This window comes from Cryptomeria japonica, chromosome 7 (assembly GCF_030272615.1).
Source record: "Cryptomeria japonica chromosome 7, Sugi_1.0, whole genome shotgun sequence".
In the NCBI taxonomy this organism is placed as follows: Eukaryota; Viridiplantae; Streptophyta; class Pinopsida; order Cupressales; family Cupressaceae; genus Cryptomeria; species Cryptomeria japonica.
Window position 1 is genome coordinate 43,242,438 of NC_081411.1, and position 72,089 is coordinate 43,314,526.

A 72,089-nucleotide genomic window follows, 5' to 3' on the forward strand; every position below is an offset into this window, starting at 1 on the left:
GATAGGTTAGCGTATAAGATAGGTTTAGCGCTTAAGGTAGTTTAGATAGCGCATTGGAAGAAATAGGTAGCACATAGAGTTAATCTAGCGCATGGGGTAGTTAGGATACCGCGTGGAGAAAACAGGTTAGCTCATTGAGTCAATCTAGCATGTAGCTAAATTTAGTTAGCGCATGCGGTCAGTTTTATGAGAAAAGATGATTTTGTGAGTGAGAAAAATTGATAGGATAAGGTCAGTTTTTGCTGGGATAGGTGTAAAATGTTTCATTTCTGTGTTTGCTGTCATGTTTTTGATAGTTTGTCCAATATAAGTGCTGATATAACTTGGTTTGATTTGCGATTTTTTAAGTTATTCATAGATATCGATGTGAATTTGGTATAAACTTGATTTGATTTGCATTGTTTCAAGTTAATATATGTGGAGCCTTATTTGTGTTACAAGCTGGTATGATTGTGGAACTTGAGTTGTTTTACAAGTTGATATGGGTTGGAAACTTGAGTTGTGTTACAAGTTGATGTGATATTGGGACTTGAGTTGTGTTACAAGTTTGATATGGTTTTTGAAAACTTGAGTTGTGTTACAAGTTGATATGGATAGATATGATGTGATTTTGATTTTGATATCTATTTTGTTTATGAGGAAACTGATATTGGACTTGTTTTGTTGTTTTGATAGGAGCGATTGGGAGTGGTTCAGTCGCGTGAGCGGTTCCTAAGACCATGGGCATTGATACCACGGTTAACACAGGCTGATTTAGACATTATTGAGAGATGCGGTCTATCTTCCCTATTGGATATGTCTCGGTTCACTGTGAACCGGGGTTTACTTACAGCACTTGCCGAGAGATGGCACAGTGATACGAACACCTTTCATTTTGCCACGGGGGAGATGGCAGTGACCCCCGAGGATTGCTACCAGATCCTGCGCATACCTGTAGTAGGTGCCCTACTACCTTATGAGCAGTTAGAGGAGGGCGGGACAGAGGCACTTCGTCGGATTTTTCATGATGATACAGTGTGTGAATATGAGATTCTGTGGCAGGAGTTTCTGGATTTGGATTATGCGCCTCTTCCATCAGTACTGGCAGGGTTTGTAGGTGTTTTTCTATGTCTCGACCGCAGGTCGAAGGGACTATCTATGGAATGGGGATTGGTACTGGAGGAGATGGTGACACAGGGCCGTAGGTTCACATGGGGATCGGCTATGCTAGCCCATCTATACAGGGACTTGCATGAGGTAGTATACCTGGGTTACGACAGTTTGTCAGCTGACATTACACTTCTACAGGTATGGTGCTAGGAGCACATGCCTACAGCTAGGCCACTAGTGGACATAGATAGGCCAGTTGGACGTGCCTATGCCTATGAATATAGGGGGTTAGTTGTCCAGCGGAAGCTGGGCAAACTGGAGCATTGGAGGAGGGTGTTGGATGATATTGATACGGTCATATGGCGACCGTATACAGGTTGCAAGGTTTGGGCTGAGGATGGGTTGGAGATGCCATATGTTTTCATAACCTGATTTTTGATAGGGAGGACCCCTTTTGTGATTGAGATAATATTGTTTGCCAAGAGTTCTCTGAATGTTGACTCCAGTGATTGTCCTAGTGGTGTGAAGACACGTTTTTGGAAATTGTTGGTGTTGTCTTGTGAATTGTTATTAGGTCCTTGATTTGTGGTTTTGTTTTGAGTATCGTTGGTGTTGTTTGTGTTGGGTTGACCTTGATTGGTATTCGATGCATATGTGTTAGCACCTGGGTTAGTACCTCTGGGATTTTTGGTAGCTTGAGGATTCCCTGATAATGCGAGCACTGGCTGTTTAGATTTCGGATCATGTGATTCATTGCAGCCTTCGTTTCCATTATTTTTGTTTCGAGTCCAGAATCTAGATTTGTCTAAGTTGGTGTTATTTTGGTTATTGTATTTTGATGAACTTGTTCCTTCTTTGAAGAATTTGAGTGTTCCTTTCTTGACACATGCTTCTTCTACTTAAATGTCGTTTTCAATTAGTTTAGCGAAAGACGGTATGCATTGGAGTTTGAGCCTGTAACTCATCTCACCATTCAAGTTATCAATGAAAATTTCCATTTTCTCCTTTTCAGAAATATCTTGAGGATATCATGAAACCATACGTCACTAATGTTGAAGGAATACCATGAAAGTTTCATTATTTTTCTGTTTGGTGTTACAGACGTCTAGCATGGTTATAGCATGTTGAATGTTGTAGGAATACTGAGTGATGAATTTGTTGACCAATTCATCAAATGATCTGACAGGAGGTGTGATCTTGGATAACCATTCCATTGTTTGTTCTCCTAAGCTTCTTGGGAACAACCTCATTAGATAGGTGTCGTCATGAGCGAATTCAAGGCTCATGGTACAGAATTCTCTGACATGATCACGAGGATCACTTTTCCCATCGCACTTGTCAAATTTAGGAACATCTGAGTTTGGAAGAAAAGGGATCATGTGCAATCCTCTATCAAAGGGATAAGGGCAAATTTCATTTAATGAGTATCGTACTGTCATCCCTTGTTGCATGTCTTGCATTTGTCTTTGTAACATTTGCATTTGTTGAGTAAGGGCAACCAAAGGCACATTGTTTTGCCGAGGGAAGAGTTCTTCCCTTGCATTAATCCTGGGTTGACATGGTGTATGGAATGGTATGTTTTGCTTGGGGATGTGTTGCTCAGAGATGTTTTGTCCTGGTGTATGTTGTTCCAGTATGTTTTGTTTAGGAATATCTTGTTCAGGTTCGCGTGCTTCTCCTTCTCATTGTCGTTCTTGATATTCATAATGTTGAGATCTCGTCCTAAACATGTTTGTGTCAAAGTCTTCAGGGAGTTTAACCCCTTTGCTTGTGAGCATGAGCAAGTATTTTTCCTTGTCATTTTCCATGAGTCTTTCCATAAGTTTTTAGAATGAAGCACTTTCTTGGCATTCCTGAAGAAGTTCGTCAGAAATTTCAGTATCCTCTAGATGTGGACCTTCAAAAGGATTTGATAACCTTCAATTCATACTTGATTTTGCTTGTGCCTCGCTTTGTTTGTTTTGTTGAGAGCGGGTAATAGGCATTTTAATAGAAACTTTACGTGATAAAGGGGACAAAATCCTCTTTGATATGTTGCTCGGGGGTTGGTGGTGGTAATCTTGGGAAGTTATAAGTGATGCACTCATCGTAAAAAAATGCAGGATTGGTCTTTCCTCCTCGGTTTATAGTTTGACTGAATGCAGATTTTTGACAATATGCCCTAGTCTTCAAAGGCTCTTTGTCAAATTCATTGGATTTGTTCTGGATATAAAGTTTGGCATGATGAAGGAATGTTCGATGAGATTTGAAGAGTTGACGATTGATGTATAAAAATTTATTTCTTTTGACAAATTTGGAAAAACTTGGTTGTTGTTTCTTCGACGTGGTGTTATGATAAATATTCTTTCTTCTCAGAATATGGGATTAGTCATGCATAAGTGATTCAATGGTTGCCTTTGATTTGTTTTGGATTTAGTTGATCTTGTTTTGAAAATTCAAGTTTTACTTTATCAAAGTGAAGGTTTAGATGCCCCCCTCACGACAAAGCGTGTCAAATGATATGGATAAAGTCTTCCGATATGGAAACTTGATTTGACAACCTGAGATTTTGAACAAGTGTTTTTGAGATATAACCCGTGAGATAATAAAGGATCTATTTGTCACTTGTGATGATGTTTCCTGATTTTGATAGAATAGATATGTTTTATCGTGCGATCAGTTTTAGATTCTAGACAACTTTTGTTTTGACACGAATTTTGCTTAAGAAATAGTTTTTAACGCTTTGTTTTTGATACTCTGGTTTGATGAAGATGAAGCTGATGAAAGGATGCTCTCAAAAATGCTTTCTAAATTTTCAAAATTTTCCACTGTTTTGCCCCCTGTTTTTCTGGGTTTGATCACGCGCTAAAACAGAGACTGAATGCACTACAGAAATTTCTTGAGGCGCTAAGGAAAAGACCACACGTGCTAAGCTACCCCTAGCTACGTGCTAACTATTTTAGACTGCTTATCTGGTTTTCTGTTTTGTTCAAAAATTCATGCGCTAATATGGGCCTTCCACGTGCTTACTAATAAACCCAGTGCGCTAGAGATTGACTCCTACGCACTAAGTTGATGCTTCGACGCGCTAGACTGTTTTTCGGACGCGCTAACTGTTTCTGACTGTTTCAAGATTTTGATGAAGCGCTACTGTGAATACTTTATGCACTAAAGATAGGCTTTGATGCACTAAAGAATGGTTTCGAAGCGCTAAGAAGTTGCTCTTACGCGCTAAACTACCCTGTTTCGACTGTTTTCTGTGATTTTGGTGTTTTTTTCTTAGGTTTTCAATGTTGATGGATGATTTTCTGAAGTAACAAATGCAAACACAACACAAAATACATAACCATTTTTGCCTAATCTAAACAATAAGTGTATATTTTGCGAGGATGTGTTCAAATCCCCAATGTTTTAACAGGTTTGGATACAATGAATACACTTCAAAAAGACTCTTTATTCAAGGGTCATAAGTAATACCATAGCCCACTAGTCTCGATACTCCGTCAGCTCAAACAGTTGTGTCACCCCTAGAGGGCGCCCATTTTTTTGCCTTTTGCCATAAATTAACTCAAAGTGAATTGCTTCACAATTGAGTAGTTATCTTGGGAGATATATGGTGAGCGATCTTGGGGGTGGATTCTTCCCCACCCTTGCACTATGATATTACAAATGTCTGGTTATTGACTCGGCTCAAGGTTTCTATTTTTAAGGTTCGTAATCAGGCTTCATGTTCGACCGTCAGTGATAAACTCCCTCAGGAGGCTTCCCAACCTTTAGAACAAAGGCTTTGCGTATCTCAAGGATACTGGGGGAAGGCTAATCGCTACGTGCAACCATTGAAAAGGACTTTCATCACTTTCCACTTTTGATTATAGTGGGTTGGAACACTTGGCGTCAAAGTCGTTTCCCACTTAGGTCGTTCCCTTCACACCGGCCATAAATGGCTTTAAGAGTTGATTTCAACCCTTCGGGAAGGCAGGCCTACTAAAGGGTTTTATTTACTTGAAATATCGAAAGCATAAGAGTAGTCTGGTTTTTTTTATCACCCAGTTAAGGGGAGAGCATATACCTTCTACTTTCGAGACAAAGCAATCAAGTTGTTCTTTTTATCCTGTTAATTCAATGATTTTCTAAGATCTATATGGAGATGTTGCTCCACAAAAATATGGTGTTTATTTTATTTTCTCAAATCGGTGATTATCTAATCTAGGAAAAGAATCTGGTTAACAAAGCAAAACTTCGATTTGGTCAACAAAAGAAAATCGACAAAAGGGGAATAACTTCCCTCTTTGATTGTAACTGACTTTTGTGACTTGGTGTGATTCTTTACTTTGCCCAAATTTAAAGATGGATCCTTTTATGCACCAAAGGATGGTGAAATTCTTTTTAGGCCCTTTGCAAAAATGAAAATTTGTATTGTTCTTTTTAGAGCCCAAATTGAGAAATTTTCTCCTAGAAAAGCAAGAAATTTTTTTATTGTTGTTCATTTTACTTGCCCAAAATAAAAGTGAGTTCAGTTTTACTTAAACAAGAAAAAAAGAAATTTGAATTTTGCCTAACTTAGAAAAGTTAGTAAAAATTTAAACTACTTTAATTCTAGCCTAAATAGATTTAAAACCTACAATCAAAATGTTAGTAACCTGCAGAAAACCAATCAGTTAGTTAGCAAAAGTTGAATTATGTGGACTTCTACAAGTCTAAATTTTAATTGCTGTTACAAATTAGCTCTCTGTTTTCGGTCTGTGATGTGCTACAGAACAGACTGTACGCGCTACAAGATGGTTGTGATGCGCTACTCTGTTTCCCTAATGCGATGTTCTATATTTCTGATGCACTCCTCTATTTTTCGGATGCGTTACTCTATTTTTCTCCCACGTTGAGACCTACAGGAAAATATTAGTGGGATGATGCGCTAAGCTAAGGATGCCACGCGCTAGATGATGAACCCCACGCACTAAACAGAAAATGGGATGCGCTATATTGTTAACTGGATGCGCTAGGAAATGTTTCCCACGCGTTGATTCTTGTTTCCCGCAGACTTGCAAAAGTGGTTAAATTCAAAAACCGATTTGATATATGGGGCCGGGCCCCACGGTGGGCGCCAGAAATGTATGCATGAAAAGCGGGTTGATAGAACTCAATATGTGGAAAACGGAGTCTAAGGAGCCTTGCTCACACACCCACAGGACTTCTTGGTGCAAGTTGTGGAGTCATAAAGTATGGATCAGCTTCTCAAGGTTGGTTCCATGGTTCTCTATCTCACAAGGTCCCTCAAACCAATTTCTTTGCTCTCAGATCACCGAGCAAAGTGGTTTAGGGATGACAAATGCAAGAACGAGGGATGCTTTTGTTGATTTTAAGATGAAATGCATCCTAAGTTATACATGATCCTATAAGTGCAATAAACTAATTATAAGATGACAAAATTAGTAACAAGGCAATCCTAGCATGCTATATTAGTCTATGATTAAGCTAGATGATAAAGAAAATACTCTAAACATGCATATTTAGATTAATTCCTATTGAAAAGAGAGGCTAAATGATGAGCACAAATGATATATTAAAGCTTGGATGGATTTTAGTATAAGTGTGATGCTAAAGACTTGGATGATGAAAATGGAGGAATGAGAGCTCTATTTATAGCAAAAATAGGGCAATGGATGGTCAGGATTGAAAGAGTTAATCAAGGGCTGAGTTTGAAAGTTGGGAATCTGTGTTTGCAATTTGCACCAATGAAATGGTGACAAATGTCAACATAAGACTGGGTTGAGAAGAGAGGTAGGAAGCATTAAATGCTTGAGAAGACCTTATGGTTATCTTAGGGGGTAAGGGTTAAGGTTAAGTTAGGATTACCCATTGGATAAAGCTTTTACCCAAAGGATAAACTCTTGTGCAAAGGATTAAGGATAACCATGGTCAAAGCAATAAATGCTTGATGAGACCCTTGGGTTACATGGAGGTTGAGTTTAGGGAAATTCTTTAATCATGCTAGAGGGTTGAGTTAACCATTAATGGTTTGGGAGACTTTCAAAGTTAAGTGGTTGAAGCCTTTAAGGGTTTTCAAAGACTTTGAGGGTTTGAGAAGTGACTTCCCCTTGCTTAGGGATGTGACAAAGTTTAGGAAATGGGTTAGGTTAATTTAGAAGTGATTAGAAGAGTCTAGAAGGGGTTAGGAAGGGGATTTAGGAGGCAAGTGGGAGATGTAGGATTTTGCAAGTGGATGAAGGGATAATAGGATTTAATTGAATAAAATGAATTTAATTCAATTTGATTGTAATTTAGGGAAATCAAATAAATTAGATTTATTCAATTTAGGATAAACCATTTAATTAAATTTGAATTTAATTAAAAGTGGATAGAAAGGATTTAATTGAATAAAATGATTTATTCATTAAATGTCAAAAGAGGCCTAGTGAATTTAATTTAAATAAATTGAGAAATTTACTTAATTTAAATAGAGGAATGTGGGTGATTTAATTAAATTGGATTTAATTAAATAGAGAAATGAATATAAAATATTCATTTAGGAATATGGTCATTTTTATACGTCTACACCTATTATGCCATAATAGGTTCTATTTATATGACTTGACGTATGCAAAAACATTTCACATTATACTCAAGAGTCCCCTTAAGACCTGTATTATGCAGATCATATTAGGACCTATTACATGTGATATTAGGAGGTCTATTATGCAATAATAGGTCTTAAATACATGACATTATAGTCCACTTGTTATGACATAATTTTTAAACATCTTACTAAATATCTTAAAATTTGGTTTCAAATTAAACTTGGAATTTCGTTGCATTAAAAATATTCTCTGTCATCTTAAATTATGTGCAGAACGGGCTCAAGAAGAAGGGAGTTCTGAAGCGGGAGTCGAGGAAAACGAACCTATTGAAGAACACAATATAGTTGATGAACATAGGGAGGAGCTTGCCCAAGTTGAACCAATGGAGGTTGAAGGAGAGGGGTTAGGCTCCTTACCTCCTACCATTGGTATGGATGAGCATATTGTGGATCTATCTAAACAAGTGAAGAGAAATCTTTCTTATAAAAATTTAGATCATTTACTTGAAATGGATGTGGATGGTTTGAAACGTCTCAGTGAAGAACCTAGACATACTAAAAGGAGGTCAATGAATAAAAGTGCAAAAGAAATAATGTCTCATTTCTACAATCTTGATACTACACTAGAGAAAGCTCAATTGTTATCAATTGTACTTACTCGTAAAGACTTAATAGATCCATTGAAATTGTTGGGTATAGATACAACAAGTCAAAAGAGGAAAACTTCTCAGCTACAAAAATCTATTGTTGATAATGTTAAGCAAGGTTTTGTGAACATTGGTAAAAAAATTCGAACAGTAGATAAGACCATTTCAAGAAGAGTGATGTTGACATCTTTAGTAAATGAAAGATTGCCTCAAAAAAGACAAATCTCTTCATTGTTATTTGAGTTTGGTTTTAGTAGAAGGACAATATCAAAATATGTTAAAAGGAGAAAGAGTTTGGATGATATTGCCTCAGAAGGGAATTGGGCAATTATGTGTAGAGCTCCTTGTTCTAATAGAATTGAAGATGTTGTTAGGAACTTCGTGACAAGTTTTTGGAATGATAATACTCATCCTTCATCAAACAATAGAGATGTTATCAAGCAAAGGATTGGCCTTGATCTTTATGATCTCCATGTCAAACATTGGATCTAGACACAACAAAACATTAATTGTATGTGTTGTTTACTAAAACAAACCCTCATATAAAGATTGCACAAACCATGTTTGAATGGTTAAGGCCATATTATGTGAAGGTAAACAAAGTTTTCAAAAGTTGTTGTTGTCGTTATCACATCGAATTTGATTTGTACTATCAGGTGTTTCAAAAGATTAGAGAAGATAGTGATGGTTATGAAAAAGATCCTTCTAAATGAACAAGTCAATTCATAGCATCCATCTTATGTGATAAATCAAATGATAATGCAACCGGTCAAATAAATTGCATAAAAAAAAATCGTGGAACATATGGGGACTTGGCTAAATTGCCTTTGAGAGATGAAGATACTGACATGAGGAAGATGGTAAATTGCAAGAGTTACAAGTACAAAAAATTTGAAACAAAATTTGGAAAGGAATCTACAAGGTTAGATTATGTAGAAGAGGAAATGCCTATTGGAACATTTATGGAAAATTTCCGTAAGTTGAAAAAACCATACATATGCCATGGTTTTTTTTCCAAGTGGCAAGAAGAACAATTGAAAATATTACGAGACACTTTCCCACTTGGAACTATTCTATCCGTAGTGGACTTCGCAGAAAATTACTCTTTTGCACATCAAAAAGAGATTCAATCAGAGTATTACTTTTCAAAGCAAATCACTATTTTGGTGCATGTGTGTTATCAATATGCATAGACGGATTTGGATGGTGTTGATAGTACACTTTTAAAGTCATGCCATTAAGAAAGACTACCACTTCTATATCAGTGATGATAAGGAGTATGACACACTTTTTGTACAACATTGCTTTAAGAAGTTTTTTGAATATTTGAAAGAGAGAAGCATAACAATAGTTAAACATTTTGTCTGGTTTGAATGGTGTAAGAAACACTTTGAGCAACCTAATTATACTGGTGAATCATCATCGAGAACATACAAACCCATTCCATATAGAGTTTTTTCAAAGATAACCGGTACGTGTTCTCTTTTAGTGTTTTATTTAAAAAAAAAAAAATGTTCCTAGTTCAAATGTTTTAATTTAACAACTTGATCTATATGTATGTTCATTTTGTAGATGTGGATAGAATATCAATGCATGGATGCAAGAGCATGGAGAGGATAAGATCTTTGCATTGTGTCATGAGTACAAATAATCGCCCATGGACATTATACACTAGGGATTATTCGTGTTTTTGTTCTAATTGCATTTTGGAAAACTATGTTGATTGCAAGAACCAAGAGTTTGGATATGTTAGTGACTGGAAATTGGTGCCACTAGATGTTTCTGACACATACGAGAATTCAAATGAGGACGAAATCTTTGAAACCGTTCCTTTGATTTCTGGTGATTATGATTCTTTCAATGCAATTAGTGGACAGGTTAGTTATGGTTTTTTGTATATATGTACATGTATGTATGTGCCTTACAATTTATATTTTAATTTTAATTTAACTCTAGTCGGATTTGATGTGCATGTGTCTAGAGATCTATATTTAATATTTAAATAAATTCTACTTTTGCAGGGTCTATTGGAAATCCAGACGACTCTCCCTCAGATGGTCGCTTTGTTCATGGCCGACATGATGCATGTTGATTTGCTGGACTTTATATCTCATTTGTTTATCTTTTTATCTATACATCTACATTTTAGACTTTCATATTATATATATTCATGCATGTATGAAGTTTAGACTAGATTATACTTTATACAATTTGTGTTTGATCAGATTATATATTTCATGCATGTATGTTAGATTATATGTACTTTATACAATTTGTGTTTGATGGACCAGATTATATATATCATGTGCATGCATGGTTAGATTAAATACTTTATATATGTATAGTTTGTGCATTTGATCCTGGATTAAATATATCGCATCATCTGTATTCAGATAATTATATATATGATTGAATGCACACATGTTAGATTACTTATACACTTTAAATATATATGATTGAATGCACATGTTCTCTAAAACTTTCAAATTTATATATATCTATGACTGAATTTACATGTACATGTAGATAGATTAAAAAAAGATTGATATGTTTATAATTTAAATTTTAAATTTTAAATTTTACTACAAGTAACATGTATATAGTAGATATGCATTAATTTAAAAGAATTTGTGAACAATATATATCCACTCCATTGTGCAAGCCATGAACAATATAAAAATCACACTTGTTCATATAAAATGAACAAACTAAAGTTAATGAACATATTCAATAATTTAAATTCTAGACATGTACTTCTAGGTGTATATATATATATAAGGATTAGTCCAGGATCAATTTAAATGATACAAATTAACTTAGAACTATTATTTATTAAATGATCTATATATAGATTTATCGTACATTACAACATATACATGTCTTGTAAAAATTTAAACGCACGTGTATGTACATACCTATGTATCAAGAGTAGGTTGTATAGTTTGATCATGTCTCATGGTCATATCAATCACATCACTTGTGCCTGCATATCTCTCTTTGGTTGTACGTATGACTAAGGAGTGTAAGGGGCTAACTAGATGACTAGGCATTGTGCATGAAGTGTCTGACTATAGTAGCATATCCATAAACTCAATATGGTTCAAACCTCATAGCTGCTCCTCAAATGAATCCAAGCCCTCGTCTGTGATATGGACCTGATCAGCTCGTATCTCCTCCTCTACAGTAATAGAGTGATTTGTAGGTGGGTCAGTGCCCGGAGCATGCGTAGAGTGATGAGAATGCTATGACTGCCTTGGGGTATGCGTTGATGCAGTGGTGGCCTGCCCGTCTTTGAGAATCTCCTCTCTAACAGTAGCCAATGGTATCCCAAGTCAAGATGAAATAAAATGGTAAGAAAGTTGCAGGTCCTCGACTAAATACTGCGACATCTATACATGTCTACTACCTTCGACTATAGCTGCTACCTCATATGGGGATGGGAGGCCAATAGTAATATACCGATCATCTGAATCTAAAGCCACCCCATGACTAGAAGATGCATGATCTGTGGATGATCTCGAATGTGATCGGCTCGTCATATATCTGTCCAGCCTGTTAGATGATATGGTGGTTGTTGTTGATGCAATCTGTCCAACCCTATCAATTGCTTCTCTCTGAGAAGCAATCACAACGTGATCTGCTATGGGGGCGACGACTGGGACTACTGCCAGAAATCTCTGGCCAACAAGGTCCCTGTGTCTAGGCGGAGCTCTATCACACCTACGATATGCATCTCTATCAGCAATCCTACCCCTCCCCTGTCCATAATATGTTGGAATATCAAGGTAGTTTGGTTTCATCTAACAATGAACCTCAACAAATACCTGTTGTGCAAAGTATAATGGTATCTGGTCATTATTAGGATAACGATCATGGGTAGCTAAGAAGCGTGGGTAAATCAATGATGCAACCCGTGGGTCGATACATCTCGTGACCTGATATCCTCTCACCTTACTCTTCACCTGATGCTATGGAAAGCATCTATCCTTGATTGTCTCCTTAGAGACCACCCTCACCACATTAGCAAAAGAATCAGGACCCCTCACCTCACTCCTCAACTGTCTATAATATCCTCTATAACCTCAGGTGAGAATAAGGTGTGAGAAACTAAGTGGTCCCTCAATGTCTGCAAACTATAAAAAATGGATGTGCATGTACTCTTGTACACACCATCAATACAGGGGTCATCTAATATGACCCTCAACTTATGCAACTCATGATCACTGTATTGGAAAATGGTAGCAATGTCGAGAAATGGGGGATCCTGGTGTGGAGGATCTATATCATCAATGTGTGGCTCCTGATCAGGAGCTTGTGCAGGTGGATCTTGATCAAGAGCCTATGAAGGTATATCCTAGGACGCCATCTATCTAGGTATGTCATAAAGTTAAAATAAATATGTAAGCACACACACACATGAAGTGCATTCAATTTAAAACGTTAAAAATGAAAATCAGTTAAATTCTAGAGAGAGAGAGAGATCATTTTCATGACACACAGAGAGAGATAACATTAATTTCAGAGAGAGAGAGGGATAACATATATTTCAAAGAGAGAGAGAAAGAGAGAGAGATAACATTAATTTAGAGAGAGATAACATAATTAATTTTAGAGAGAGAGATAACATAATTAATTTCAAAGAGAGAGAGAGAGAGAGAGAGAGAGAGAGAGAGAGAGAGAGATCATTAAAGATATATACAAACAACTTTACTAAATTAAAACATATATATAAGTGTGTGTGTGTGTGTTTATTTATTTATCATTTAAATCTTGAATACATAAAAAATTCAAGAACATGATATATAATTTTTATAAGTCAATAACAAAAAAAAATTAGACCTATATTTTATTGTAACGTATAAATATTTTTGTGTATATCAAAATTAATTTTTTTGTTCACTAAAACATGGGCATTGATCTACAAAATGGATTGTAACTTCTCTAAATTTTTTGACATTATTTGTTATTGAACTCCATGTCTCAAAAAAATAGAGGTCATTGTATTTTTGTAATGGGCATATGATTATAAAATTATTAAATCTGTAATATGTGATCCTAAGGGGAATGTTGTATGTACACTAGGATGTTATGAGGGGTCATGCATGAGTTCTAACACATGTGTGACCCCTTGGGACCACATATTCAACTCCTTAGGACACTGTACATGTGATCTTAAGAGATCATATGTCGTAGACACTAGGATGTTATAAGAGGTCATACATACATACAATGAACTAGAACACACATGCATGACCCCTTCTAGGACACTATGTGATCCTAAGGCACGTACATGTTGTATACAATAGGATGTTATAAGGGGCCATATGTGGTCCTAAGGGGTCACACATGTGTTAACGCATGCGTGACCCCTTAGGACCACATATGACCCCTTAGGACACTATGTGATGGACTAAGGGGTATGTCGTTCACACTAGGATTTTATAAGGGGTCATATGCAGTCCTAAGGGGTCACACATGTGTGTTAGAACACATGTGTGACCCCTTAGGACCACATGTGACCCCTTAGGACACTATGTGATCCTAAGGGGAATGTCGTATGTACACTAGGATGTTATAAGGGGTCATATGTGGTCCTAAGGGGTCACACATCTGTTAATGCACGTGTGACCCCTTAGGACCACATATGACGCCTTAGGACACTATGTGATGGACTAAGGGGTATGTTGTTCACACTAGGATTTTATAAGGGGTCATATGCAGTTCTAAGGGGTCACACATGTGTTAGAACACATGCGTCACCCCTTAGGACTAGTGCCACATGACCCCTTAGGATTATAATGTCATATGTACACTTGCACGTTATAAGGGGTCATATGTGGTCCTAAGGGGTCACACATGTGTTAGAACACATGCGTGACCCCTTAGGACACTGTACATGTGATCTTAAGGGATCGTATGTCGTAGACACTAGGATATTATAAGGGGTCATATGTCCAATCCTAAGGGGTCACACATACATATAGTGTTGGAACACGCATGCATGACCCCTTATGACCGCATATGACCCCATCTAGGACACTATGTGATCCTAAGGGGTACATGTTGTATACAATAGGATGTCATAAGGGGTCATATGTGGTCCTAATGGGTCACACATGTGTTAATGCATGTGTGACCCCTTAGGACACTATGTGATGGACTAAGGGGCATGTTGTTCACACTAGGATTTTATAAGGGGTCATATGCGGTTCTAAGGGGTCACGCATGTGTTAGAACACATGCGTGACCCCTTAGGCCTACATATGACCCCTTAGGACACTATGTGATCCTAAGGGGTATGTCGTACACACTAGGATGTTATAAAGGGTCATATGTGGTCCTAAGGGGTCACACATTTGTTAACACGTGTGTGACCCCTTAGGACCACATATGACCACTTAGGACACTATGTAATGGACTGAGGGGTATTCCATACACACTAGGCTTTTATAAGGGGTCACATGAAGTCCTAAGGGGTCACACATGTGTTAGAACACATGTGTGGCCCCTTAGGACCACACGTGACCCCTTAGGGTCCACTATGTGATCCGCTATGGTCCTAAGGGGACGTATAGTATCGTTAGGGGCATATGTGGTCTTAAGGGGTCGTAAGGGGTCATGTTGTGTGTGTAATAGGATGTGAAAAGGGGTCACATTGTAGAGGATTTATTATGTCTAATTTGTTTAAATTTGTTATCTAAGTTTTCTAATGTTTTTATGAATTAAAATTTATTAATTTTTCTAATGTTTTAATTTATTATATTTAGATTTGTAACATTTTTTTTTGCTAATATTTTTCTAAGTTCTAATTTACTACCTTAGTTTTCTAAGTTTTTCATAACATTTTTTTAAAAAGTTGAAAAAAAATACATATACAGTTATGTAATTTTAAAAACAAATCAACAAATTTCAATCAAAACATTAAATTATCAAACATTTTTCTAAAATGTTGAAAAACAATAAATATGCAATTATTTAATTAAAAAATAAATTATTTATTAATTTTTGAATAAATTTAATTAAAAAAAGACATTATTAAACAAAAAAAAGGGTTATTTTGTGCACCTGAAAAAATGTACGTCGAAAGTTGAAAGGTGAGACGTGTTGGCTGCTGTAGACAGGGCATGGTGACGTGGTGCTGACATTGGGTTCGTTCTAACCCTCACTGGACAGAAAAATACAAGTTTGAAAATGACAGTTTAACTGTCGTTTTTGAATTTTATAGAAGTTTGAAAAAAAAACAATTTTAAATAGGGTTCGATCGAATGGGGGGTTAGATCGAACCCCTTAAAATATTAATTTTTATGGGGTTGGATTGAACCCGCAAACCCACCTGGTGTTCAATCGAACCCGTGTCCGATGGTGGGTTCGATCGAACCCGGAGGGGGGGGCTCGCTCGAACCCCCCTAGTTCGTTCGAACTGCCCCCAACATAATTCTCCACTTTCACCAATTTCCTTCGTTGGCGAAAGTGGGAACCATTAATGTGGGATAGCCCTAGGATTAGCCTCAAATTGGCGCGATTCAAAACACCTTTCATTAATTGGAGCTTGAAATTTGCTTCCATTGTAAAGGACTATATTTGGTACAAACAAACTTTAATTTTCCTTTTCAAATCCAATTTCTTTTTCCTATAAAAACTTCTCTATCTTTTTGGGCTCCTCTTTACACTTTTCTCCCACCACAACCAACTCAAGAACTTTGGTGGCAAAATATTCAAAAGGAGCTTCATCTATTTCCATCAATGAAATTTCACACTTGGCAGCAACAAGAGTTGTTTTCTCACCAGCTATTACTTGTCTATTTAATTTCTTATATGTTGGATCATAATTTTTATGTCTACTTCGCCATTTCTTAGCTTATGTTTCCTCTGCTCATTTTTTTACTTTAGTATGACACTCTGCTACATATAAGGTAGCTAATTTTCTGCTCCAAGCAACGATCATTGTCCACTTTTTTACTTTTCACCTTTTGGATTCAAATCTGATTTCACAACCTTGAGAACCCAATTGACCACTAGAGATTAAATTTTGTTTGAGTTGGGAAACATATCTAACATCTCTCAACAACCAACTATTTCCGTTTTTCAACTTTAATGAAATATCCCATTTTCCAACAATATCATAAGATCTATTGTTAGCAAGAATAACCTTATCGAAGTCACCCTTTTGCATACTTTTGAAATACTCCTTCTATGGAGTGACATGAAATGATGCTCCCGAATCAAGCACCCACACACCAATTGCAATTTCTTCTTTGGTTAAGATAAGAACACCTTCTTGATATGCTACATTGGCTTCATCTTCTTTTGGCTAATCTATTGTTTTCTTATAGTTCCATCTATTCTTTTTTATGTGGCCTTGCTTGCCACAATGCCAACAACCACCATCTCTTCCTTTGGATTTTGACCTCCCTCATGATTTGTCACGATCTCTCGAACTCTTTCCTCTTTCTTTTGATTTGCCTCTATCATCTACAATCAAAGAATTACGTGATCTTGGAGTCTCACTTGTGCTCTTCCTTTGCATTTCCTCACTTAAAATTATACCAACAACACCATCAAATTTCAAAGTATTTGAACTAGAAGAGTTACTAACCGCCATAGCAAAGCTATCCCAACTTTCAGGCAAAGAGGACAAAATTGATAGAGCCCTAACTTCTTCATCAAAATTTATTTTAACATAAGCTAACTAACTGGTAATAATATTAAAACTATTTAAATGTTCTACAATAGAACCTCCTTCAACCACTATCATATTAAAAAACCACTTGATTAAAAAATACCTTATTTGATGTTTAAGGTTTCTCATATAGCTTTTCCAAACGACTCATCAATTCAACAACTGTTGTTGCTTTAGATATGTTAAATGTCATGGAAGGAGATACAGACAACCAAATCGCTCCTAATGCTTTCCTATCTAGAATATCCCAATCTTCATCTAAAATAGATACTGGTTTCTTGGCTTTACCTTGTAATGGTCACCATTAATATTTTTGGTTCAAGAAATCTTCCATCTGCATTTTTCATAATGGATAATTTTGACCATTAAAACTTTCAACCTTTCCTTCTTCAATCGCCATTGCTCCCCACTCAAACTCAAATCTCTCCTACTGAACACAACCAGCTTTGATACCAATTGTTAAAATTAATAACAGCGGATAAAATAATTTATAAACAAAATCAGAGATTCAGAAATCATGAACAAGACATAAAATGCTAGTTTTACATTGATTCACCAAATGACAATGATTTGAATTATGGATTCGGATGATAACACCTAAGTAAGAACCCGCGGTGTTGTGGATGAACAAGATAATACAGAATTGAAGCAAGCCAAAAAGTATTGTATTCAATTTGAAAATCCAACATATAGTAGTCCAAGGGATTCCAAGGGCCACCAACAACCCCTTGAGAATCGAAAAACCAACAATCATATTAGATTTATTTACATAATAAAATCTAAAACTATGTAATTTTTCAAAAAACTATATAAAATTTGTCCTAACTTTAACTAGGCATAACTTTCTACACAAGACTCGAAATTACAAGCTGTTTAACTCATTGGAAAGGTCTCCAAGAGTTGTAGGCAAAATCCTTGCACATGTTTTTTTGCCACTTTCAAGGGCTAAAAATGCCCCGAAGGCCTTCAAAAATGCCATTTACTAACATATAGAAAAACTAAGAAAATTATTTTCAAATTTTCTTCTAATCATTACTCCCCCCTTGAAGAGCAATGGGCTCCATTGCATCAATACTCTGAATGAAATGAGGGAAACGAAGTTGAAGTTACTCCTTGGTAAACCACTTTCCTTGTTGAGTGATTTGCCCTACTCAAACCACTCTATATAGATAAATTTGTTATTGTTTGAGTGTTTTCACCATGGTGTCCACAATCTGATCACATTGGAATGGAGAAGTTGCACCTGGATTCAATTATGTAGTGGAAATTGTTTCTGCAACATCTAATAGTGGAGGAAAATATGGCTTCAAGAGTTCCTTCTGAATATGTAGCCACACCTTGTCCTTGACTTGAAAATTCTGAGGAGTGCGATACTCATCATGTCTCTCCTTATGTTTCTTATTGGTATGCTCCAAGATTTCATCCTTTTTCTTTGCCATAACCATGGGATTGCCATAGGGTGATGCACTTAGACAAATATGTCCTTTCTCAATCAATTCTTGTATTTGCCTCTTAGTTTCATCATTTCCTAATACCGATCTATGATAGACTGGTTCATTAGGCAATGGAGTTCTTGGTATCAAACCAATAGTGTGTCTTACTTGGCAGTGTGTAGGTACCCCAGTTGGCAACTTAAACAAAATCTCTTATTTTATCAAAATTTGGTCCTTTGATCTTTTCTGTTGTGTTGTGGTGTTTGTGATGTCATTGGAATTATATACAAACTTCCTTTCTTCTTCAGAACAAATCATTAATAATATGAATGTTCCTGTTTCGACAACCAACCTCCTACCTTGCTTAGCACTAATCAAAGAGGTAGTGTATGCAGGGCTTACCTTTGGTATTCTGTATTTCTGGTCACCTAATCTGATTGTCACACTGCGAGGTCTGGATTCATAGACGCCTTGGCATTGGTACATATATGGTTGTCCCAACAAAACATCACAAACATCTAAAGGAGCCACATCACAAATTACTTCATCTTTGAAAGGCTTTATAGAGTAGGAAATGTGACACTGCTGGTGCACTTGGATATCTCTCCCTTGACTTACCCATCCCATATAATAGGGTTGCAGATGTGTTGTTGTTTTCAGATACAATCTTTTCACGGTCTCTGTTGATATTAGGTTCTTTTGACTTCCACTATCAACAATAAAGTGCAGGGCTTTTCCTCCGACCCACATCTGTGAGTGAAACAATCTCTCCTCATCCTCCCGGGGCAATATCTTTGTAGTAGCTACCGTTGCGTATGGATCCACCTCAATGACCTGTTCATTACTTTCTTTTGGACAAGATTATGCCACCTGAGGTTCTTCCTTGTCCTCATGTGTCTCCATCATTAAACTTTTTATGGTTCTGCAATCTTTTGTGTTGCGAGAGGGACTCTTATGGAATTCACACAACATATTGTTCTCTTGTGTCTTCTTCATACCCCATGCCTTTTTTGTTGGTGAATTGGGAGGAGATTCCTTGGAGCTCTTCCATCTGTTATTTGTGAAGTTATCCCTCCTTCCTTTTTATTTGAATTTCTCCTCAATTTTTGTAGCAAATTTATATGCACTAGGTAAACTCTCTATGTTCAGGAATTCCATTTCAGTTTGAATATACTTATGGAGTCCACTCTGATATTTTAAAACTCGGTGCTTCTCACAATCTTTGATGCCAAGTTTTGTTGTTAAAGAATGAAACAAATTAGTATATTCTTGAACAGTTTGGTCTTTTTTCTGTTGAAGCAATTGCCACTACATATATTTTTGTTCATATGTATCTACAGGAAAATATTCTTCCTTTATGTGCTCTATGAATTCTCCCCATGTGGGTTTTTGCTCAAAGATGAACATAGTGCTTGTTTTTGTTGCCTTGGTTGCTAACTTCTCTTCCCAAGAATCTTTCACATGATTTTCAGCTTTGAGAAGGGCAAAATTTATTTTCTCTTCATCTGAGAACTGGTTGACAGAGAAATATCTTTCCAGTTTTGAAACCCAGTCATCAACAACATCTGCATCAATCATTCCTCGAAAGGTGGGTATATCAAAATTCACTTGCACCTTGAATGGTGTATACCCTATGAATGGTGGGTTTGCAGGTGACCCACAACTTTCCAACATCTGCTTGAATTGCTCCATCATTTCTTCTTGTTGTTTTGTTAATGTATTTGCAACCAATGCTTTAATGTCTTCATCGGTCTGCAACTTAGCCAATTGCGATCGCGTGTGTCTCAAAGGAAGGTAGTCTGAAGGATTCCTTGTTTCCAACCTCAATCTTTGATATGTTGATCGCGTGTGATATGACATATAGGAGTGAACTTGCTCTGATACCACTAATCCAAATTATGGATTCAGACGACAACACCTAAGTGAGAACCTGCGGTGTTGTGGATGAACAAGATAATACATAATTGAAGCAAGCCAAAAAGTATTGTATTCAATTCAAAAATCCAACATATAGTAGTCCAAGGGGTTCCAAGGGCCACCAACAACTCCTTGAGAATCAAAAAACAAACAGTCATATCAGGTTTATTTACATAATAAAATCTAAAACTATGTAAATTTTCAAAAAACTATATAAAATTTGTCCTAACTTTAACTAGGCATAACTTTCTGCACAGGAATTGAAATTACGAGCCGTTTAACTCATTGGAGAGGTCTCCAAGAGCTGTAGGCGAAATCCTTTCATATGTTCTTTCGCCACTTTCAAGGGATAAAAATGCCTTGAAGGCCTTAAAAAATGCCATTTACTAACATATAGAAAAACTAAGAAGTATGCCTTATATAAAGAATTACAAAATCCAGAATGTGAAAGGCCAAAAGTTTATCGGAGAGAAAACATGAGTGTGTTGGGTTTCATATCCAACAATGCTTTGATTGCACTTAAATTTATAACCTCATTTCTAACTATCTTGTGAGGAAATGTTTCCCTAATAACATAAGGTGGCACGTCTCAGTTGAAACAAATCATTTGAAATATCGCATCTAGTCCGCTTTAAGCTTTCTCCAGTCAAATTATTGTCCTCACCATAAAATAGGGCTACACCAAGGAAACTAGGTGGGATAACAAGGGAAAAATGGTTCCTTTCATTACTTAGGCCTGCCCAATCGAAGCTCAGAAAGGGAATCATCACCTTTAGTCAATGGGAAACGTCATCTCGGCTGCTAAAAAAAAATCAAGCCGAAGTTGAAAGCCAAGTGCAGTGTGCATCCGACCCACTTTTTTTTGACGAAAACGTGTGAGGCTCAAGTTTGGAATTCTCGAGAGGTGAATGAGACAGAGGTCCATCGTGTCTCAAACATAGTCATGGGTTATTTTGGGGTAGTGGACATTAATTTTTTTTATTTTGTTCTATTTTATTTTATGAAATTTCGTGGAAAATAATTTTGAAAAGGTCTGTTTGTGTCACTCATATGTTGATAAGAAGTCATCTATCAAGTCAATTTACTTTCCACCACTCGAGTTTGTGACGACATCAATTTCATCTATTATATAAGATAGAAGGAATCCACAATTTTTTAAATAAAAAATATCATTATAATAGAGTTAGGGTAATGTAATAAGTATTTTTAATTGTTGAAGGGTTTTTATATCAAATTCACAAAATCATTTAGCTAGATCTAAAATAGGAATACAAACCTTAAGTTGGAACCTCTTTGATTGATAGCCACAGAATGAGAGGCATACCTACTATCTACCTTGCTAAAATCGCTTAGGGCACGATCTCAACCTCATCCTTGTTGGAATGTTGTTTAGTAATTTCTCCCACTTGCATGGTTTTATGTTTTTGGTTTTTTAACTTTATTTGGATGACTATGCAACAAAAACTGTTTTAGTTTTTTGCTTTATTTCCAATAATACAAGTTTTCCAATATCTAGATGTATCTAAGACCTCTATATAATGAGGTAGTTGTAATTCATTATCTATCAGTTAGTCTGATCCTTGATCGATTGATCAAGAAGCTCTTGTAATCTCTTCAATCAATAGAATAGTTTATTTGCTTTCCAATTTTATATTTCTTTCATTTGGTATCAGAGCAGGTTCAATAAAGTTTTCTAGGTTCATGAATTTGAAAAAGCAAGAAAATGTGGGTTGAAGAACTAGTCAGAGCACTGAAGAAATTACTAAATCCAACTATAGTTGAAGACAAAATAAGCAATCCATAGGAAGCCACTAGAGGAGATCGACAAAGATCACAAACCATTTTCGTGATATTTTTCCATTAGCAAGCCAACCTGTGTTCAAAGGGTGAAGTGTTTTTGAAGCCAACAATGTCAAGCCTACTTTCAATGCAAAAGCCACCTCCTCAATGAGGTGCAATCAACCCTCGAAAGAGAAGATTGCAATCTAGCATAAATTATAAGTTTAAAACCACCTCCAAAAAGGTGAAGCCCTTTGTTTATAAGATTGTTGAAGGAAAAAAAGACAACTATCATAAATCATTAAAAACATTGATTTGTATGAAGAAGATTGTGGATCTTGTAAATACCAAAGAATTAGTCAAAGCCACCAACATGAAGTTGTGTGAGGAAGCCCAATCATAGTCTTTGAAGAGGCCATATTGTCAAAAAAAGGAGAGAAGCCTTCTAGGAGAGGAGAGAAGATCACAAGTTTTGTGAAAATTGGAGAAATTATTTTAATCCATCGATATGCAATTGTGTGAGAAAGTCAAATCCATGTCTTAGAAAAGGCTTGATGGAGTTAAAAGTCAAGAATTTGCAGTCTAAACAAAGATCGCCGCATGATGGATCATGGTAGGAGTTGAGCTTGTTGAAGCCCAAGGAAAATACAATTGTTCTTTGTGTTACATCAATTAGTGGTTGAAATTAAGGGGGATATTGTTGGAATATTGTTTAGTAATTTCTCCCACTTGCATAGTTTTATGTTTTTAGTTTTTTATCTTTATTTGGATGATTATGCAGCAAAAACTATTTTAGTTTTTTGCTTTATTTCCAACAATACAAGTTTTCCAATATCTAGATGTATCTAAGACCTCTATATAATGAGGCAATTGTAATTCATTATCTATTCGTTAGTTTGATCCTTGATCAGTTGATCAAGAAGCTCTTGTAATCTCTTCAATCAATAGAATAGCTTATTTGCATTCCAATTTTATATTTTTTTCAATCCCTTATGGTATTCGGGTCCTGCACACAACAAGACTTGAACCTTGGTGGACTCATTTAGAACCATTTATCTTCATAATAAACCAAGAGTCCTATTGGGAGTCCATCAAATTTTAGAGATTCACTATTTTTTCTTAAATATCTTGGAGTGTCTTTGCTTTTGTAGCTCTTTATGGACCTTGGACCCTAATTGAAACCTAAAATATAAGGTTCGATGTTCATGTTCCTTCCCATGTCTCACTCTCACCTTCTTTATAGCTTGTTTTGATTCCTCGGTATGCCTTGGGCCTCAATGAAATCCTAGAACTTCATGTTCCCATTCCATATTCCCTTATGTATTTTGTTTCTTGCTCATGCTTGCTTTAGTTCCTTGTTTAAACCCAAAAACCTTGTAGGGACATTAAACTAGGAACCTAAGGTTCCAAATTCTCGTTCCCTCTCGAAGCTCAATAGTTGGTAAGTTCTTGTTGTTTTCTTGTCAAACCCTAGGTGTCAACTAGGACTTGCAACCTTAGGTTCTAGTCCATGTGTCTTACATACATTCAACCCCAACCAAGTTCTTTAAGTCCTACTAGACCATGAACCTCAATTGGAACTTGGAACCTCTTGGCTTTAGTTCCAACTTCCTCTTCGTCCAAATCCCTACAATAGACATCAGACCTAGGAGTTCACCCAAGACTTGAAACCTAAGACCTAAAACCCAAGTTCATCAACCCTTTTAAGTTCATATTCTAGTTTGAGACTCAACTCTTGCCACCCTTTGATCCAAGTTCCAATTCTTTCCCCACTCTCACCATTTGTTGGTCTCTTGTTGGTTTCATGTTCCATTTCTTCTTTGGGTCAAATGCCTACTAGTTGCTACTTACATTCTATGTTCCAAGTCCCTTATGAAACTTGAACTCTAATGATGATGTTCAATTTCAAGTTCTTGTTTCCAATTTTCCTCTAGAACCTGAAAGTTCTTGTTTCCAAGTTTCTTCTAGAATCTAAAATTTGTGCGATGCCTCCTCCCTCACAATTTCCAAATTCCTCTTGCAGCTACACACTTCCTAAGGACCCAATAATAAAACATGATTTACATAAACAATTTTAAGTAGCATGATATGACTCAATATCACTACTAGAGAAGAAGGTAGTTTAAGACCTTTTTTTAAGACAAAATTTATATTTTGTCTTAAACATTTAAGATATTAGTTTATTTATTTTAAATTAAAAATTAAAAATATTTTTAATTGTCTTAATTTAAAAATTAAGACAAAAACATGCCTACTGAATTTTTGGAGGGAAATGAATTTTTGACATGTCTTTGTTAATTGCTCATCCGCTAATTACTTTTGAAGGCAATGTGATTATCACATTGAGGGCTCCTTCAGATCAGAGCATTCCTGTGTAATTTATAACTCATGCAGCAACAGGTATTTACAGTCTACCCTCTGTTGAATGGTTGTGCTGTTTGAAAATTAATTTTGGAATTTGTTTCTCTGCGATTCATTTTTCTGGTTTAAAAAGAGGGGTAAATACGTGTCCTCTGAATGCTTCCATAACTTACGTAGATACTTACCCTGTTTGTATTTTTTAACTGGTTCATTTCATTTAATTTTTTTTTCCCTTCGATTTTGGTTTGGTTACACACATTCATGCATTTAATTTTCCAATTCATCCTCTTCTCCGCTTGACTACCTGTCGACAAAGACAAATACACAGAATATTCTATGACAAAATGAGCTCTCAGCAGAGTTCTCAGCTAGCATTTTGCCCTCCTGCTGTGTCTGTGTGTGTGCTTGGAAGGAACGAATCGTTGCTTTGAATGGTGAGCCATACATTGATGCATCTTCTTGGATCGATGAGCAAGGGGTCAAGTCCTATAGGCCACTCATAGCCTCTGATCACAATCTCAAGCCGCTCTGGTTACCAAGTCTCAGTGCTTCAAGAGAACGGGATATCCTTTAGCCCAAAAAACAACGGGGAAGGGCAGGGTTTGGGAAAGGATGGACGAGGGTCCTTTCACCCCATCATCGGGTCTGGGTAGGGACTTGGCTTCATGGGTTCAAATCAAGTCCTATCTCTTTTTCGTCGAAGTCAAAAGGTGTTCAAATTGAGGGTGAGTGGGAGAGATGGGGGCCGCCAAGATCCAAATTTTATCGGGCGAAGTCACGCCTTTCTATAGCTACCCTTAGAATAGTAGATGCATGCACGTTGTATCAATAGAAACCTTGGCATTCTTGGCCTGTCGTGCCAATGATTGTTCTACTTTCAGAGTTGGGGCTTGCAAGGAAGGTTGGTACTATCGCTGCATTGGAGTTGATTCTTAGACATTTGCTGTGTTCTGTTTGCTCTGCTCTCCTCTCCTTTGTCTTGATTTGCACTTTCTAGCATTTACATTGTTGAAATGAGCCTGTTTGTTGTGAGGAGGCACAGCCATCAGGAGGAGCCGTATCATTATCATCGTAACTATTTAGTGAGGTTTTCTGACCTAAAAATGGTGAAGTAGGAAATGTCAAAACTGAGCTCTTTGGTCTCTGTTTCAAGCACGACCAACCCTAACCTAAAGAAATCCAGCCCTACAAAGAGGGATTTCAAGAATAAAACGACAAACCCTAAAAGATTTCCTCAGTTGAAATCATTGCCCAACGTTCCACCTTGAGTCCCATCTGTAAGTAGTACTGCTCGTCAATTCCCCAAGTCGTCGTTGGCTTCCATGTTTAAAAAGAATCAGGTTTGGATCCATTTCTTTGAAAAGATCTGTCAGATTAGCTTCAATTTTTTTTTTGTTATATTGTGATTGTGACTGCAGATAAACGGTAAATATATTGTTATTGTGATTGTGACTATTTGTATCCATTTCAGTGGTTGAAATAGTATTATTAATATTACCATGCAAAATGATTTCTGAATAACAATAACTAATCAGATTAACATATGACAACAAGATTAACACAAAATTTGCCCAAAACAAATCTAGTGACAAACAGAGAAGCCTATAATGACCATGCTTCTTTAATTGTAACCTATGCTTGCCCTAGCTACAGTTGATTTCTGCCAATAGTTTCCCTGATTTGTAGCTGTGTAACTCTTTTATAAGGTATATGGCACTCCACATGGTGTAGGTCTGCACTACAAACATGGGAACAAGGCGACACTAGCGAGTAGAAAGAGGTGTGAAAGAAATGTACCCACACATATACTTTAGGTAATGGTGGTGCAGAAAAGGTGGCAAAGTGGTACCATCATTTTGTAGGTAGGCCCTCTGAGCCAGCAGTTACCATCTCCCAACTTACAGACACTATTAAACTTAATATATTCATTTTCTGTCTATCATAACATAGAAAACAACCTGGTTTTTGGAGCAGTGCAGTGCTCATTGCGCCTATGTGTAAGGTAATGTTAGAACAGGCGAAATAAGATGCAAAGGGTGATTTGTATCAGAGGAAGTGTAAATGTATAAAGAGAAAACAATTGAACTTGGCTTACAAAGTGTTGTGCTTTATTACATATAGCAGATGATATGAAGCTTCATCCCCTGGTTATCAGCCTATTAAACAAGCTGAGTTATGTTATTCCTACGTGGAAGATTGTGCCTACACAAGACATTTTATCCATATCATTTAAGGACCCCGAGAAGAGGCAACGGGTGAACATCCATAATCAATAGATTGAATATCGGTAGACTTTTGGGTTTGGGTGTTTGTAGGGATTTGGGAATATGAACGGGTGTTCTGTATGATATGGAAAAATGGTTGATGAGGTAGGTCATATCTCTAATACTTTATTGATTCCTGCCATGCATGCAACTATAGCATAGGCTATGTTCTTAAACGATGATTAATTGACTGTATATCATCCAATAAAAATTTCATTTATCTTATAGATTTGTTTTCTATTAGTCATCTGGACAAACATTTACTATTTTCCAAAACCAATGTTAGCTTATTGAAATCACAGAATGCGTGCATAATTAAAATTTACACAGATTATGAGAAGAGTATATTTATCAACAATAAGATTTCTTTCAAAATGGAAAACCAAGTATAAGTGTGATAGAAATTAGAACTTTTAATCGTTGTGATCTTTGATCTTGTACATCCTGTGACGTAAACTCTACTCCTTTGCATTCTTCAATAAATGTTTAGAGTATCTTATGAAAGTACAAAGCTCGATATGAATGATAGATTAGTCCAAAAGAATGGTACCTCGAAGTCTGTGGGTTGTTGCATGAGCATATTATGCTATTTTGATGTGGCATGTTGTATAATTATTGATTTGAATATATACTTGGGCATTATAACCCATAGGACTTATTCCTAAAGTGAGTTGTCAAATTTGACATTGTTCATACTATAAATTATATACATGATGATCTTAGCAAGAAAGGTGATTTATATTCCTGATAATCTTCCTGCATGTTGTTATAGAAGCTAATTTTCCTCTTAATTTTTTAGGGACACGTTCCAATCTTCCCACGCATCTTTGGCCATGAGGCAACAAGGTTAGCTAATCTAACCCTACTCATATATTCTTGTTGATCATGGCCTTGTTTTCTTCTTATTGGCACTGTTACTTATTCAAATATTTCAATATATCTATTTTTGTGTTCTAACTGTGAATGAGATTGCAGGATTATTCAAAGTGTTGGAGAAGATGTAATTGATCTACGTGAGGATGATTGTGTGCTTACCTTTTTTACCGGGGAGTGCAAGGAGTGTATGCATTCTAAATCTGACAAAAGAAACATGTCTGAAACATTAAGAATGGTAAGAAAAGGTGTCATGCGTAGTGATCAGAAAACCCATTTTTCTGTAAATGGCAAGCCTATCTCTCACTTTTGTGTAGTTTCAAGCTTTAGTGAGTACGCTGTCGTGCACTCTGGGTACATTGTTAAACTGAGCTCATATGTTCCCTTTGGAAAAATATGTGTCCTCGGCTGTGGCATTGCAACAGGTACAAATTAATTAATCCTTTGCTTATAAGTTGATAACTATTTAATTGAAATCAATATGCAAAATATTTGTCTCTAGAATTAAGGTTAATGGAACAGTGAATGCAAAATCCCATCAAAGGAATTGGAAAGTATGTTGTAAAGAGGTGGCTTGCTTAGATGTGGACCTCAAACAAACAGACTAAATTCTCTTTTGAAGATAGATTAGTGTTCCTTTATAGATATCACCCCACAAATATTTTCCAGATTATGATAAATACTTATGAGATCATAAGATCTGCCCAGTAAAATCCTGTCATTGATTAAGTATTCCATCTTTTAACAACTTATGAGGGCTTCTGTAGAAAATAGGTATAAATTAGCTAATAGCTCAATGAGATTATGTACTGGTAGAACTATTTGCTTTTTATTAGCTTAGATTGCATGCAAAAGTTTGTATCACTACTAAATGAATTTTATTGTTCAACTATGAAAATGACTTTTGTCAAGCTAAAATTTTGTCTCTTAACTTTGCTCAGGGCACCCCAAGTCACAATCTTGCATTAATCTAGCATATCACCTATATATCATCAGAAAGTCTACTCATTTCTTTGTTTTATACTAGGAGGGTCTAAGAATATCTAATCACTTAAGATTTTTTGCAATTTTCCTTTTTCTAATTTTGCTATCATTCAGAGTAAAGTACTGAAGATAAATTTGTTTTGAAAGGATTTGCGTGTGAAGGAAACTATAGAATGGTTCAGGATTTGGATACGTGATTATGTTTTTGTAATTTGAATACCTGTTCCAAGTTTACTTTATAATGTTGTTTGAAAAATAAACCATCACACCCTTCTACCTATGGTCTCAGACTTGATTTAGTATCAATCATGCATGCTCGCACAATCTTGCACTGTATTCTGGATTACAAAATTAAACAGTTACCCTTATGTTTATGTGGAACTATGTCAATTTGAACAATTTTTTCAGCATTGTCCTAGACCTGTGTTGTCCCTGAGATGGCTTTACTGAAATCTAAAACACTCCAATAGAATTAGATGCCGTATGTATAAGTGTAAATATATGAAATTATGATTCACAAATTCAATTCTTGTTTCAAATTTTCCTGCTAATATTGTTTGGCATAGTCAAATCTAAAACACTCCAAGATAATTAGATGCCATATGTTTAAGTGTAATATATGTAATTATGATTCACAAATTCAATTCTTGTTTCAATTTTTCCTTCTAATATTGTTTAGCATAGTCAAATCTAAAATACTCCAAGAGAATTAGATCACATATGTTTAAATGTAAAAATCATATATCACATTGTCATATGATAGCGTCCACCAAAAATTTATAACTAAAACAAGAAGAAATTGTAAATTGCAACATATTAGCTTGTAAAATATACTGTCAGCTCTGATGTGAGATTATCAAGGGACTTTTAACATTAAATCGGTTAATGGGATTTGTAGGCAGGATATTCTTCATGATACTGTGGATTTTCAAAAGACTGTGTTCCCTATTGATGTTTCTTCAAGATACAGGATATTTTGAATTGAATTCTAAGTAATCTGTTTGTGATACAGTTTTTGTGTTTGGCTCTTTATTTAGAATTTTATTTTTTTCACATGAAAGAGAATGTAGCAACTTGACAATGTCTTCATCAGTCCAATTCAATTGATTCTTAACTTCTGAATAACTTAGCCTTTCTGATGCATTGAAGAGCAACAGTGCAGATGCCTGTGTATCATCACCACATAGAAATATGGTAAATTACATAACAATGAGGTTGAAAATATGAATTCAGGTAATAGAGGAAACTTAGACTGATAAACATGATTTATTCATTTTTCAGATTTATGGTAGAGCCATTGTATGACCCACCAATTATGGTTTTCCTTTAAACAAAGAAAGCATAAGTTGAAATCAGTGCATTCGTAGAGAGCTTTTAAAAGAATCAATGTAGGCTCATCACCAATTAACCACGACATTAACCTTGCTTTAACTTATCATATCCAGCTAATTCTGAACAAAATACTGAAATAAGGAATTAACAATATTGACTATAGTAGAAAATGACCTATAATGCCATTTTATATGAATTAAACAACACAATTGCCACTAATCGACCAAAAAAGGCAATTATCTGGTAAGTAGTAACAAGAAGCTCCATAGGCTTAGGGTCAAGCTTCCTGTTAATATTACAAGTACCCAGAGAATATATCCATGTAAGCTTTTTATGTTTTGTCTTTCTCTGATAGAACTGCTTGAACTCCTCTATGCATCTTACCTTTATCAAGTAGCAAAAGTCAATAAGCTAAGCTGCAGAAATAGGTACATCTAAGAGGTATGCTATATACAAAAAGGGCATACCATTTCAGCTGGCAGATTAAGATCAAATGGTTTGTAACTTGGCCAAAACCCAGTTGTCAAAAATGTCACAGTCTAGTTTATGTCAGGATGTGTATGAGAGTTTTCATTAAGACAATCACCAAAATGCCCTTGGTTCTCCTTTACTAATGTTAATCACCAAAAAGGCAATTACATGTTTACATTAATCACGAAACTATGGCAAATGTATTAATTGAATCTTAAAACCAGTTCGAATAATGGTTATACTACCAACTACTTTAGCTAAAAGTAAAATCATAATTGCCATCAACTTGCACATAGGTCATCGGAATGTTTTGTTTGCAGCTATATCTAAAACAGGCAAGCAGATTGAAAGGTAAGGTCTGTACCAATCAACTGAAACAAAATATTATATGAATGATTAATCTTAATTCTCCAAATAAGTTGCCTATCGCCATTGTCATAAGGGTTCTTACATGAGTGCATCAAGCCAGAGGCTGGTTTGTGTTAAAGTTGGATAGAAAGATAGTGAAAAGAGATTAGAGACAGGTTTTTCACTGCATCCTGACATTCTGTTAAACATATCTCATAAATACAAATTTGAATTCGAAGGATGCTCAAGATCAAAATCTTTTTGTAGACAAAATATTCTGCCCACCCCTATTTCCCGTAGTTTGTCAACATCTTCAAGGCTCTAGGCCACCATAGTTCAGAGGACATCAGCCATTATTTAAAAGCCAGTAATATTTATTCCGTATACATAGTAAATGTAGTGCTCAAACAAAAAATATTAAATAAATTTAAAATTATAGTAATGTCAAGAAAAGACTTAGTTCAGCCTTACCTGGAGCCATGAGCCCACAATCAGGTCAGGAAGAACAAAGTTGTAATTTATTCTCAGTTCATGTCTGTATGTGAACACTGAAAAATCAAATGGAAGACCAACTTAGGCATCAAATTATGAAATGACTCTCATCTAGCTTGTATGTGATAATAATATATTCAATTGATTTGCTAACGGTATCAATCAGGTCAGGAAGATCAAAGTTGAAATTTATTCTCAGTTCATGTCTGTATCAGTTTGTGAACACGAAAAATCAAATGGAAAACCAACTTAGACAGGCATCAAATTATGAAATGACTCTCATCTAGCTTGTATGTGATACTAATATATTCAATTGATTTGCTAATGGTATCAATGACACTTTACAGTGTTATTTACAAAAAGCATTTATTCAAAATGTGAACAATATGAACTATGAACATGATATAGACAATCAAAACTAATGAATAGGTAGTGCGAAATAATGGATATCATGATTTTCATTCTCTAAATATGAACAATATGGCTTCAAAGTTGTCATCACTTTCATCCAGTTTATTTGTTTTAGCATTTACACCAAATGAGGCCTGTTTTTAAGATTGTCCATCAAGTAACTTCCAAAAAAATAGCATAGTAAAATGCTGTAAATGACTCACTTACTTACAAATAATAGAAATTCCAACTTTCTAATCCAAATATGTTTTAGTATAGATGTCATGTTCTCAAATTTTTTGTTGTTTGCTTGCTTTTTTTTTGATCTCGCTGCTCATCTCTTGCCACTTTTATTTAATCTTTATTATATGTGTTGTCTAGCATCTGACTTTTTGATAATGCCATTAGAAATTCTGAAAATTCTATCTGATTATTTTGATCAGGTATTGGCATATGCTCAATAGTCAATAGATAGGACAAATTATGAGCAAGCAACTCTTGTAGAGCGAATGCAGGAATTTAAGAGGCAAATAGATCATGAAAGTTGATGTTTTTTTAGTGATGCAGATAATTCTCCAATAGGGCACTGTTAATTTAAACCCTAGGTATGATAACCAGATTTATCTTATTTAATTATGCCCTGGTTTGTATTAGATTTGCAATAGTTTAGTGAACCAACATGCATTAAATTGTGCCCTAGATTGTAATCAGATTTGCAGAACTTAGTAAGACAACATAAATCAGAAATATAATAGAAGACAAACAAGCATACCCTGGGAAAACCTCCAAGGAGGAAAAACCGAGCATGAAAGACCCACAGGTCAGATTATATATTCTCCTCTAAATAACAGTACAATACTTAGCTCAAATTTGATCTCCACATATCAGATCTGTCCTTGTATGTTTCAATGACTTGCCTCAAGATATGTTATGTCTCCTTGGACAATATTACACCAAACTGAATAATTCGCCCTCTTCCTTAGGTTCGCACAACAGAGCTAATTTGCATTCTGATTTTAATTGAACTTGATGATCTTGACTTGCAAAATGACCTTTACTTATATGCCTCTTTACTTTATTAAAGTCGGCCCTCCTTGTAAGTCGGCCTTCCTGATATTTGAGGCGCTAATGTTATTTTGGCACTAATATTTAATTGTGGTGTGTTTTAGCGTGGTGTTTAGGATAAGGTCACGTTAGGGTAGGACCTGATCCTAAAGGGGTTCGGATGTTGCCTTAAGGCAATCCGAACCCCTATACCCTAGTTACAATCAACACTCCCTCTTAACTAGGGAGGAGGAGAATACATGATCTGAACCTTTTACGTTCCATCTAGCACACAAGCATAGAATGGATCTAGCACACAAGCATAGAATTACATCTTCCACCTAGCACACAAGCATAGGATGGTTCTAGCACACAAGCATAGAAAGTGTAATACACCAGTGGGTCTTTACATTATTACAACTATCCATCTAGCACACAAGCATAGATTGGATGAAATTCATTCTTGCACACAAGCAAAGAATGATTCAAAGTGCTACCAATAGTCACTGAGATTGAAGCTCCCTCTCAATCAGGGTTCCGTTTTCCATGACACCGAGTCTATCTTTGAAGTACTCGAACTTCACTCTGGATAAGGGTTTGGTGAGGATGTCAGCAATCTGTTCATCTGTGCTAATGTACTTTAGGTGAATGGCGCCTCTCTGCACCATATCCTGAATGTAATGATAGTGTGTTTCCACATGTTTGGACCGATCATGAAATACAGGATTTACAGAAATCATTATATAGCTTTGATTATCACAATGAATGGTGGTAGGATCATTGACTTGACCAAATAATCCAACAAGAAGCTTACGGAGCCACACTGCTTCTCTGGATGCAACAGATGCGGCAACGTACTCAGCTTCTGCAGTGCTTAATGCTACCGAAGATTGCTTCCTGCATGCCCAAGAGATTACTGTGAAGCCCAAGTTGAAGCAGATGCCTGAAGTGCTTTTCTTGTCCTTGACACTTCCTGCCCAATCTGAATCCGAGTAGCCTTTCAGGAGGATTGGGGTATTAAGTGTATACTTCAGCCCATAACCAATCGTGCCACGTAGATATCTTAGAATGTGCTTGGTAGCAACTAGGTGAACATGTTTTGGTGAGCTCATGAACTGACTGAGAGCATTCACAGCATAATAGATGTCTGGCCTAGTATTGACTAGGTACATCAGGGAGCCAATCAATTGTCTGTACTCAGAAGGATCTGCAAAATCTGAGTTAGCTGCAGAAACACTTAACTTCTTTAAGTTAGATTCCATAGGAGTACGCATAGGTTTACAATCTATCATTCTAAATCTTTTCAAAATATCAATAGTGTATTTTCCCTGACTTAGAAAGATTTCATTAGCTCTTTGCCATATTTCTAACCCTAGGAAGTAGTGCATTAGCCCTAAATATTTCATTTCAAATTCCGAGGCTAATTCCTTTTTACATCTTATGATTAATTTATTTTCACCCGTGAGAAATAAATCATCTACATACAAAACTAAAATAAGCATCTCATTATTATAAATTTTCAAGTAAATGTTAGCATCAGCATCATTCTTGGAAAACCCTAAACTTAGTAAGTACTTATCAATTCTTTCATACCAAGTGCGAGGAGCCTGTTTGAGCCCATATAAGGCTTTCTTCAACCTGCAAACATGAGAATCTCTTTTATGGATTACATAACCTTCTGGTTGCTCAATATAGACTTCCTCCTCAATGACTCCATTGAGGAAGGCTGTCTTAACATCCATTTGATGTAGCTCCCAACCTTTGGCTGCAGCAATAGCTATTATAGACCTAATAGAGGTATATCTAGCAACAGGGGCAAAGGTTTCTTCATAATCTATTCCTTCCTTTTGAGAAAAGTCACGAGCTACAAACCTAGCTTTATATTTTTCAATACTACCATCAGCATTATGTTTAATTTTAAACAACCATTTAGAGGAAACGACAGACTTACCTTTGGGTCTGGGAACAATGTCCCAGACATCATTCTTGATGATAGATCCATACTCTTCATCCATGGCTAATTTCCAAGCATGATGGGACATAGCTTCATCGATATTGTGGTGTTCAGACTCAATTATATTGCACATCACAGAAATGTAGTTGGCGTGATTTTGGACACTCTTGCTGTTTCTGAAGGTTCCTTTGGGAGCAGCAAACCCTTCAGCATCTTGAATTGTATTTCTAACCTAGAGTGGTCTCTTCTTGCAGACCACAATATCTTGAGGTATATCGGTAGATTGCATGGGTTCTGATGAGTCATTCTGAACTTCCTGATCTGGGAGATCAGTAGACTCTTCCTGTGACTCAGGGTTAACATCAACAATTGAATCTTGTTTTTCCATCATCATATCATCATTGTTGATTAATGAACCTTTAGATCTTTTGAAAGCAATATCTTCTTCAAAAGTTACATCTCTACTTACCTCAACATACTTTTGACCTGAAATGTAGATCCTGAAAGCTTTGGAAGATTCGCTGTATCCTACTAGGATGCATTTCTTTCCAGATGGATCTAGCTTGGTTCGTTTTTCTTTAGGCACATGAACATACACAGGGTTTCCAAATATCCTTAGGTGACTGATGTCAGGTTTGATTCCTGAAAATGCTTCTTCAGGTGTTACATTCTTTAGGACTTGATGAGGACATTTATTTTGAATATAAACTGCGGTTTTGGATGCTTCTGCCCATAGAAAAGGTTGCAAGTCTTGATCATGAATCATGGCTCTTGCAGCTTCAACAATGGTCCTGTTCTTTCTTTCAGCAACTCCATTTTGCTGAGGGTTGTAGGGAACACAGAACTCCCTCTTAATTCCTGCTTTAACACAAAAGTCATAGAAGCTACCTGAGGTGTATTCACCTCCATTGTTAGACCTCAAACATTTAATTTGATTTCCTGTAGTATTTTCAACTAAGGCTTTGAATTCTTTAAATTTGTTTAGGACTTCTTCAGACTCTTTAGATTTAAGAAAATAGATCCATGTTTTCCTAGAGAAATCATCTATGAAGATAACATAATATAAGAACCCGCTAGGAGATGCTACTGACATGGGACCACATAAATCTGAATGAATAAGCTCTAACCTTTCTTTAGCCCTACTATCGCTTTTTTGAAAGGGATTCTTTACATTCTTACCCATTGCACAACCTTTACAAGCATCATCATGAGATAAACTGAGATTAGGCATACCTTTGACCATTTTACCGAGAGTGGGAAGAGCTTGAAAGTGAAGATGATCCAATCTTCTATGCCATAGCTTGCATGATTCAGGGGTCTCATGAATGAGAGCTTGAATTGGATTGGCTGCAAGCTTATATAAACTATCACATTTATTTCCAATAATACGAGCAGATTTGAAGTTAGATTTCTTAGACCAAGCGAGTACTTTCCCTTTAGAAAATGCTATTTGCAAACCCTTATCTTCTAAAGCCGAAATAGAAATAAGATTTTTTTTAATACCAGGTACAAATAGAATATCACAGAGTTGCAAGGAAATACCAGAATCTAGTTTTAGAGAGGTAGTACTAGAACCTTTTATCGAGTATCGAGCATCATCACCGATTACAACATGAAGATTGGTGTCTTTTTCAATCAGATCTGAGAGATGCTCACGAAATCCTAAGATGTGTTTGGAGGCACCACTGTCAAGTATCCACGAATTGCTATCTGTAGGAACATTGTTGGAAAGAGCAGAGATAAGAAGGTAGTCTTCACTTTGTTCGGCAACCTCATTTAAGTTAGCTTCCCTTTCCTTTGGGTCATTTTGACAGTCTCTGGCATAGTGACCATACTTATCACATCTGAAGCAACGGATGTGAGAGGAATCTCTTGACTTTTTCCTTGGATCATAGGAGGAGGATCTAAAATCTTTGCTTCTCTTTTCTTTCTTCCAATGACCACCTTTCCTAGATTTAGATAAGAGAACATGATTATCTTTGAGAGAGTTTTTGAGTTTTCCTCTTACCTCAATTTGAGATTCCTCTTCGATGCAATAAGATTGAAGATGCTCAAAGTTGGGACGATCAGCTCTTCCACCAATGCTACGAATGAATGGTTCCCATTCATCTGGTAGACCATTTAATGCAATCATAACAAGGTCTTTATCTGAGATTTGGCAATCAAGAGTGCTTAGCTTGTCCTTTAGTTCATTGATCTTCATGAAGTAGGCTATGATTGAGTCTTCTTCTTTCATTTTCATGTGTAGAAGTTGCTGTCTTAGGGCAAGAGCCCTGTTGAGATTGTTGACATCATAGATCCCTTCCAAGTGTTTGATCATTTCTCTGGCAGATGTAAACTTTGATATGACAGTGACAAGATGATTCTTGACGGACTCAATTATGATCCTTCTAGCCTTGAGGGAATCTTTCTTGAACAGTTCCAGCTCTTCAGCATCTTCTGGAGGAGACAGCCTTTCTTCTTCTACAAATTTCAGTAGGTCATTTTCTTCAAGGATCAACAGAATACGAACTTTCCAAGCAGCAAAGTCAATGGCTCCCTCAAGTCTATCTTCAGCCTTTAAACCTGACATCTTTAATCTGAACACAAACAACAGCTATATGCAACAATTGATCTGCTAAAATCAGAAGTTAGTAACACCTAGAGCTCTGATACCATGTTAATTTAAACCCTAGGTATGATAACCAGATATATCTTATTTAATTATGCCCTGGTTTGTATTAGATTTGCAGTAGTTTAGTGAACCAACATGCATTAAATTGTGCCCTAGATTGTAATCAGATTTGCAGAACTTAGTAAGACAACATAAATCAGAAATATAATAGAAGATAAACAAGCATACCTTGGGATAACCTCCAAGGAGGAAAAACCCAGCATGAAAGACCCACAAGTCAGATTATATATTCTCCTCTAAATAACAGTACAATACTTAGCTCGAATCTGATCTCCACATATTAGATCTGTCCTTGTATGTTTCAATGACTTGCCTCAAGATATGTTATGTCCCCTTGGACAATATTACACCAAACTGAATAATTCGCCCTCTTCCTTAGGTTCGCACAGCAGAGCTAATTTGCATTCTGATTTTAATTGAACTTGATGATCTTGACTTGCAAAATGACCTTTACTTATATGCCTCTTTACTTTATTAAAGTCGGCCCTCCTTGTAAGTCGGCCTCCTTGATATTTGAGGCGCTAATATTTAATTGTGGTGTGTTTTAGCGTGGTGTTTAGGATAGGGTCACGTTAGGGTAGGACCCGGTCCTAAAGGGGTTCGGATGTTGCCTTAAGGCAATCCGAACCCCTATACCCTAGTTACAATCAACAGGCACAATATACAAGCTGTTGGAAGAAGCTCACACAAGATGATTGAAGCTGCAATGCAATCAACTGCAAAGGGTAAGGTAATTTGTTATCATGTTTTTATTTTCATCTTATTTCTTGCCCTCCGTTTGATTTAATTATTTTCAGGAGCTTCTAGCATTTTTCTATTGTAGGTCATAATAAAATATCTTGAATCTGTGACCTAGAATAGACTAAGAGCACTATTACAACATAACTGAGTGTTGTCAGCTAGGATATTTTTTAAATTAATTTTGAAACTGACTTTAATTAGTTTTTGCCATGTATTTCAGATCCAAACAATTAGGCAAGCTTACCTTTCCAAGTATTCTTCAAATTTAAGGGGTGACTGGAAGAGAAGATTATTTGTTCTTGATAGCCGTGGAATGTTGTATTATTACTGCAAACAAGACTAGAGCAAGCAAATGGTAAGACAATTAAGACCACTACATTTTTGGTCTCACTAATTTGTTCTAGCTCACTGTCATGGGTATTTGACCCCTGTTGTCTTTGACTAGCTGGGACTGCTCCTTGATCTTTCTTTTGTTGCAGATCTTGTGTTGGCTATGTTTATCCTTGGTGTCTGATATTACCTTCATATCATGAGGCGGTGATAACACCTTAGCCCTATACTCTACCGACCATGGCCAACTATCTATGCTTGGGATCAAACCCTTGCATGTGCTATCCCCATTGACTGTTTTGATCCTTGATCATTAATAGCTATGGCATCCTTGCTATGCTTTGTAACAATCATCATCATCTCTTTCTTTGCATTGGAGTTTGAAATCACATCATATATTGAGTTGGTTTATATACGTGCCAAGACTGTCTTTTCTCCATTCTCTTTTGTCCATTCGGTCTGTGATTTGACAATGATATCATAGTATTTGTTATTGAGAGTGCATTTTGACGAGACTGTGGCTCTTTAGACTATTATACCTGTCTTTCTTAAGTCTGAGACTCCTCCTTTTTACTGTGTTTGGGCTGCTAATTACTGGGTTTAGAAAGAAACCTCATTGTATCTTTTAGGACGGTGACTGTCCTTTGTGATCTTATGAATGTGGCTTTCAAACTTTCCTCATCTTATACTCACTATTCACTGTCATTGTTATGGATGACTTATCAAATTTGGGTTTTGTGCTGCTACAGGAGTATGGTCTGATCCTTTTGATTGATCTCTCTGCCCTTGATGCCATAATGCTTTTTGATAACTGGTACATGCAAGGAGAGGCTAGTCTGTTCCAATCCTTTTAAGTCTTAGACACATGGTGCTAATGATTACTTCGGTTATCTTGACAGGCCTAATGCTTTGATAATGACTGTGTATGCCTTCCAAAACTTTGTCATTTAGATTGTATTTCTTGTGCTATGGTCTGCAACATGACTATAAGCTATGGTCTCATGGCACTGATATTGATGATGGTCTTCACTTGTATAGCTCTATGCCCTAGTGTACAATACCTTTACCTCTGTGACTGTATTTACTATTTAGGCTTTAAGACTTGTTAAAAACTTCCTTGGAAGGTTCGTACTCCTTTATCAACATTGTTGCACTGACAATGAAATCTCATTGAAACAAAAATCAGGTCTGTCTCATGACCATCACATTCAATCATGAGCCTGATCTGTCTTTGACCTTTACCTTCTCTCAAGAGCCTAATCTATCTTTGAACATATCACTTCTCTGTGCTTTCTACAGGTCTTAAGACATTAATGCTTTCAGGCACTAAGCTTTTCTTGTGCTGTGGACATGACCTCTTTTGACAAATCACTGTATTAGTCTTATTCATCTCCTCTTTACTGATTTTGACAGTGGATGAAATCTTTTTGACTGCAACTTTGTGTCTTTCATGCTAGTATCCACTGTGTTCTTTCAAATAGCTATGAATGCTTTCTAAAGATTCCAGGACAAGGAACTTTACAAAACATAACGCAAATAAAGACTTATTTTTCCTCTCTAATAAAAGTTCAGAGGCTTTATCATCACCATTGAATCCTCTCTTATCACTCTTTTGCATTGAGAACTTAACTCTACTCATTTTTCCTTTTTCATAAAAGAAGAAAGCTCGAAACTGAAAGAGAACTTCATGAAGAATAAAGGAACCCTAAGAAACATGGAACTCTACTTCTCTCCTCTTTGGCTTTCCACGTGGAATGGGCATGTAATATGGAAAGTTAAATTTAGGCATATAACTAATTCCCCCAATGCATTTGATTTAATACTCTTTCTTCTTTGAATATATGCAACGTGGGAAGGTAATTTTATTCCTTTTGAACACATGCAAATAAATTGCCTTGCTCTTCTATTTACCATGAAATCATGAAATCATGAAATATTATAAAAAAATTGATTTTTTAATCACTCATTATCCCACAAAATTTTTCTCAAAGAGGCCTAAGGCTTAATCTAGGCCTATTTTTGTCCTGAAAACCAAAAATAGGTAACAGTTATATATATTAATTTGTGCTCAAAATGTGAAAATAACTGAAATTAGATGCTTCTCTAGCATACATCTTGACATTCAAAAGTATTGTTCTTCATGGTTTCTCAAATCTGTCTGTCACAGGGCCTGTGATGAATAAATATACCATTGCTTTGTGAGAAATTGGGACATTTAAAGAACTTTTTCGCTCCCAGGTACTTAATGTAGCTTTTAGTGTACAAGAATTAGTACCAGTGTACTTGTATTGAACATGTGGAAATAAGAAGAAAGGCTGAAATCTTTTTTATTTTTACTTGGACAAATAATATTCTTCCTATTGTAAACATTCTGTTTACGTTTAACAAAATCACTCAACACATTTTCTAGATGTGCGACTGACTTACATATGTCTTTTTTTAGGTAGAGGAAATTTTGAATGAATGGCTGATACACTTTGTGAATATTGATTTACACAATGTGAAGGTACTGTTGATTTAACTGAATAATTTCTATATAGATCAATGTCCATTGTAACTTAACATATGGCTTGAGAAATCTTGCTAAAGCTTTTTCCAATTTATATAATAAAATATATTCGTGGACAGAATCCATGATATGTTCTATAGCTATTTAGAGATGATACATACTGATAGTGAACATATGGTGTGGTTGAACAATTATGTGAGGCTAGAAATTAGTTAATAGAGGACTTGAATTTAGTGAACCGAAAGTTTTGTAGTCTGTTTTAAAAAACTTTAAAGATTGCAAGGAAGAGTTATAGAAAATTAATCACATGAAAATGATTGACCTAAAGCAGCATTTCTTAACCAAGAAATTTTGCTTTTACAGTTATATTTTAATTTGGGTTATGTACATATCAGTTACTATTCCTAAAGCCTTAGCTATGAACTATTTGTTTTTGTATGATTACTAGTGACCTAAGAATGCAGATTGAATACAGAAATAGACAACAAATTAAATCTTTCACTTATCTTTTTGTATTCCCTCTTTCCCATGTACACAAATAAAAATCATTATATACACCTTGCCAGCTAAAATACAACATTGATGACATTTAATATTATATTAAACTCGACTTATAATTCTCTAAATCAATATAAAATATTCAAGCACTTTCCCTTGATCATTTTATTTTTCATCATACACAGTATGCCTTTAAATCTCTTAACCTTTTTTTGTTCAAGGCATTAATGGAAATATCTGTAATCTGTGATTTGATCTATAACAAATGAACTATAAAATTATAATCTTGATAAGCTTTCTATTGTTTTGAAAATGCGATTTAGTAATCTCCCCACTTGTATGAAATATTGGTTATTTGTTAACTTGAATTGTGCCTTGATTATCACAATAAAATATTGTTTCTAAATCCTAATTCTTAAGCTCTTCTATTTCAGCTTTAATCCTAATTTTTCAGGCTCTCCTCACAGAGTCTCAACCATATTGCTTAAACATGCTGCTCCAAAAGTTGAATACTTCTCTAGTCAATGACAATTACATTACTGTTTTTTTTTTATGTTCCAGATGTATTGGAAAGCGTCAACGAGTATATTGATGATGCTGAAATGATGGATGAAATGACTACTAGGAGCTGTTGTGAATTGAAACACCGGCCTGTATGATTTTGATTTGTTTCGAATTGTTTTTCAGGCTTTCTTTATTGAATAATATGCTATAACTTACTTCCAAGGCTGGAAGGAGTTGGTTTTAGAATCCATTCTAAGCATTGGATGAAATTTAGTTAGCAAGAGGGCAGTTTGAATTTGTGGACTGATGACTTACACCTTTTTTGCATTGAACAGGGTCACACTGAAGATTAGAATCAGACCATGTAGGTGCCAATTCAAAAACATAAATGTATTATTCAAAATTTCGGTACATTCTCTTTGTGTTGCTAGAGCTATATAGATATTGTAAGGTTTTGTTTAAGAAACACATAGTTGTTTTATTTTCAAGGAAACGAAAAGTTGATCAATACAAAAACACAAAATGGCTGGCAATGGTCAACATGTTCTCAACCATTATTTAGACTTAAAACTCATTGCTAAACTAAAGGGTGTTTTGGGACCCAAGATTCTGAATGATAAAATTATTCTTAAAGGGTGCTAGCTCAATGGAAGAGTACCTGCTTTACAAGCAGGAGGATGGTGGTTCAATTCCATCGTGCCCTAACATAATCAATTATATTATAGTTTATATTTAACAATATTAATTTGTCTGAATAGTGAGCTATTTTTTTAAGTTTATTGTTTTATATCATCTAGAGAGAGAGAAAAGTGGTATTCTCTCTAATGAGAATATTTTTATCGTCTTAAGAAAGACAATAAGTGGGATTAAAGACATATCTGTCTCTATAAAGACTATGTTTTTTATTTTAGTTATAGTCTCTATAAAGACAAAAATATATGTCTATCAAGAGACAATAATAATGGTGTTTTTTATTGTCTTTATAAAGACAATTTTTTAAGACAATAATTTAAGACTCTTAAAGATAATATTTAAGACTACGCAAGTTTTATTTTGTCTCAAATTAAGACAATTCACTCAAAAATTGTCCCAAATAGTCTTAAAACCCCCTCTATGTAGTAGTGTATCCGTTATTACAAAATAACTTTCCCCAACTACCAGCAATCAATGTTTAAGCTTTCTTTCATCCACGATTCTCTCTCAGCTGCAGATCTTGCAACTTTTATAATATCACAAGGTCTAGAGTTTTGCTCTACTATGTATTTTGGTGGTGTAGATTTCATCTTTTATTATTTAGATAGTTCAAGTTTTGAATAGTTGAATGTCTAGGGCGTCTAAGGTGATTCCAAAAATCTTAAAGTCAAAATTATAAACTCTGGACCTCCGCTTTGGAGCGCCATCATGGGTGTTCACATCGCATTCTATATTGCGTAAAGCTTTCGCCAACCAAATTATCTTACTGAGCACAAACTGTGCTACACGACGGAAATTGTGGGGAATGGCAGGCCGAAATGGCCAAAACATACTAAAAGTGACATGCACTGATGTGTTGACACCACCGAAATTATGTGGAAGAGTAGGAAACACGTCCTAATTAAGGTGCCCACTTCCTTGTTCCTCCAAAAATGATATGTAAGGGATGCCAGCCTTGACACGGCAACATATAACGCGTACGTCGGAATTCTAAGATATTTGTCTTCAACATACATATTGACAAACTCGGAAGAATATTAGGTATGACCCATTGTGTTTGTTCACGTCTCTTTTTCCACTCAAAGTATTCTGCTGAGCGAAAACCACGCTAATTGGGTGTAATAACAAGTGAAAGAGCGTGAAAAACCTTCGAAGGAGGACAAAGAGCAGGAAAAGTAAACAAAATGTGATGTCTTTGAGCCTAAAAATAATAAAATGTCTGATGCTTTGCTTCCTCACTGTAACCTTTGCAGTGTATCAGCTCGTCATTGAAATTGCGCTAATAAAATTCTGATCAGTTAAAAAAATCAGAAATATTATCTATATTATATAGAAGTGCTATGGGTGAAGTTAAAAAGATAGAAGTTTCACTAAAATATAAAATAATAAATTTTCATTTATCTTTCTCAAAAAATATTTAGAAAATAGTATTGATGCTACTTGAAAAGAAGCATCTATAGTAGTTGAAAGCAACTCTATTTTGAAACAATGTTGGGAGACAAATATAAGGTACAAAAATAAAATCATCTCTCTTATGATGTCATGTAAATAAAGTATTTAATTACTTTACTTTTTATTCTTAGTTTAAAAATATAATAGTATAAGGTCTCTTAACATTTCTTTTATTCATAAATGTCTAGAATAGAAAGTATGGTATAATGTTTGCACTGATTTTCAATTTTATTATTGATAGCAATGTAGATACATTTTCTTATGTGTTTTGTTTATTAATCATATGAAAGAATACTATTAAATATCAAGATGTAACAATAAATCATGTAAAATGTCTATCAAGTTGATTTAGAATAATTTGTAGGAAAGTATATGAATTTATAAATTTGATTTAAATGGTTATTCCTAATTGACTTTAGATTGATCTTGTGTGATACAAAATTGAATCTAGAAAAGAAAGCTCTGATTTTAAAATAAATGAGTGAATGTATGAATAAAGGTGCAAATATAAGCATAATAAATAATGAATATATGAAAATGTGTAAATAAGAATAGAATACATTTAAATAAAAAAGTAAATATAAATGATAAAAAAATAAGAATAAATAAAAACTGATAAATAAAATAAAAATATTACTATTTATCAATATATTAAACCATTTTATCAACATAAACATTTAAAATTAAATAAAATTAACATAAATATTCTCATTCAACTATTAAAAATTACAATTCGTAGACCTTTTTCTTCTATGAAATTATTATAACATCTCTAATTTTCTACAAAACATTATATATTGCAGGAAATCTTTTTGCCTTATTTATCCCAGTCAACACGGCAGCGAAAGGGTTCCAAACGCACTCAAGTCTCCCAATTATACGTTCGCCTTTAAACGGAACTAATCATTTTCGTTCCCTCTTTCCCTTTCGATGTTTTGACAAAAGGACTGAACCTTCTCTCACAGGTGGGCGCTTGACTATTTCAAAGCGTATTCGTGACTCTTCTTTAACTCGTTCTTTCGACATTAACTCGCCTGAATTCGCTTGCACGATGAATTAAATATAATTCACTCTGCCCTCCTCTTTTGACATTAACTCGTATTTCTTTCTGCATACTGCAAGCAAATCTGTTTCGCCCTGCTTTTTTTCTGTCCGTCTTTCTTTCAACGGGTGATTAACGTTGGAATCAATGGCATCTTCTTCATCATCTCATCGGCAAATTCAGGAATTTAATGTCTCCTCTGGAATAGAACCTGCTGGCAAAAGAAGAAAGGTTTCTGAATCTACAAAATTGTTCGATGTTTTCATAAATCACAGAGGCCCCGATGTCAAAGAAACTCTGGCTACTCAGCTTTACAACTGTCTTCAGCAGTTGGGAATACGGGCGTTTCTTGATAAGGAAGAGAAGGAACTTGGAAATTCTTTTCCTTCTACCATCGAGACTGCCATCCGCTCTGCTAAGGTACACATAGCCATCTTTTCCAAAAGATATGCAGAGTCACCTTGGTGCCTGGCTGAGCTGGTTCTCATGTTAGACAGCCAGGCCAAAATTATTCCTGTGTTTTATGAAGTGAAGCCTAGTGACCTCCGCCACATTGAAAAGGGAGCATACGCTGATGCATTCAAGAAATATGAAGAAAAGGGCAGGTACCTGGAGAAGCACAACCAGTGGAAAGAAGCTCTTCAGTCACTTTCATTAATAGCTGGGGAAGAATTTGACAGGTAACATTTCTGTGTTTTGGTAGTTGTAATTTGTATAAGTATTTTGTTCCTTTAAATGAGGTTAACTATTTTCTTATGTAATTTTTCTTTCGTTTTATAAAGATTCAGTGACTGCAAAAACATAATAGTAGCAGTGCAAGAAGAGGTAAAAAGGAAAACATGTTTTCATGTTGCTGAATATCCAGTGGGGCTTAACAACCTTGTGGAAGATTTTGAAAGGCATTGCCTTGAAGAACTTGTACAAGATTTTGAAAACCAGTTTAGACTGAAGACTGTGAAGAATAAGGTTGTGGTAGTTGGCATTTTTGGAATGGGTGGGTCGGGCAAAACAACTCTTGCAAAAGAATTGTTTAACCGAAAGATGTCTACTTATTCTAGAGCAAGTTTTCTGTTTGATGTGCGAGAAGCATCTGCGAGAAGCAACTTACCTTATTTGCAACTTAAGCTTCTCAAAGATCTCTTTGACACACATCATCTGAATTTTACAAGTACGGAAGAAGGAATAAGCTATCTCAAAGATAATCTACAAAGGAGCCCTGGGCATTTAAGCTTCCTAATTGTTGTCGACGATATCGATCATGTCCAACAGTTAAACGCTCTACTGGTCAGGGATATCTTAAAAAAATCTGGCATAAACAAAGCTCTGGTCATTGTGACAACCCGGGACGTCGGGGTGCTTGTTACCTCAGGGCTAACTGTTGGTTATAATTTAAAAGGAATGGATAAAAACCACGGGAGGAAACTCTTCTGTTGGCATGCCTTTGGCCAATCCCATCCATGTACCGGGCACGAGTCAGTGGTTAATGAATTCGTAGACGTGTGTGGAGGGTTACCTCTGTCTCTCCAGGTTCTCGGCCGACATGTCCATGGTAGAGCTCACAGTTATTGGAGGTCACAATTGATTAAAGCTAGAATGATGCTGCCTCGAGATGTAAAGCAAAGATTGAAAATAAGCTTTGAGGCATTGGATGATGAACAAAAACAGGTTTTCATGGATATTGCCTGTTTTTTTGTGGGCAGATCTAAGGGTACAGCCGAAAGAGTATGGGAGGCATCAGGGTGGAATGCTCAACATGCACTGGAGACACTCAAAGATAAATGCCTTGTGGAAGAAATCAACGAGATTCGGGGAGATGTAATTTTATTGAGAATGCATGACCACCTGAGGGACTTGGGAAGAGAAATGGCACTTGAGCTCAGCCCTCCCCAACGCCTGTGGCGTCCTCAAGATCTGAAATCTTCGGTATGTCTGTTATCCTCTCAAATTTCTTCTTAATACTGTAATATTACAAATCTTAACTTGTGACTAGCTATATCAATGGAAAATTGAGATTCTTCTGTGTCTGCAGGCTTTAATGGGTTTCAAAAATGTCCTCACCCAAACCAATATGAGGTGTTTCCACTCCATTTTTGACAAGTCCATTGGTTCTCAAGTTACATTCTTTTTAGGCCAATCACATAATTGTGTTGAGACGTCAGCTTCCTTGCTATGGCTCAAGCTCGAGGGGAATTCCACGGAACAATCAAGTATTCCTTCATGGATTCCTCTTCAAAATTTGCATCATCTAGAAATCCACTCTGGACAGCTCAACACGTTGCGGGAGAATAACATAGAGGTATTTTGATATTCTATGTAAGAAATTAAATTCCCTTAAAACTGTATTGTGGAATTCCTTATGTTATGGTTGCCTCTGAACTATTTTTTTAAATCATTGAAGTCTTTACACAAATTTTATCTTGAATTTCAGGCACCTTCCCGCTTGAAAGAGCTGCTGATTTATGAAAACTCTTTGAAAGAGTTTCCAGATTTATCAGGAATTTCAGATAGTTTAGAAAATGGATTCTTAGAAAGCCTTGAAAAGCTAGTGATTAGCGGTGAATATTTTGTATCCAAGATATTAATTAGTGGAATTCACTATCCCAGCCTTGACTCGATCACACTTGAATATATGGGAAATCTTATGGAAGTGAATTTAAGAAGTGTAAAGACCTTAAAATCACTTGCTATTGTATATTGTGATAAACTCACAAGATTGACAGGAACATCTCATCTTACAAATCTTGTCCTATTAAGGATTACTCAATGTCCAGACCTTGAGGAGCTAAGGCTTGCTCATCCGAGCTGTCTTGAAAGGATCACAATTGGTTATTGTACAAAGTTGAGAAGTGTGTTAGGAATATCTGATCTTTTGAAGCTTGTAGAACTGGATATTTATTATTGTGAGAAGCTAAAGTTTGATCACTTGAGTCTTTCTGGTATGAAATGTCTCGAGAGGATGACATTTGATAAATATGTAAAGGTGAAATATTTTGAATTGGATAGCTGTCAAAATTTGAAAACAATACAGTTTGGTTGTGAAGAGCTTGTAGGACTAAGCATTCGGACCTGTCCGGAGCTTGAGCGGTTGCCAATTTTTAGAGGCCCAAGTTGCCTGGAGAAGATTATAATTGATAGATGCAGAAAGCTCAAATGTCTTCAATTGGATGGTTGTCAAATTTTGAAAACAATACAGTTTGGCTGTGAAGAGCTTGTAGAATTAAACATTCGGGGCAGTCCGGAGCTTGAAGAATTGACAATTTTTAGAGGCCCAAATTGCCTGGAGAGGGTTATAATTGATGGGTGTGGAAAGCTCAAATGTCTTCAAGTGGATGGTTGTCAAAATTTAGAAAGTGTGTTAGGAATATTTAATCTTGCAAAGCTTGTAGAATTGGAAATTTGTGGTTGTGGGAAGCAAGACTTTGATCACTTGTGTCTCAGTGGTCTGAAGTGTCTCGAGAGGATTAAATTTGATACACTTGTAAAGTTCAAATATTTTGAATTGGATGGTTGTCAAATTTTGAAATCAATACAGTTTGGCTGTGAAGAGCTTGTAGAATTTAGCATTCGAGGCTGTCCGAAGGTTGAAGAATTGCCAGTTTTTAGAGGGCCAAGTTTCTTGGAGAGGATTATAATTGATGGATGTGAAAAGCTGAAATGTCTTCAAGTGGATGATTGTCGAAATTTGAAAACAATACAGTTCGGCTGTGAAGAGCTTGTAGTATTAAGCCTTCGGGGCTGTCCAGAGCTTGAAAACTTTCTCCTTTTTAGAGTCCCAAGTTGCTTAGAGAGGATTATAATTTCTGGATGTGGAAAGCTCAAATGTCTTCAAGTGGATGGTTGTCCAATTTTGAAAAGTGTGTGCGGAATATAAAGTCTTGCAAAGCTTCTAGAATTAGAAATTTGTAGATGTGGGAAGCAAGAGTTTGATCACTTGTGTCTCAGTGATCTGAAGTGTCTCGAGAGGATTAAATTTGATACACATGTAAAGGTGAAATATTTTGAATTTGATGGTTGTCAAAATCTGAAAACAATGCAGTTTGGTTTTAAAGAGCTTGTAGAATTGGCCATTCGGGGCTGTCCAGAGCTTGAGAAATTGCCAATAAGAGGCCCAAGTTGCCTGGAGAGGATTATAATTGATGGATGTGGAAAGCTCAAAGCTCTTCAATTGAATGGATGTCAAAATTTGAAGAGTGTGTTAGGACTGTCTAATCTTGCAAATCTTGTAGAACTGGAAATTTGTGATTGTGGGAAGCTAGAGTTTGATCACTTGTGTCTCAGTGGTATGAAGTGTCTCCAGAAAATGACATTCCATAGAAATGGAAAGGTGAATTATTTTGAAATAGAAGGTTGTCAAAATTTGAAAACAATGCAGTTTGGTTGTGAAGAAGTTGTAGAATTCAGCATTCGGGGCTGTCCGAAGCTTGCGAAATTACCAATTTTCGCAGGTCCGAGTTGCCTGGAGAGGATCATAATTGATGAATGTGGAAAGTTCGAACGTCTTCAAGTGGATGGTTGTCAAAATTTGAAAAGTGTGTCTGGTAACTTTGAGCTTAGGCAGGTGCATATTATAAATTGTCCTGAGCTTGAAGAGGTGCCGAATCTTGACAGACTGCGCTATTTGTGGAGCATTACAATTCACAGCTGTGAGAAGCTCCAGAACATATCAGGTATCGAAGAATGGAATGTATCACACAATATGAGTCTCTGTTATTGCAGCAATGCACTAATACGGAGTTCCATTCGTAAGTTGAAGGTAATTATTTCAATCCTCCTTTTTATCAGGGAATCGTAAATATCAATTTGGTGTGTTTTTTGAATATTGGTCATCAGATTTGTGTTTTCTTCCGTTCTTACAAGACAGTCTATATTTACGTAAGTTAAGTGATTTTTAATTGAAAAGAAATTACTGACGATGAACTGAGAGTATTTTGTCTTTTATTTCAGAATGTGCAGCTATTTTGTCCCGCAGTTTTGATTGGAAGGGCAGTGGATGGAGCAGAGTCAACTTCAAACCAATTCTCTTTTTCTGAATTTGAAACCTATGCACTAACTAGTGGCGACAGGCCAATGGTTGGATTCATTGTTTGCTTTGTGATAAAGGTCGATAGTTCTTCTCCGGTAGAAGAGGTGAATAAAATTTTCTACCCTAGATTTCAGGTGCGACAAGGAGAATGGATAATTACAATGGTAGTTCGTAGAATGAGTTTTACGAACTACGAGTGTCAGCGAATTGAAGATACTCTAAGGAATTGTGGAATATTGAAGGGGGCTTTTTGCGCAAAAAGTAAGGGTGTGCATGTGTTACGTGCAATTGTTGATAAGCTATATCATTCATAAATGGAGTCGTCTTGGAAATTGTTACAAAGTATTATTTTATTTGGTATAAGTAACGGTCTACATGTACTCCTCTCCAATGTTCTCCGAACTATTTGGAATTAATCGTAAATTTATCTCTTTTTGGTGAATGTGAGTGGTTCGTTGGTATAGTTTCAAGAATCAACTGAATCCGAAATGTCGAGCAAAAATATTCATATAGTTGATTCTTGAAGCTATACATGGTAACTTAATTATTATTATTAATTAGTGATCATATTAATTGTGTAATAGACATGTTGATAGGTATATATATATATACAATAGGGATGCTATATAAATAGATATCAAAATTGAACGGAATGCAAGTTTTGTTAAAATTTCACAATAGAAAGTAAGCTATAAAGTGTAGTTAGGAAGCACTTGGATCCCGTAGCTAGATTTTTGTTGAATTATCTTTGATGTGGGAATATCATTGATAATTGAAGGCTACAAAGATGTGTAGAACTATAAAGTGTATTTTAGTCTCAATTTCGTGTCATTTTTAGATCCAAATTAATTTTCACATTTGAGTAAGTCTTTGTTTGTATCAAATATTTTAGAAGTATCATAACATTTGAGTGGTTGGTACACTTGAAAGAGTCACTCAATCATACTTTGCTCACTTTTTCATATTCAAGGATTTCAAAGCTTTAAGTTTGAGGGGCCCTTTTTAGTTGAGAGGATAAGGGTCTTATTAATTGAAAAAGGTATAATTATCCCAATGCAAGAAATGTCACAACATATATAAAGACCAAAAATACCTATAGAGAACTTGTTAAAGAAATTCTTCTAAAATAAATGACTATTCTAAACAATTTTCTACCATATAGAAAAACATAGTTTATTTCAATATACATTCATCAAACGATAAACTAAGTAGAAGGTTTCATTCTCACTTGTCTTTAATAAACACATCACAATTACATGAAAAGCCTTGACTATTTTACTTATACTCAAATCAAATTATTTTTCCATATAAAAAATAAAAAGAAAATGAATATATGTGAAAATGAAATAGTTAAATGAGATATACTTTGGCTAGACATTCAAAGTGATTGGAAATAAATGATTAATTTTTTTAGTGTATGCATATACATGTCAAATTATAGAATTCACAATTTGTTAATCACATTCATGAAAATGCAAGGCTTTTTTGTTAGTATGTTAGTTATAATCATTTATCAAGCTTCAATTATGTGGTATTTATGGAAAATTTATTCATTTGAATTATATTCTACTCATCAATGGATGAACTAAAGGAGCTCTATGATAAATGATTCATAAGGAATAACATATGAATAACACTTTTCCTATGGGATAGTAAGCTAAGTGGCCTTGATTTGGATGAAATGTCATAGTGAAGCATGTCTGGTTTAGAGTACATTATTAGGATGTATGACCTCCTGGGAAGTCCAAATAATTCACCCTATAATCATCACCTAGATGTACTCAGTGCTAAGTGGACTATAAATGTTAATCAGATATGTGTTCATGGGAACCACCATAGATGAAATATGATTCATTGATTCTCACTAAAAACATACATAGCTAAATCCTAGTAAAACAACATAATTTGACCCATCAAAAATATGTCACTGACTTGTTAGTGGATGATTTAAAATGGCCCTACGATGAATGGTTCATAAGGTACAACACTCTCTACATTTTTTTGAATGATGTAACAATATAACTTAGCTTCAAAGTAGAAGAAAATTCAAGGTTAAATATGATTGGGTTGAAGTAGTGTTTAGATAGGCAACCTCCTAGAAAGCCTCAATTCTTCACCTTTTTGAGCATCACCTAGATGTGATGAGTACTAATGTAGTCTCACACATTGTATCCCTTTATAGTTTCAAAGGCTATCCAGAACCTACAAGTTTTCTTTCCCTTAAGTGATTTTAAGAATATTTGTGTTTTATTCTACTCTTAAACTTCATCTTTAATCCCTCAACTTGATCATATCAACTGCTAAAATTGGGATCCAATCTAATATCACAAACTCAATACTAAAATTCTCTTTTAGAGAGGTGATTTTGGGAGGAATAGGGTGTTTAGCTCCTTAATCTAGCCCAAATTCTCTCAAAAATATTGTGTTGAAAGTGTTTACCTTTACTTTTTAAAATTTGGTATCAATATTTTAACTTGACCATTTTATATCAACCTAAATTCCAACACTCCAATTCAATCCAGAAGCAACAAACTAAAAGCATTCTACATTCAAGTATGGATATATGTTTGTCTTTAATATGTATAGAAATGAGATCCTACGGTTACAAATTAAGATCTGAGGATTTTGTTATACAACATTAGAAAATGGATAGGTTCAACTAAAGTCATGATAGGAGATATGAGAACTTGGATTCTATTCCTTTATTTTAATAGAATTGAGATTATGAAGTGTGTGTGTGAGATCAAGGGTTAATGATGGCAAAATGAGTGTTCTCGCCAATAATAATAAATTATAAAATAGATAATAAATGTACTAAGACAAATTTGGAAAGATGATATAGAAAGAAACCTGGATGTAAAAAATGGAAAAAAAATATATGCTAGACATAGTTATTAGGTGCCCTAGTTTGAAGGCAGTTGCGACTATGTAATGACCTCCATATTATCAAAATATATAATTTGCATAATTATAACAATTTTACCCATAATTACACATAAATAAGAAAATATTTTACTAATTAATACTTTATGCTCATTATACCGAAAAGTAGTTACTTAATGTTATAACTTGACAAATTATTTAGTATAACTTGACACTATTTAAATTTCATGAGCCAAGAGATTTGCAAAACATAATAAAATTACTTTAGTTACAATAGACCATAAGGTCTATTTACTATTAATATACAATACAAGGTTGAATATCATCCTAATAGTGACTCCCAACATCTATCTTCCATGCTTACATCACAGGCGAGAACACTGCCAGAGCACTTTTCCACCCAACCATGAAACATTTACGCTTCCTTGGAGTTCTTGCTAACATGAAGAATCACTGACCCTGCATGAAAAAGTTTACTAACTTGAAACTAGCAATGGATGGAATTTGGTGCAACATGAAAATATCTAACAAGCATATCACCTATGACTATGTAGTCTGATTTTCATTATATGGTAGGAGGTAAGAAAATAAATTAACATTTATACATCATATTGATTAAACACTTTGGCCAAATATTTATGTTGATTATCGACAGGTAAATTAGGTGTCAAGATTTACCCTCTCCTTTCGTACCATATTCAACAGCCATCCAATACACACATGATAGGTAATTAACACACAACCATTCATTTAAAGGCTAAGACAAATGTACATGTGCATAGAAAAGTTACAAGAGTTCTTTAGACTGATATGTGATAGTTGATGGTTGACAATTTGATCTTATGTTCAACATTGGATGTGTCTCAATGTTCGCTTGACAAGTGTTGCCTAATTGTTGTTCTACCTATTTGATTAAGCTCAAAACGATGAAATTTTTTGCCCCCATCTAGGTTCAGGATTTTGCCCCCAGTCTACAAACAAACTTTTATTACGACATATACACTGATCCAAACCATGACGAGAAATCACCTGTGATGCCTGCGTATGTACAAAGGCTTTATGATGGATATGAACAGCACTGACGGAAATGAATGCAAGCAGAAGGATGCATGAACCAATAGATGGAAGAGCTAGCTGATAGATAGCGCATGTTTGCCAGGTTTTCACCATCTATTTTTATTGCACTTTTTCTCATATTTGATTTTTTTCATTGTTTTCGTTGTTTTTGTATTTTATGTTTTTTTACTTCTTTTTTTTTTTTTTTTTGCTTTTAAAACTATTTTTTGATTTTCTGCTTTTGCACTGTTTTTGGATTTTCTGCTTTTTCACAAAACTTCTTCAGATGCATGCTATTGATGGGTTCCTCGAGCTGATCCCCATCCTGTGTTGATAGCTGATATGCTCCTGACCCAAATACTGATGTGACAAAAAATGGACCTAACCAATTTGGTTCAAACATCCCTTTCTTTTCTTGATCTGATTGGTTTCGTGGATTTTACTTTAGTACTAGTTCCCCAACTTGAAAGACTCGTGGTTTGACCTTGTGATTATAACTTCAGCACATTCTTTATTGATATACCTTTAAATGATCAAAGGCATTTTGTCTACGTTCATGGATCAATTCTAACTCAATGCAATCTAGATTTGGTCTTCATCTGCCTAGATAAGGCCTTTTAATGATACTCGTAGAGAAGGTATCTTTACTTCTATTAGCAGTATTGCTTCTGATACATAAACAAGAGAGAAATGTGTGGCACCTTTTGGTGTTCTGATACTGGTATGATAGGCCCATAGAGTAGGGTTCAATTGAATATGCCAATCTCTATCAGCATCATTCACTGTCTTTTTGAGGATTTTCAAAATTGTTTTGTTTGATGCTTTTGCTTGCCCATTCCCTTGTGGATAGTAGGGTGTGGGAAATTTGTGTTGGATCTTGAATTTCTCATAGAGCTCTTGTACATCCTGATTCTTGAACGGTCGCCCATTATCAGTGATAATGGTCATGGGTATTCCATAGCGACAGATGATGTAGTTCAAGATAAATGAAGCAATTTGTTTTCCTGTGATATTGATGAGAGGTACTGCATCAATCCATTTTGTGAAATATTATGTAGCTACAAGGATGAATTTGTGACCATTGAATGAAGAAGGATTTATCTTTCCTACTAGATCAATACCCCATTGGAAAAAAGACCAAAGATGTTGCCAAAGAATGAAGTTCTTGTGCTGGTGCATGAATCAAATTCTCATGGATCTGATATTGTTTGCATGTTTTAGCTATGTGGAAAGAATCTCATTCCATAGTTTGCCAATAATAGCCCAAGCATATGAATTTTTTCGAAAGGGTAAGACCACTTGAATGAGTACCATAAATGTCATTATGGACTTCATTTAAGGCCTTCTCAGATTCTTCTTGCTCAAGACATATTAAAAGAGTACCGTCTAGACCTCGCTTAAAAAGGGTATCTGCGACAAGAGTATAATGGGAGGATTGGCGAATAAAGTTTCTCTTTTGATTTTTTGACAAATCGGGAGGTAGGGTGTTTTCTTTCAGGTATGTATAAGTTTGGCCATAGCGGGAAGAATCATGCCCAATAAGGTGACAAATAGTTTGGGAATCGGGACAATTATGAGCAGGGTAAAACAACTCTTCCACTAAGAATTCATAATGCTCTTGATTTTCTTGTGTCTAAAGCATTGAAGCAAGTGTTGCCATGGCATCTGCTGCTTTGTTGTCATTCCTTGGAATTTGCTCAAAATTTATTTCCACAAAATACTTCTTGAAATCATCTACCATCTTTTTATAAGGCATGAGTTTGTCATCCTTTGTTTGGTAATCATCATTAATTTGACTGATGACGAGCTGAGAGTCTCCAAAGGCATGAAGTTTTGTAATGTTCCATTCTATAGCCATTTTGATAACTGTAACCAAAGCTTCATATTCTGTTGTATTGTTGGTGCATGGAAAACTTAATTTGTATGCTTTCAAAATTGTATGACCTTGTGGCGTGATGAATAGAATAACTGCTCCTAATCCATGTTGTGTATATGAACCATCAAAGTATAATTGCCATGTTTTTGTGGTGACCGTTAGGATATCAGCATCGAGAAATTCAATGTGTAAAGGACAATCATCTGGAAGCAGTTCCTCTGCTAGTTGGTCTGCAAGGACTTGCCCCTTGATAGTTTTTCTGTCCACATACTCCATATCAAACTCACTCAGGATCATGATCCATTTTGCTAATCTTCCTGTTAATGTTGCCTTGCTGAGCAAATACTTTAATGGATCGATTTTAGCTATCAACTTGATGGAGTGAGATAGTAGATAGTGTCTTAATTTTTGAGAAGCAAAAACTACCGCCAAGCATGCCTAATCTATTGGTGAATAGTTGAGCTCGTATCCCACTAGTGTTTTGTTGATGTAGTAGAGGCTCATTTTGTTCCTTCATTATCCTATTGCAAGAGAAGAACTCCTAATGATACTTCGGTGGTCGATACATAGAGTAACAATGGTTTTCTTGGAATTGGTGATATTAGGAAGGTGGTTGCATGAGATAGGCCTTGATATTGTTGAATGCATCCTCACATTGATGGTCCCACTTGAAATTAACATTTTTGTGTAATAGATGAGTAAATGGTTGACATTTATCTCCTAGTTGAGCAACAAATCTTCTCATTGACTGGAGTCTTCCTTGGAGTGATCTAAGTTGATTGATATTCCTAGGAGATACCATTTCCATGATTGCTATGACCTTAGCTGCATCTACTTTGATGCCTCTAGCTGAAACAATGTATCCCAATAGCTTATCCTAAGTGACACCAAAGGAACATTTCTTAGCATTTAGTCATAGCTTGTATTGTTCTAACCGGTCAAAGATCTTTTCTAGTATCCCTATATGTTCTTCTCTATTGTATGATTTGGCTAATATGTCATCCACATAGTCTTCCATGAATGTATGCATCATGTCATGGAATATCATTGTCATAGCTCTCTGGTATGTGGCACTGGCATTCTTTAGTCCAAAAGGATTGATGCTCTAGCAGAAAGTACCCCACGGACATGTGAAAGCTATCTTTTCTTGATCTTCAGGTGCTATTTTAATCTAATTATATCTAGAGAAACCATCCATTAGAGAAAACATGGAGTGTTCAATAGTTAGATCGATAATGATGTCAATGTTAGGCAAAGGAAAGTCATCTTTTGGACATGCATTATTAAGATCTCTGAAGTCTATGCATACTCTGATACTTTTGTCTGGTTTGGAAATAGGAATGATGTTTGATACCCATTGAGGATATGCTACCGGTCTGATGAATACTACATCCAGTAATTTCTTTAGTTCTACTTTGACTAGGAGAGCAATATGTGGATGCATCTTCCTTAATTTCTATTTAATTGGTTTGGCTCCTGGACTAACATTTAAGTGATGCAAAATAAGCTCTAGATTCAACCCTGGTATATCTGCATATGACCAAGAAAAATTGATTTGTCGTCATTTGAACAATTCTATATATTGTTGCATTTCTTGTTTCAGACAGAGAAGTTGTTGGATGTAGGATCTTTGGTTGCTCTGTTGTCCCAATGTTAATTGTCTCTGTTGGTTCGGTCAAAATCGATGACCTTTCTTGATAGTACTCAAGTAAAGTATCAAATCTCCCATCTTCCAACGCCTTGAGGAGGTTTTCACCGTTAGATGCGTCCTTTCTTTTTACCTTTTCTTGATCTAATGTTGCCAAGAAATGATTTTTAGCATTAGACCTGATATTGTTTTCTTTATTTTCATGTTTGCGACTGCGAGATTTGGCACCCACTTGACTGGAAGATGCGTTGTTGAAATTCCTGGTCAAAGTTGTTGTAGGTTCAATTGCATTAGGATATATGGATATGGAATGGTCATTAGGAAAGGTATCAATGGAAGTATGTCTTTCATTTTCCCAATCAATAAGTTTAGGGTGGATTAGAGGTAAGAGGTCCTCAAGTTGAGATGTCTCAAGGGTATCAAGGGTCATGACAGAGATGTCAAAATTTTTGATATGTATGTCAATGCATAGAATGGTACTCTCATCATAATGACCTCGTGCAAGGAGCTTCTAATTGTCCTCGATTAAGTCCAAGTCAGCCGAATGTGATCCTAATTCAAGTGGGATAGTTCCTAACGTTTGCCTTACATATGTGTGAACTACATCGACTCCTACATCTTCTTCAAAGCAATTTTCTTCAGCTGATTTTTTCTGAATGATAGGAATCCCATTCCCATTCATTAGAATCTATCTTAGTTGTAGCTTGCAATCCACAGATTTGTTCATATAGTGTTTGATTGGTTTCTTCTATTTTTATATCTTTTCTTCTTTCATATTCAGCTTCTTCTGGACTGAGATTGAGTTTTGTCAACCTTACTATGAGCTCTCCTTGATTAGTACTAGGTTCGTGCTTATTTTGATTGAGAGTTAATGCTTCTTGGGTGGTAACATTAGTTTGCTTTTCATGTTGATTTGTGGCTTTCTTCTTTTGCCATTTCATGTTTGCTTGTGCTTGTTTCTTGGCTGATGCTTCTTCCCTTTCAATTACAGGTTGTTCTTGTCTATTTTCATATTCCTCTTGTTGTTGGCTAGGAGATGTATCTTCTGGTAGAGTAATTTGTCCATACCCTAAGCCCGCTTTGTCTATAGCTTGCTGAATATGACGTTGGATAGGTTCTGAGATTCCTTCTTTTCTTTTTCCTATAGGAACTATTCCAGTGTATCCCATTTTTTTAAGGATGTTAAATCCTTTTCCATACTTTTTCTGTAGGTATTTTGACATTGTTGATCTTTTGTTGGACTTCTTCATCCTTGTATAACCATTGTAGTACATCTTTGTCTTTTGTTTCCTCTCATACGGTCCCAGCACTAACAAATGCTCCATCAAATATTGGAAGATGTTTCACAATTGGTTGTTGTTTAGAGTTTGATGGTTTTCCATAGGATTTAGGAGAAAGTGGTAAATGGGATAGCGAATATTCTTCATTCCCTCAATCTCTTAGCTGCATTTGTTTTTCCATACTTGACAAAATTGAGGCAAATGATTTTTCTTTGGTTTGTTTGTTTGAAGATGATGCCTCCCTATTATGAGGAACAATGACCTCTTGAGCTAGTTTGAGATTACTACAGTATTGAAATGCATTTGAATCTGTTGAGATCGTGATTTCCTGCGCATTGTAGGGAAATTTTAGGCAGTGATGATATGTTGATGGGACAACTTCTATGTCATGTATCCAGGGTCTTCCTAAGAGTATGTTGTATGATAAGTCCAAGTCTAGAACTTGGCATGATGTGTCTTTCTGGAAAGGTCCCACTCTGATGGGTAATATTATAATTCCTTTAGAGGAACACTCTTCTTCATCATATGCTTTGATGGTGATCTTTTTCTGGGGATCAACTGCATCTTTTGAATAACCTAGAGCATGAACAAGACTCAATGAGAAAATGTTTAAGCCAGCTCCACCATCTATTATGACATGTTTAACACGCATCTTGTGAATGAGGACTTCAATATGCAAGAGAGAGTTATGGGGATGTTGCATTGACATGTCATCTTCCTCGGTAAATGATAAGCAGTAAGGGGTTATGAGGTGTCCCACCATGGTTTGGAATTGATCGATATCAAGATCTTTGGACACTATTGTATCTACTAATTTTCTTTCTAGAATTTCTTTGTGTGCAGGTGAAAGATTTAAAAGTTCTAAGATGTATATTTGTGTGGGGGTCTTTTGTAGTTGATCCACTAGACTATATTATTTTGTAGTGGATGACGTGTTAGTTGTAGAACCCGACAAAACAACTTTGGCTTTGCTTCTTGTGATAGCATGAGCAAGTTCTGTTAGGACCGAAAGGCAACTGAGAGGGGGGGGGGGGGGGTGAATCAGTTGTCTATGAATTTCAACCCAATTATGAATTATTTCAACTTAATACTTAATACCGGTAAACCAATCTTAATGCCAGTTAACAGATTAACAATGAATATCAATATCGGTAAAACTTAAAGTATGTAACAGAAATAGAAACAACATCCACAACACATAACACAAATATTTTTGACGTGGAAACCCTGTAACGGGAAAAACCATGGTGGGAAACCTTACCCACAATCATATGATACTACTACAGATAGTATGTGCACATAAATGGGATCTGCACTTGCAGAAAGGCCAACCACCTAGAGCACACTACTCAAATGGGAGTCCCAATGACTACAATAGGATGGTTAAATCCTAGAATAATGTACTACTCAAAATAGCATCTCCAATGTTGGATTCAATACCGGTTTAAGCTCTGATAAACACCTTCAAACCTTCCTCTAACCTTCGAATGATGCCTGCTTGAATAGCTCTATGATCTGCTCATATTCGCATATACCAAATACCACACTCTTACATTTTTATCTGACAAATGAGACCTTAAATTTATACCAAAACTAAGACCAAATGTGTAGGTCGGCTCACTAAGAATATTACATTAAAATCAATTACAAAATAGATCCAAGATATTGGCTTCAATACAATAACCAATAATAAATCATCTCCATAACGCGATGTGCCGATCTGGAATAGATAACGTGTGCTTGTCCATAACCTATACCTATTTGCCGGTAACAACATATGTCAACCCGAATAGATCAATAACCAAAACACTAAAACCAAGTGATCTCTAGATGATAACAAGTCTTCATCAGTGTCGGTGAACCATATAACCTGCCGGTGAACATAATCTGCCGCTTTAACATAATCATAGATCTCCAGAAGGATAAGTGTTGTCATCAATGAAAAAACTATTGCAACACATCCATAATACCAACAAGTTCTTGATGTTTCTCTTTAACTACGATCACATTTACCACATTGTCATATGCATGAGCATATTTCACCTTTGCTTTACCTTTATTGTTATGTTTTGTTGATGATTCACCCTTCTCATAGTTAGGAAGCGGAGTTTTGAAAGTTGTGTGAGATTCATTTGATGTATATCCATCCACAGTTATTACTCCATTATCAATCAAATCTTGTATGACATGTTTTAATCATTGACAAGCATCTGTTTGGTGTCCTTTGTTTCGATGGAAATCACAATAATGGTTGTCGTTCCACCAAGCAGATTTTACCTTGGGTTCAAAGTTTCTTGCTTCTGGCAAGGTAATTAACTTGTTTGTGAGAAGCATCTTTAATGCTAATCCAAGTGGTTCACCAATATTTGTAAATTTCCATTGAAAGAAATTGTTGAGAGTTAATTTTTGACGATTGTTGTTTTGTTGAGCCACTGTTGAGTGATTGGATAAATTAAAAATCGGGTGCTTTGGTTTTACATTGTTGTTATCCACTATCCCATCATTGACAACATTTTGATTTCTATTCCAAAATTTTGGCTTATCATTGTTGTTGTTGTTATTGTTATTAGGAGGATGAACTCCTTCTTTGTATAGCTTCACCTCACCCTTTTTTATCATATCTTCTTCCATTCTGATTCCGTTATCAATCATTTTTTCAAAATTTTGATGACATTGCATTTTCATATTATAACTCATTTGATCATTTAGGTTGTTGATGAATAAATCCATTTTCTCGTATTCTGGCACTGTACGAGGATATCGTGAAGCTAACCATCTCCATCATTGTAGAAAGGTCATTAAAGGTTCTCCACTCTTTTGTTTAGTATTACATATGTCGAGCATTGTGACCTCATGTTGAATGTTGTAAGACTGTTGTGAAACAAACTTATCCACCAATTCTGTGAATGATCTAATTCCAGGTGGGAGTTTGGAGAACCATTCCATATCTAGTCCACTTAAGCTCTTTGGAAATAATCTCATCAGCTATGTATCCTCATGTGCAAACTCCATACTCATCGTGCAAAATTCTCGTATATGATCTTGGGGATCAGTGCTTCCATTATATTTATCATATCTTGGAGTTTCGCACCCTGTAGGAAATGGTATCATGTTTAGATTTCTGTCGAATGGGTAAGGATAAATTTCCTAAAGCGAATATTGTCAAACAGTTCCTCTCTGCATATCTTGAATCTGTGTTTGCTGTGTTTGTATTTGTTGTGTAAGAGTTGTGAGAGCATTATTCACATAATTTATTCTTGTATAACCATGAGTTTGAACTCTAGTATGATCTTGGTCTCTTCTCGTATCATCTCAACTCTTTCTTGTGTCCTCATTAGATTTGACATGATTGAGAATTTCTATGTCATCCTTTTTGGGAATGGAAGTTTTCTCATTAGTTCTTGTGTTATCAGGAATTGATGTGTCGTCATTTTTGTGACCGAAAATATCCTCATGTCATTCGTTATCATGGAAAGATTCACTTCTCTTTTGTCCTAATTCACTCACATCAAAATCTTGGGGGAGTGTAGCACCAGATTTTGCTACCATTAGGAAGTATTTTTCTTTGTCGCCCTCAAATATTTTCACCATAAATTTATCGAATTTAGGATCTTGTTTGATTTCTCTAAAATGTTGTTCTTTTATTTCCCCTTCTTCTTGTATTTTGTTTTCGTGTTCCATGTTCCTATAATCTTCAGTTGTTTCAAATATTTCTATTTCTGTTTTTGCCATCTTTTGTCTCTGAGCCCTAGTTCAAACAGGCATACACGTGTTTTGAATATTTTGCGAGGTTTAAATCTTCTATAATGTGTCACATTAAGTGATCAATTGTTGAGGTAAATAATATAGATGGATAGGCACGAAATGATCTTTTCAAGTATTTGTTTGTTTGCAAGTTTTTCGATTTTAGTTTTGGAGTGCAAGTTTTGTGATTTTTGATATGACCAAGTTTGATAGGAATGATATATCATATGATAGAGAATAAGGTTAATCTGATCAAGCATTGTAGTTTCATGATAAAGGATGATAGATCCTGATGAGAAACTATGTTTGAACGATCAACTTATCAAAGAAAATGTGATGTTGCACTTTAAGAGGTTAGATCTTGAACTTGTTGGGGGTGAATACTTGAGAACCTTAGTGTATCTAGCTTTGAATTTTCTTTGACAGAAGATAACCTGATTGAGTGACCCAAGAAGATGACCTAGTCTCTATGTTTGACTATATCAGAAATGGGTTGTTTTTGTTTTCTGATTTCGGTGCAGTTTACCAGAAACACTGACAAACTAACCAGAAACGTTGCTATGCTACCCATAAACGCTAAAAAAGTGACTAGAAACACTGCCATAATGACCAGAAATGCTGACAAACTGACCATAAATGTTGCTATATTGACCAAAAATGCTATTCTGCAATGCAATGACTCTAAAGTTCAAAATAATGATGTTTAGACTCAGGAAATTGAGTGTTTGAACTTAGGAGATTGTAATTTTGATCCAACTTTGTGATTTTCAGACTCAGAGAACTGATATTTAGGCATAGCAAGTACAAACTAGGAGATCTAATGTTGAAACATGAGCAATTTGACATTCAAGTCGAGATCAACATCATCTGTTTTTACTTCCTCTGATGTCTTTTCTTTGGGCTGATTTTGCACAGTTGTCGGTGCCTCTGCTACTGTCGGTGGGGTGTCCTAAGCTGGTGGTGGTAAGTTATCCTTTATTGATAGGTCAAGAACATTGCCAATCTTATTCTTCCCTTTATCTCCTTTTTGGTATACCTTAGTAAAGGATTTGTCAACTTTTTATTTTTCTTCTCTTTTCTCTTTCTCCACAAAGAAAATATCCCATTTATCTGTTGTCTCATATGCTATTTCCTTTAACCTGCCGGCCATAAGGCTTACTTGTCAATGACCACTTGCAAAAACAGCTCTGTTAGCTTCAAATATCAATTCATCAATTTCTTGTCTAGATTTAACTAGATGAACAACCAACAGTGTTTCAACCTTTAATTTCTTATCCAATCCCATAATAGACATTCTTTTAGCTTCAAGTCTCAGATATAAATCATTTGGGAGAAAATTAATGACTTGAATAAGAACTTTCTTATATATATCTAAGTACAAAATTATGCTCTCTTCAATAGTGTCCTTATCTGAATCTTTAAAAGAATGATAAAACTTACTGACATTGCTGAGATTTCCATCCTGAGTTATTTCATTAACAAGCTCTTCTAGGGAAAGAGTATCAGATACCTTTTGTTCCGATTTCTTCTATGCAATCTTTGAATACTTGAATGCTTGGTGAGTCAAAAATGAGAAATTTCAATGCTTTATAGCCAAAACGTTAACTAACAACCGCATTAAACGCTTTATCGGTTAAGTGAATTTCCATGTAACTCAACATATGTGCCAGTAAAGAAGAATTATGACTTCTTACCACCATCTGAGGGTAAAATGCACGATCTTAAATTAGTTGCCTTACCCCTAAGGATTATTCCTTACTTAGATGAAGAATCTCTTGCCCGTGCAGGATTGCTTTGTTTTGTCGGTGCAGGGCCAGATTCATCATTTCTCTGATCTCTCTTCTTGAACCATTGTTTAGAGAATTCTTGCTTGATTTCATTCACCTTTTCCTTTCCTTTGTCATTAGATCCTTTGTTGTTTGGCGGTACATTCTTCCTTCTGCAAAATCTTTCAATATGCCCAATCTTGTTGCATGCATAACAAGTTACATTGTTTCTTTGAATAGCTTTTCCATAACCTTGCTCGGTTTGAGTTCTGCATTGATTATATAGGTGTCCAAATCTACCACAAGTATGGCATTTTACATTTATTTTGCAATTATTTGAGTTATGACCATATTTATTGCATTTGAAACATTGACTGATGGATGAGTTTGTATCCCGATTATTCCTATATCAGCATTGATTTTCCCTATGACCAAATTTGTTGCAATTAAAACATTTTCCATTGAATTTATAAGCATTGGGTTGCCTTACCAGTTTGTTGTGATCATGATTATTTGTAGTTCCAGAACTTTCTGCATGTTCAAATCCAAGTCCAAATGTTTCTCCATCAGGTTTTTGACTTTTCAGCATATCATCAAGCTTGTCTGAACTCTTTTTGAATTTGTCTTTGTATTCATTTGCAACGACCAACTCACCTTCCAATGTGCTAACTTGTCTCATAAGTTCCTCTTTGTCATGTTGCATCTGAATCAACTTTGTTTTAAGCATATCATTTTCATGACTAAGCCTTGTAGATTCATCAGCTCTTTCATTAAATCGTCTGGCCAAATCTTCTTGATTGTTCTTTCTATCTTCAATATCCTTACATAGTCTCATGGTTAAGTCTTGCATCTCATTCTTCATGTTACTATTCTCTTGTCTCAGTTTCTCTGCAATATCTCTGAGAGTTTCTTTTTATTCATCATCTTGATTTTGTAGTGACTCACACAATTTTTTTCTCTTAATCTGTGCCATGACCAGGTTTTCTTGAAGTTCTTTGATGAATTCTCGAGCAGATTTGAGTTCTTCTTGCAAATTGATATTCTTTAATTTTTCTGCATCAAAATCTTCAAGACCCCCTTGCAACTATTTTCTCAAACTTTCCATTGGTACCAGCGTTAGAATCTTCCTCAAGTTGTTAGGCTTCTGCAAATAGAGGACCAGGCTCTGATACCAATTGTTAGATACTTGGTTAATCCCAAAGACACTAAGAGGGGGGGTGAATAAGTTTTTGACCAGTAGATGAAAGATTTAAACTTATTTGTAATTTTGTAACTGAAATTAATATACTGGTAAACAAATAATAATGCAGTAAAGAGAAACAAAGGATTCAACATCAATGCACACCATAACACAAATATTTTGGCGAGGAAACCTGGTAAGGAAAAACCTCAGTGGGATTTGTGACCCACAATATTTACTCACTGACCAATATGAATAAATATTACTTAGTACAAAAGGGGCCTGCACATGTAGGAAGGCCAACTGCCTAGAGCTCACTACTCAACAACAAAAATGGAATCACACTGAGTACAACATCACAGTGATGTAAAACAAAAATGAACTCTTACAACTTGCAACAAAATGTTGGATGAGTTCGCTGTTATGCTTTGTTTGATACTGGTTCTGCCTTTGCCAAAAACCCTAGCCGGTATGCTGTCAAATGATTCTTCTTACATAGAATAGTCTTTGCTATGATCTACTTCTTATTCTGCCTCTGCCAAAACCCTAGCCAGTATGCTATCAAATGATTATGCTTACATGGAATAGTCTTCGCTTTGCTCTACTTCTTATTCTCTCCAAAATAAACACATCAAAATGCATATACAACTGTTCGCTATCATATATCTATCCTATCTCATATCACCGCTACATAAACATACATTTCATTTCCATACATTTCAAATGACCTACAAGATCTCATAAATATATGAGTCTTTACAATACAACATGTCGGCCATACAAACATAATTTACATTAAGATTTATTTCGTATAAACAATACTATTGCCAAGTCGGCTTGGAATGTCGATATGATCTGCAATCAGTGTAAATAAACCTTGTTGTATTTGCTGGTGCCGGTAGGTGAAGTCTATTGCTGGTTGAACCTATAAAACTTTTTTGAACCTTTTTGCCATCAATGACAACATCTACCTTTCTCATCTGAGTGTATAATGCCAATAATTGACAGGATGATTAGGTGTGTACCATGAGAATGTGTTTATCGATGCCTATATGATTTTTTTGTGATGATGTGATGCCAAAATATGTAATTATGATGATGATAATGCATGTGGATGTATTTATGAAATGGCTAATGATAATTCTCTATGATAAATGGTCATGATGCTATATGATTAGGTGTGTATCATGAGAATATGTTTATTGATGCCTATATGATTTTTTTGTGATGATGTGATGACAAAATGTAATGTAATTATGATGATAATGTGTGTGGATGTACTGATGAAATGGCTAATGATAATGCTCTATGATAAATGGTCACGATACTATATGATTATGCATTAATTATGATGGGATGCATGCCTATATGATGTAAAGTATTATCTATTTGGTACTAATGTTTATGAATTTATCTGAAAATGCACCTAAATGATGTAAATATATGTAAATGCTACTACTATTTTAAGAATTGTATGGATGAAAGCACATATGACTAATTTGTTAAAATAAACTAGATGAATATTTTGAAATGTAATCTAAAGGATATGGTAATGATGCAAATGATATGATAAGGATGTAATTGATAATCTAAATGATATGATAATGATGTACATGATATTCTTAATGATAAGGATGTAAATGATGATCTAAATGATATGATTATTGGGAAAATGGTGTTGTACACCTTGCATAAAACTGACGAGATTTTTCCTTTAAAAAACCAGAGAAATAATCACAAGTTAGGGAAAGTGTCCACATGCTTAAGATTATTCCCTCTATTACAATAGCTAACTTCTCTATCTCTATATCTAGCATCATCCTTTGGCATTTCACTGCATAGTGATAGATCTCACACTTGCAAGGACAAAATAACTTCTCAAGTTCGCTATCCCTCTGGTTTTGGCACTTCCATGCCGTTGCACTCAGCCTCAATAAGTCTAGGGACAAAGAAAATAACATGGAACTTCAGTTCCAGGCTTATATACTTATCATCTTCTTCTGCCCATGGAAATGCTTTCAGTGAAATGCAACTTCAAGGCAGAAGGGAAAATTCTCCGACATCTCCTAGAATGTTTGATGTGATGTGAAAAAAAATTGGCTCTCCAAATTTACAATTCTCTTCAAGATATCGGAGTTCTGGCTTTTCATGATTCTTAAGAGATGGAATTGGGAGACTTTTTTTCTTCTACCATTCGGAACGCTATCAGCTCTGCTTCAGTTCAAATTGCTATGTTTTCAAAAGAATATTCATGTTCTCCTGGTGTCTGGTTGAGCTTTCTCTAATGTCACAAACCAGGTCTATGTTTATAGCAATGTTTTACGGTGTGGCACCTTCTGATCTCCGGCCGTCACATCCAAATGGGACGTCAGGCACCTTGACATGCTTCAAGAGTGGAAGGAAGCCCTTCACTTTGTCTCATTCATCAATGGGAATTCAGTAAACATGCTCAGTGAGACTTTATTTAGGTGTTTGCCGTGAAGTACTGTTTTCAATTGATTTTAGTCAGAATATAATATATTGGCTTAAACAGCACATTCTAAGTTTTAATATATTTAGATGGTTCATTTAAAATCACATTTATAGGTGGGTCTTATTAAAGAAACTAAGTGTTATTTCAGATGAACCACCTAAACAAATCAAAACTTAGCTCCTGTCCATGAAGGTTCGTGAACTGTTTTCAAGGAGTAGATCCCATGAAACAAAAAAATATGCTACAAAATTAATTGAAATCTTTACCTGAATAATAGCAGTCCCTACTTCTTAGAACTATAGCTTTACCTCATCTTCCCATACATTGTTCATGGGGCCACTAGCTCCACAAATTGCTCCTTAAAATCTTGAACAATGGCCTCTTCATTGTATTATGTATTTTTTTCCTTATTCTTATCAAGACTAAAGGGTACTTCTTGCTAGCATTTAACAATTGTCTGCACCTCAAGGAAGAGGTCATGGATGGTGGATAGTTCATTGTTACTATTTGAACGATTTATAATTATATGGATTACTTTGGGAGACAATTCTTGAGGTATATACACCCCTAACAACTAATAATTGCACATCTTTAATATTAATTATAATTGTGTTTTTGTGATTTATGATCAAATGCAATTTTTGCGTCGCTCTTATGATTTGCCAGTCGTGCCCCAGATTTGATTTGATGTGATGCCCCAGATTCGATATTTGATGGTGATGCCCCCTTGGGAGATGAATCAATTTTTTTGAATTTTTTTGATTTGATTTGATGAGTTGCGTACCTTGTTTCAAGTTCAATGTGTGAAGCCTGATTTGTGTTACAAGCTGATATGAGTTGGAAAGTTGAGTTGTGTTACAAGCTGATATGGGTTGGAAACTTGAGTTGTGTTACAAGCTGATATGGGTGGGAAACTTGAGTTGTTTTACAAGTTTATGTGATTGTGGAGACTTGAGTTGTATTACAAGTTTTGATATGGTTTGTGATAACTTGAGTTGTTTTACAAATTGATATGAAATGAGAGGATTTTGAACTTGATGTAGATGAGCAAATTGTTTCATGTTGTTGATGTAAGTTTGATTTTGATAGCTTTGTTTTGATGTGGAAACTGATATTGGATAATATATACTAGTATGCATATATTTTAAGATCTAAGTAATGTATGCCGAAAGATATCAAATTTTAAAATATTTAACATTCATAAATAATAGTAAAGAGTTGGTTGTAATAAAATTGATGTGAAATCGTTTAATAAATCACTTAGACTACTTGAAGGGAAATTCAAAATATAAATATTTAACATTTTATTTATAATGATCTACTTATAAATAAATATTATGTTTAATATATATGATATTTATTTAAACCTAACCCTAATCATATATCTAATTCTAAGTCTAACCTTAACCTTAACCCTTATCTAATATTAAATCTAACCCCAATTGAATCTACACACTAACCCTATTTAAACCCTAATGTAACATTGATCCTAATGCTAATTCATCTCTAACCCTAATCCTATTTTTAATTTCAATTCTAAACCTAACCTTAAACCTAATCTAACATTAAATCTAACCCTCATTGATTGCTAAAGCTGAACCTATTTAAACCCTAGTCAAACATAAACCCTAACCATAATTATTCTCTAATCTTAACCCTATTTAAACCTTAACCATATATTAATCCCAACTCAAATAATCATAATTTTACCCTATCTCTAATTGAGCCCTAGCCTAAACTCTTATTGAACCTTACTCTAACATTATTCCTAACCCTAACCTTACTATCCTAATATTAACCCTAGTAACATTCAAACCATAATCATAATTAAATTAATCCTAACTTATTTTAACCCTAACCCTAAGTTAAAGGTTTCTCTTAAAACCCTAATTGAAGTTCTTATTTCTAATTCTAATTCTAACCATAACTGTAATTGAACTATAACATCAACATTTTTTGAACACTAACTAAATCCTAACTTAATTGAACCATAGCCCTAACTCTAACGCTAATTGAACCCTAGTCATAACTAAAACTTATTGCTAACCTTAATTGACTATTAATCCTAACTTTAACACTTATTAAGATACAACTGAAGTTGAACATTAACCTTAATCTTAGCTCTAACCCATTGAAACCTCACCTTAATTCAACCATTAATCCAAATCCTATCTCTAATTCTTATTCTAACCCTAACTTTAACCCTAGTATATTTTATGAATATGTTTTTAACTGGAAAGCAATAAAGGTAACTATAATCTGCTAATAGCCATGACATAGATACTGTAGACACCTAAAATTGTCCAGTCTAATTAAATAATTTATTTATTTATTTAATTAGTTTAGCCTAATTCTTCTATTAATTAAATAAATCTTTATTTATTTAATTAGTTTACCCTAATTCTTCTATTAATTAAATAAATCTTTATTTATTTAATTAATTCATTTATCCTCTTCTAGCCTTATTTCTCATTTAACTAAATACATTTATTTATTTAAATTATCCTTTTTCCTAAATTAAATAAATATCTTATTTATTTAATTGATCCCACTTCTTCTATTAATTAAATAAATCTTTATTTATTTAATTAATTCATTAACCTTTTCTACCCATGACACATGCCATTCATCTCTTAATTCATACACTACCTACTCCTTTCATTATTTTATTATTTTCTTTACCTACCCTCTAATCATAGCCGACCATTTATCTTTTACACCTCTCAATCTTATCCCTCCATTTCATATGGTGTCTTCTATATAAGGAGACGATTCCTTCATTATCAAACCCTCACTATGCATTCAGCCCCGACTACGCTTTCAAACTTGCATATGCAATCAAGCCTACTTGCAACCACATTTCCGTTCTTTGTTGAGCTCTTGTGCACACATAAAATCTGAGAGCAAATATATCAAGCAAGATCAATGGAGATAGGAAGAATGGAGATCCAAACCCTATTGGACATGTGATGGTATAATCTTTGTGATTTCATTTGATTTGCATTGTCTTAGGTAATTTTCATATGTTATGGTGGATCTTTGTTGTTGTTAGGCTAGGGTTTTGTGGTTGAATTCATTTAGTCTTTCAATATTATTGTTTCCATTTTCACCATAAACATTTTGGCACGCTCGGTGGGACATGGAGTTTTGTTAGATCTTTGTTTTTTACAGATTTTTCTAACCTTATATTGTTGTTTTGTAAAACAATTTGGAGAACAACCTTGTGCAGCTAGGGTTTTGGACACAAAATCAAGATCTTGGAGAGATTTGATCATCTCACAAACGGCTTGGACATTTTGCACCAAATTGTTTTTGCAGGTTGAAGACAATATCAGGAGCTCGCAAAAGAAAAATTCAGATCTATTGGAGCATATTTTAATTTTCTACAAATTTTTTATGAATTTTCATAAAAAATTATTTTTGAGAGCAAATTAGTGAATTTTTTGGATTTTCTTACATTTTTGGAAATCTCTCATAATTATACATAGGATCTGTTCTTTGTGATTTTAATTTTGATGCAAAATATTTCCCTAAAATTCGGATCTTTAAAAATTAGGGTTTTTCCTTATTTTGATCGAATCTCACAAACGACTTCGAATTTTGGCATCAAGTTATTTCTGCAGGTTAGGAAAATTATCAGAAGTGTTCAGTAAAACTTTCAAAGTTTTTAGATCATATTTTTAGTTTATATGAATTGTTTATGATTTTTCATAAAAAATTAATTTTGAGAGAAAATTATCAATTTTTTTGGATTTTCTTACATTTTTGGAAATATCTCAAAATTATACATAGGAGCTGTTCTTTGTGATTTTAAATTTGATGTAAAATCATTCCTCAAAAATTGGATCTTTGAAAATTAGGGTTTTGCATTATTTTACTCATATCTCACAAACTGTTTGGATTTGTTGCAGAAATTTTTTTATGCAGATTTGGAAGACCATCAAGACTGTCTAGTAAAAATTTTAGATTTTTTGGATCGATTTTGCATTTTATATGATTTTTTTATGATTTTTCATAAAAAATTAATTTTTGGAGCAAATTAGCAAATCTTTTGGATTTTCTTACATTTCTGGAAATTTCTTCAAATTTTACAGGTGGTCTTTTTT

General features: G+C 35.2%; 2 protein-coding genes and 1 non-coding gene across 6 annotated transcripts; all 3 read left to right on the forward strand.

Moving 5' to 3' along the window:
- Positions 1–24,416: 24,416 nt before the first annotated feature.
- LOC131855773 (alcohol dehydrogenase-like 6) lies at positions 24,417–42,531 on the forward strand. 3 transcript variants are annotated; one of them, XM_059209385.1, is made up of 5 exons: positions 24,417–24,498; positions 27,523–27,569; positions 27,699–28,021; positions 41,925–42,016; positions 42,203–42,531. In XM_059209385.1, exons 1-5 carry the CDS (start codon positions 24,487–24,489, stop codon positions 42,218–42,220), a joined length of 492 nt encoding a protein of 163 aa, XP_059065368.1. In that variant the 5' UTR covers positions 24,417–24,486; the 3' UTR covers positions 42,221–42,531. The 3 variants fall into 3 exon arrangements, with proteins under 3 accessions (XP_059065368.1, XP_059065366.1, XP_059065367.1); XM_059209383.1 differs by lacking the exon at positions 24,417–24,498 and adding an exon at positions 24,903–25,360; XM_059209384.1 differs by lacking the exon at positions 24,417–24,498 and adding an exon at positions 25,367–25,799.
- On the forward strand, positions 42,500–42,571 carry TRNAV-UAC (transfer RNA valine (anticodon UAC)). Its single transcript has one exon. It is a non-coding gene; the product is annotated as a tRNA-Val (tRNA).
- Positions 42,572–44,862: 2,291 nt separating this feature from the next.
- LOC131056212 (disease resistance protein Roq1) lies at positions 44,863–50,419 on the forward strand. Of its 2 annotated transcripts, none has more exons than XM_059207955.1 (5): positions 44,863–45,734; positions 45,837–46,977; positions 47,084–47,350; positions 47,483–49,807; positions 49,999–50,419. In XM_059207955.1, exons 1-4 carry the CDS (start codon positions 45,202–45,204, stop codon positions 48,923–48,925), a joined length of 3,384 nt encoding a protein of 1,127 aa, XP_059063938.1. In that variant the 5' UTR covers positions 44,863–45,201; the 3' UTR covers positions 48,926–49,807; positions 49,999–50,419. The 2 variants fall into 2 exon arrangements, with proteins under 2 accessions (XP_059063938.1, XP_059063939.1); XM_059207956.1 differs by having other exon boundaries at positions 47,483–49,796.
- The last annotated feature ends 21,670 nt before the right edge of the window (positions 50,420–72,089 follow it).

Bases quoted from the DNA above. Each gene is read 5' to 3' on its own strand.
- LOC131855773 (XM_059209383.1), top strand. From the start codon at position 25,322: ATGATTGTTCTACTTTCAGAGTTGGGGCTTGCAAGGAAG. The intron at 25,361-27,522 runs GTTGGTACTATC...TTAATTTTTTAG, and splicing joins AGTTGGGGCTTGCAAGGAAG to GGACACGTTCCAATCTTCCC. The intron at 28,022-41,924 runs GTACAAATTAAT...TTTATGTTCCAG, and splicing joins CGGCTGTGGCATTGCAACAG to ATGTATTGGAAAGCGTCAAC.
- LOC131056212 (XM_059207955.1), top strand. From the start codon at position 45,202: ATGGCATCTTCTTCATCATCTCATCGGCAAATTCAGGAATTTAATGTC. The intron at 45,735-45,836 runs GTAACATTTCTG...CGTTTTATAAAG, and splicing joins GCTGGGGAAGAATTTGACAG to ATTCAGTGACTGCAAAAACA. The intron at 46,978-47,083 runs GTATGTCTGTTA...CTGTGTCTGCAG, and splicing joins CTCAAGATCTGAAATCTTCG to GCTTTAATGGGTTTCAAAAA.